At 33.6% G+C, this 72,089-nt stretch overlaps 3 protein-coding genes, 4 non-coding genes and 1 pseudogene across 7 annotated transcripts in view; 1 reads left to right on the top strand and 7 right to left on the bottom strand.

The window, feature by feature from the left end:
• Positions 1 to 4,075: 4,075 nt before the first annotated feature.
• LOC112035510 (LOB domain-containing protein 1) lies at positions 4,076 to 5,277 on the bottom strand. Its single transcript, XM_024068334.2, has 2 exons — positions 5,033 to 5,277; positions 4,076 to 4,637 (listed from the first exon to the last, which is right to left on the bottom strand). Exons 1-2 carry the CDS (start codon positions 5,210 to 5,212, stop codon positions 4,284 to 4,286), a joined length of 534 nt encoding a protein of 177 aa, XP_023924102.1. The 5' UTR covers positions 5,213 to 5,277; the 3' UTR covers positions 4,076 to 4,283.
• Positions 5,278 to 10,866: 5,589 nt separating this feature from the next.
• On the bottom strand, positions 10,867 to 11,059 carry LOC112035518 (small nucleolar RNA U3; annotated as a pseudogene).
• Positions 11,060 to 15,693: 4,634 nt separating this feature from the next.
• Positions 15,694 to 15,910, bottom strand: LOC112035517 (small nucleolar RNA U3). The gene has a single exon (XR_002885516.1). It is a non-coding gene; the product is annotated as a small nucleolar RNA U3 (small nucleolar RNA).
• Positions 15,911 to 23,230: 7,320 nt separating this feature from the next.
• LOC112035516 (small nucleolar RNA U3) lies at positions 23,231 to 23,446 on the bottom strand. The gene has a single exon (XR_002885515.1). It is a non-coding gene; the product is annotated as a small nucleolar RNA U3 (small nucleolar RNA).
• A 13,366-nt stretch (positions 23,447 to 36,812) lies between these two features.
• LOC112035514 (small nucleolar RNA U3) lies at positions 36,813 to 37,028 on the bottom strand. Its single transcript, XR_002885513.1, has one exon. It is a non-coding gene; the product is annotated as a small nucleolar RNA U3 (small nucleolar RNA).
• A 4,617-nt stretch (positions 37,029 to 41,645) lies between these two features.
• Positions 41,646 to 44,799, bottom strand: LOC112035511 (protein KINESIN LIGHT CHAIN-RELATED 1). The gene is made up of 3 exons (XM_024068336.2): positions 43,959 to 44,799; positions 42,610 to 43,518; positions 41,646 to 42,010 (listed from the first exon to the last, which is right to left on the bottom strand). The coding sequence occupies exons 1-3, from the start codon at positions 44,552 to 44,554 to the stop codon at positions 41,779 to 41,781; spliced, it is 1,737 nt and encodes a 578-aa protein (XP_023924104.1). The 5' UTR covers positions 44,555 to 44,799; the 3' UTR covers positions 41,646 to 41,778.
• A 2,672-nt stretch (positions 44,800 to 47,471) lies between these two features.
• TRNAG-CCC (transfer RNA glycine (anticodon CCC)) lies at positions 47,472 to 47,542 on the bottom strand. The gene has a single exon. It is a non-coding gene; the product is annotated as a tRNA-Gly (tRNA).
• Positions 47,543 to 69,158: 21,616 nt separating this feature from the next.
• Positions 69,159 to 72,089, top strand: part of LOC112035512 (laccase-6) — a 3,620-nt gene continuing 689 nt past the window's right edge. The window contains exons 1-5 of the mRNA XM_024068338.2: positions 69,159 to 69,363; positions 69,496 to 69,647; positions 69,737 to 69,981; positions 70,234 to 70,362; positions 71,312 to 72,089. The exon at positions 71,312 to 72,089 is cut by the window's right edge and continues 164 nt beyond it. Of these exons, the coding sequence (XP_023924106.2) occupies positions 69,238 to 69,363; positions 69,496 to 69,647; positions 69,737 to 69,981; positions 70,234 to 70,362; positions 71,312 to 72,089 (1,430 nt within the window). The 5' untranslated portion in view covers positions 69,159 to 69,237. The remainder of the gene's footprint in view (positions 69,364 to 69,495; positions 69,648 to 69,736; positions 69,982 to 70,233; positions 70,363 to 71,311) is intronic.

Genomic DNA, 72,089 nt, shown 5'->3' on the forward strand with positions numbered 1-72,089 from the left:
AAATGGGGTACCGTTTCTAGGTTATAGAACTTGAATGTGGGTGGTTTGTAGCAAATGGTGGTTTGAGGAAGGAGATCGACCTCTGTTCAAAGGAAGAAGATGGTTGTTGGTTTGTGGGTATGGTGGCTATGGGGGGTATGGTAGGTTTTGATTGAGGAATCTATAGGTATTTATGCGATGCAATGCTTTTCTGTTGGTTTGCCGTGGGTCTGATCAAGGAGGAGCTGGTAGAGGAAGGCAAGGAAGAGAAGGCAGAGCATTGGGTTTAAAAAAGTTGCATTAGGTTTAGAAAAGTTTTATTACGTGTTTTTTTTTTTTTTAATATTGTGTTGACTTGAAAATTGTGGGAGTTTCAAAAGTTTCTGTTTTATATATATATATATATATATAGACTACATAACTACTATTTAAAAATAATAAAATAAAAAAGTTGACAATGAGAGTTTTTAGCATTTTAAAGTTTAGTTTTGGTTGTGGGTTTCAGTTAGTTCAATTGGTAAAGTTTTTGATAGTTGTATAAGAAACTCTCTCTAAAAAGAAAAATTTACTTTTGGTTGTACACTAAGTGGCTACCATTAAATATAACTTCATAACTACCATTTTAAAAAAAAGTAATAGATATACCAAAAAAAAAAAAAAAAATCATCGCTTGATAATAAACTTAGAGAATAGGTGGACTTCTCAAACAGTATTCTTGGTGTTTTAAGAAATTAATACTATTTATTTATTTTTTTATTTTTTTACTTCAACTAAGCCTTAATCCTGTTTCCAGTATGAGTTCATAGATGTCCAGATTACAAAAGAAATCTATAGCTTTGTGAAAATTAAATATGAGGGTGTGAAAGACATTCAAAATTATATATTACACTCAAAACTCCCATAAAAAATATATATATATATATTTACTTAAAATCAGCTACCAATCAATTTTAATCCAACCTAACAGTTAAATAAATTGCTATACAAATTAAATCAAACAAAAAACCATATGCACAATGAAAACCACAACATTAATATTACCAAGAGCAAGGTACTACACAAATGTATTCAAAACCTACTAATCTTTACGCATTCAGGGTGTTTAAAAAAATTTAATACAATTTTGATTATTTATTTATTAGTTATTGTTGTGGATTTTTTTTTTTTTTTTTCAGTATTGTGTACATCAAATATCTATGAATTGGTTAGGTGATATTCTAAGGAGGTTTAGAAACCTTATATCCAAACATTTTAGGATATTTTCAGTATTGTGTATACCCACGTTTTGATTAGGTGATCTACAATACTAAGGAGGTTTGGATTTTTGATATCCAAACCTTCTAGGAGATTTCCAGTATTGTCTATACCAAACATCTACAATTTGGTTTGGTTATACACAATTTTTAGGAGATTTGGATACCTTATATCCATACATTCTAGGATATTTCTACTATTTTGTAGATCAAATATCCACAATTTGGTTAGGTGATACACAATCCTAATGAGTTTTGGATATCTAGTATCCAAACTTTTTAAGAGATTTCTAACAATGCATATATCAAACATCCACAATTTAGTTGGGTGATATACAATACTAAGAGCAGCTCCAATAGGCTCTTTAAAGCCAATTATGGAGAGTAAACACACAAAAAATCCCTCCAATAGCCTTTCCATCTCTAATTTTTTTTTTTAGAGTTGCTACAGTAGCTCGCTTGATGTAGATAGTACTGTAGCTTTACTGTAGCTCATTCAAATCTTTTTATCTATTAAAATAATCAGCTTGTTGGATAAAAAATAAGTTTTTCTCTTTCCTCCATTTCTCTTTCTTCTGCACTCTCTCTCTCTCCTTGTTTCTCTTTAGGAAAAACTCTCTCTCTGCTTCTCATCAGAAAACAACGGTGAAGCACAAAATCGACGAAGCTCTCAATCAAAATACAAACTCAAATCACAATTTTAAACTAATCAAATTAGAACCAAAAAAGAAAAAAAGGAAAAAAAGAGCAAAGCTGACCCATCTGAGCCTTGGTGGGGAGGAGGAAATGCGGTGGTGGGAGGAGAAAAAAGGTTGTCCTCTAGCTTTTGTCATCTGCCAACGATCTTTGTGTGTGAGAGAGAGAAAGAAAGAGAGAGAGCTTCTTGAATGCTCTGGAGTAGACGAAGTGCTAGAGAAGAAAAGAAAAAAGAAAAGAGAAGATAGAGTTCCAGACGAAGTGCTAGAGAAGAAAAGAAAAAAGAAAAGTGAAGATAGAGATAAGGGAAAGGTGTGGAGGAGAAAAAAAGAGGAAAAAAAAGAAAGAAAGAAAGAAAAGAAACGTGTGGATGAAAAAAAAGAGATAAGAGAAAAATAAAATAAAGAATAAGAAATTAAAATTGAGAAATGCTACTATAATATTTTCACAATACTTTCACAATAAATCTTAAGTAGTGGGTTATTACTAACTAATATTGATGAAAAAAAATATATTTAAGTAATGTGTTCAAATTAAAATCGTTAGTAACTTACCACATATAATTTATTGTGAAAATATTGTAGAATGTTAAGAATGTAACACTTCTTATTAAAATTAAATGAATGAAAGAAGATTGAAAAAGAAATATTAAAGAAAGAATGAAGAAATAATATTTAAATGGAATAGAGAAAATGATAGAGAATCTATTAAAAAGTGTATTTAAAAAAGTAATTACGTAAAAGGTAAAATGAACTGTTCACTCTTCAAATAATACAAAAATTTGAAAAGTCTGATATAGATACTCTAAGGAGGTTTGGATACTTGATATCGAAACCTTTAAGAAAATAGTGCCAACTCATTTAGAATTTAACTATGATAAAATTTGGCTATAATTAAATAAAACTAGAGTTATAAGTTTTAAAGTGAGTTGACACAATCTTGTCCGTAGATTTACTTAACTTCTAGAAAATAGTGTCAACTCATTTAAAATTTAACTATGATTAAATTTGGCTATAATTAAATAAAACTAGAGTTATAAGTTTTAAAATGAGTTGACACAATATTGTCCATTGACTTAAAGTTGATTAAATCAATGCTCTTAAATGGACACTCCATTTTACTTAAAATTTAGAGGATCCAAATCCATCAAAATATCCCATTCATTAAGAGTCTGAGACTAAACCCCAGTCACCATGAGCCCCCACCACCCACACCCCCACCGCCCTCCCCACCCAACCAAAAAAAAAAAAAAAAAACTCAAAAATCACTGTTCATTTCACATTTTGGAAATCATCACCCCAATACCCGAAATCTCACCCTTCAAATCATCTTCAACTCCTCACCACAACCTAAAAGATTTTCAAATAGTTAGTGTTTGATAATCGTTATTCTTTAATATAAAAAATAAATAAATAAAAGAAAGAAGAAGCATAGCATGCACTATGCACTTATGAAAACGAAATTAATTGCTCATTCGTCTGGGGATCCTCACTTGTGAAGTTTTTACTCGTAGACAGAAAAGTTGGGAAACTATTGGATTAGCTTCTTCTCAAAAAAAAAAAAAAAAAAAGCTTCTTGAGGATAGTGGCACGTCTTTGATTGGTTGTCTTCTTCTACATTTCACTTCTCTCTCGTTATTTTGAATGGAAAATTGAGAACTATGGTATAATCTAGTTCCTTCCAAATTTGACACGTGCAAACTCTCTCTCTCAAACTACATGCATGTAAAATTCCAATTTAGAAATCTGGGATAAGGCCACCAAATATAGTTAGGCATATAGGCGGCTTTCAGTCTCTTCAGCTAGTTTCTGACAAATGGGAGTTAAAAAAACTTTTGTTCTCTAGTACTTCTCTTTTTGTCTTCTGGTGCTGGTTTTCTGATAAATTACAACATCAAATACAGCGAAATATGTAAATTATTGAATCATTCGATGTATAGTTTATCGTGAGTTACATCATTTTAAAGATAAACATAAACTGTTTGAAAATGTGGTGATAATGCCGAATTTCTAATTGATACAAGGCAGAAGATTTTTTCTGTAAAAAGCAAGAGCACAAATACGCAGAAAGCATAACACTGCCAATAAAATATCACCAATAAATTAAGTAATCATTGACAAGAATTTGATCCTACCATTACATCATGATACATAAATTGACAACTTATTAGGTTATTTCCAAACTGAAAATGTGTAGTTCTTCACAAAGTTTAACTCACTTGGCCTAAAGATTATTTGTTATTACAATAAATCAATTCACCTGCTTCCTAATATATATGGTTCACCTTTTACCTAAGGATATATACTTTTGTGTTCACTAGCCTTCTATGTAAAATATTTTTTTTATGTGGGTTCTTTATTCTTCTAATAAAAACCAGTCACACTCTGCTGGAAATTTGACAGGATCGTAGGCCATTAACACAGCATCGTCTAACATAAAACTGCCTTCATCAAGCACTGGGGCATTAATGGGATGGGCAAGACGATCGAGGTGATTGACATTCCGAAGAAGTCCTAAAAGCTCGTCTCTTTGTGCTTGTGACTCCAGAACTCGAGCACTTATAGATTCCAATTGCACCTTGAGTTCCTGAACCATCTTTTGCAAATGAAAAATAGCTCCAGCACTGCCATACACAGGGTCTCTAAGCCTTGCTGTTGCTTCATAGACTATCGCTTTAACAGCATCCTCCCTGCTTGTCTCCTCCACCATCTATGACAAAAATGACAAATCCAATATCTTAGAATATGAAGTTCTTAATTGAGAAAATTTATTTTATAACAAAAGAAAATTTAAAGCTAAAACTTAAGTGGGGGGCTTTTTCCATGCCACTAGATCACACTATAATCAATGGAACAGTACATATCATGTAATTGGACCGGACCTTTTAACAGGAAGTGTTAATAGAAATTCTTTAACTTTTTTTATTCCATTTTGTATTCCATCAATTGTAGTACATCACAAATTGTGGAATCTGTATTAATGATAATCCAAAAAAGTAGGATAAAATATTTTTATTCGAACCAGTATATATATGATAATCCAAAAATTATAAACTCTAGCACTAGAAAGGATTACATGCATGTGCCAAACCATAGGTATCCCACCTGAATCATTTTGATGACATTGCTGGCACCAAATACTTTATGCACGCCAGCAAACTTCTCAGCCTCTTCAGCTGGAAAGTATGGCGCAAGCAAGCAATCACTCTCACATTTCCGGCGTAGCATCCTACAAGCAGCGCACGGTTGGTGAGCCCTGCCTTGTGCTACCACTTGGAAACCCATATTTTTCCTTTGAAATGCAAGGTTGAGGAGTGGAAACTTATAAGTATATATAACAGAAGGAGAAGAAGATACCAATAAGATGTTGATGGAGGAGAAACTAGTTTCTTTGGCGTGCTAAAATTTCAAAGTTAAGTGCAAGGAAGTTGGGGAGGCGGCCACTTAGGACACGTCTAATTTGATCACTATGTTGAAAAAAATGTAGTAATATCTCAGTGTTAGGACGATAGTGAACCTAACAAGCAGTACTGGCACAAAGCTAGGATTTTTCAAACACACTATTGGTATTGGAGACATAACTCAGTCTCTATCCAATGAAGAAATTTCCTGTTTGGTGACATCCAACTTCTGTCTTAACTGGCTGTCATACATACAGAGTTTGAAAAAAAAATTGCTCAATTTGCCAGTTTGGACTTTGGAAGAGTTGTTTTTTTGTTTTGCTTTAGAAGGTAGATAATTTTGTTTTTAGAAGGAAGAAGAATATTTTTCCCCAATGGGAATGTAATTCAGAATTCTCAATGATTCTATTGGGACACATCATTAAGCTTATCACAATCCTTGAGATGAGCTCCAATTCATGCACATTAGTCAAACTTATCTTCTGCAAGTTCTCATTTTTCTCGTATTGCACATTTTTGCTACTTATGTAGAAAATCTTTAAATTATGATTAAATTCCATGACTTTATCATTAGTTTCAATGCCCACGTGTTTTTGATCATTTCATGACCAGCCGTAGCTAGATTTTGGACCGCGACCGGAATGCAAGTCTCCACGAAAGTTCCTAAAAGATTTGAAATTGTTGGATCAGTCATAATTCATCAACAATTAAACAAGTCTTAAAGGTTTAGAAGGAGTTAGTTATCTAATTGAATTGTTTTACCTATACATCTTTGGTGACATCTGGCTGGTCCTTGACTCCTTGGTGGATTTTGGATATATATTTTATAGCATAATATTAATTGATTAATATATTTTATTTGTAACTTGATTTATTACGAAAATACAAGGAAAATATATCATATTCATCTATGTATTTAGGGTTCGAAACTGTAAAATAAAAGCAAAAGAAAGGAGGGAAAATAATATAGTTCTTTTTTTTTCTCTACAAAATAAAAGAACATTATTATTATTATTATGTTTGAAAAATGATAAAAACGAATTCTTTATGCAACAACTTGTTATTTTTCAACTTGTGTTTAAACAATTAAATTGATTTACCAATTTATATGTTTAATTATCAGTTTAGTTTAGTTTAGTTTTTTGGATTCTATATATTTATATACATTAATAATTGTTCAATTTATATATATATATATATTGAGTTGAAAAGTGTTATGTTCATAACATTTTTACAACAAATTATAAATGGTAAGTTGTTACTGATTCTAGTTTGAACCCATTATTGAATTTACTTTTTTACCCATCAATAACAGTTAATAACAATAACAATCTGTCACTTAAAATTTTTATTTATCTCGAAAAAAAAGAAAAAGAAATATATTGTGTCCAATATTGTATATTTTTAACGTATATACACACATATAATGCCGTACATATATTATTTATAAGCATCTAAAGATTGACTTATCTATCCTACTTTGAAATTTTTTTCTTCCAACAATAAGTTTGGTCTTGACAGGCGGAAAAAAAATGTGTTTGGTCATGTCGGTCTCTAAAATACTTCTAAAAAATTGTCGGTCTCTAAAAAAAAAAATTACACTTATTTTGAATTTTCTTACTCATAGATTTCAAAAAATTATATTATTAAGAAAAATTTTGCATACAATTTTTCAAACAAATCATCTTAGTCTAAAATGCTGAGGTTATACAGTGGCCTCACGATCGACCAAGGTAGATGAAAATAAATCATTCAAGGAGGATAATGATAAGAGAAGCTACCGAAATTGTTTAATTTATTAAAAAAAAAAAAACAAAAAACAAAAATTCTAACTACCTTCAGATTCCAAGCATGGAGTTCGAGTTATGAATTCGTTGTTAATAATAAGAGCAACACTAACAAATAGATTGCTGTTTGTATATCCTTATATATATAAAAAAAAAGAAAAAAAAGAATGCTATTTGTATCCAAATAGAATGATGGTGTAATGAGAGAAACCAGAACAGCCTGATAAATTGCAATCACAAAACTATATGTCTATATTCAGTAACAAATGGGCTTTTCATCTGGTAAACAAATTGAACATATTCAATAATACATAAGAAAACATTCAAGGAAATACATTCAAGAAGCAAGAAAGCTCCAGCAAGTGTAAGAAGTTGATCTTTACATGATCTTCTATGTGACAAAAACTGGAGTCAGTGAGAGTAAAATGTGAGCAAAGGTTCTCTTATTCTTAAGTTCAATTTATATATATATATATATATATATATATATATTTATATTGAGTTGAAAAGTGTTATGTTCATAACATTTTTACAACAAATTATAAATGGTAAGTTGTTACTGATTCTAATTTGAACCTATTATTGAATTTACTTTTTTACCCATCAATAACAGTTAATAACAATAACAATCTGTCACTTAAAATTTTTATTTATCTCAAAAAAAGAAAAAGAAATATATTGTGTCTAATATCGTATATTTTTAACGTATATACACACATATAATGCCGTACATATATTATTTATAAGCATCTAAAGATTGACTTATCTATCCTACTTTCAAATTTTTTTCTTCCAACAATAGGTTTGGTCTTGACAGGCGGAAAAAAAATGTGTTTGGTCATGTCGGTCTCTAAAATACTTCTAAAAAATTGTCGGTCTCTAAAAAAAAAAATTACACTTATTTTGAATTTTCTTACTCATAGATTTCAAAAAATTATATTATTAAGAAAAATTTTGCATACAATTTTTCAAACAAATCGTCTTAGTCTAAAATGCTGAGGTTATACAGTGGCCTCACGACCAAGGTAGATGAAAATAAATCATTCAAGGAGGATAATGATTAGAGAAGCTACCGAAATTGTTTAATTTATTAAAAAAAAAAAAACAAAAAACAAAAATTCTAACTACCTTCAGATTCCAAGCATGGAGTTCGAGTTGTGAATTCGTTGTTAATAATAAGAGCAACACTAACAAATAGATTGCTGTTTATATATCCTTATATATATAAAAAAAGAAAAAGAAAAAAAAGAATGCTATTTGTATCCAAATAGAATGATGGTGTAATGAGAGAAACCAGAACAGCCTGATAAATTGCAATCACAAAACTATATGTCTATATTCAGTGACAAATGGGCTTTTCATCTGGTAAACAAATTGAACATATTCAATAATACATAAGAAAACATTCAAGGAAATACATTCAAGAAGCAAGAAAGCTCCAGCAAGTGTAAGAAGTTGATCTTTACATGATCTTCTATGTGACAAAAACTGGAGTCAGTGAGAGTAAAATGTGAGCAAAGGTTCTCTTATTCTTATGTGCTCGTTTGGCTGGCACGTTTTGCGTCTGCGTTGCGTTTTGTTTTTTTTTTTTCACACGTTTCAGTCCACTTTTTTTACTGTTCATTACTGTTGTGGCTACTATTCATTGAACAGTAGCCGCAACATTGGACTTTTCCACACAAATTTTACTGTTCATGGACTCACAAATTTCACTTTTCAGTAACTTTTTCATTAAAAATAGATCCCATGGTACTATTTACACATTTAAAAATTATTTGCTATAGTATTTTTCAGTTTTTAGTTTTCAGCTGTATCCAAACGGACCCTAGTCAATTCTTGAAACCAAATCCAGACCACCTTTCAGTTCCCTCCTTTACCCTATTTGGGTTGGGATCAAGAATATTCTCAAGTGATTTTCCCTTTCTGTTCCGGGTCCTTCTGGCTTCTTTCAAAAGCTCTAGTAGACTTATTTTTCTCATCCTCGGCATCTGGATTTGTTGTTCCCAACTTTTCTTCTCCCACCTTGAGCATGTATTACAGTGAGCCTGATTGGATAGGCTGTTAACAAAGCCTTAACATGCGTTTTAGCCAAAAACGTGATTTTGTAAATTGTTTGGCTACACAAAATCAGCATGTTTGCGTTTTTTAAACCTAGATTTTTTTTTTTAAGAAAGAAATGCTTTTCTCTACTTTTTCAAAAATGCAATTTAAGTTACGACTAATTTTTTCTTTCAGAAAATCAAAATTACGCCAATGATATTCTTAATTACTGAATAAAAGCTTATCCATTTCCCCATGTATATTTCCTCTATTCTCTTAGTCATTCTGCCCTTCTCCGTGAGTTCTCTATTCCTGCTTCTGCTTTGTTTGTCGTTGCTGCTCTTGATCTCGCTTGCCAAGTAACCATTCTCTCTATTGAATTTATGTTATAGATTTGGGCTTTTTGCATGGTGGGTTATATGATTGTTTGAAATAAAAAATTTAGAACTTATTTTGACTGAGGGATTTGTTGCTGCTGCTATTTTTGTTTCTTTATGGGCTGTGGATTTATTTGGATTTTTGGCTACTTTTGAGACATGCCCATTTTGGGTTTCAGTTAGAATTATTGCTTTAAATTTGTAGACATATAGATATTGTTCAAATCAAAGCTTTGTGTTTTGTTTTGTTTTGTTTTTTGTTTTTTTTTTTTTTTGGGGGTTAATAAATGGATAAAAAGTTTCTTTTTATTCTGTTTCTCATTCAAGAATCAAGATCGTGTTTGGAATTTACACCAAAAACAATAATTTTTAAAATAGTTTATCCAAACACTTACTGTGTTTTTAAAATTAAAGAACACACCTTTCTTTTTCTTTTTTTTACCAAATGCTTATTTATGGTTTTTTAAATTATGTTTACANTGTTTTTAAAATTAAAAAACACACCTTTTTTTTTTTTTTTTTTAATTTTACATTTTACCAAATGCTTATTTGTGGTTTTTATAGTTATGTTTACAAAACACTATTTTTCAAAACACGCTTTTTAAAACAGATTATCCTTACAGATCCAGTATCTCAATAACATCAAACCCCCCATTAATAAATACCAAATTTCTGTAACATAGCAGCTCAAAAAGAGAGGGCACTAAAATCTTGAAGGGGGAAAGTAAGAACAAGGTTAAGATATTTTCTCCACACACACACACACACACATATTTTGGGGGTGGGGGGTGGAGTTGGGATTCCATAGCTTTAGAGTTTTCTTCTTAACTGACCCACAAAACCTGTATAGGACAGGGAGCTGTTCTGCAATGCTACAATAAATGCCCAAATTTAACTGCGCGCAAGCCAATCCCAACTGGTTCAGCACCATTCCAAAGAAGGCTGATTTCTTCTCTCCATTGGAATGAAGCTTAGCTATATCACTCTCAAAAGAGTTCGAGCCTTGTCATGCATCCCATGATCCCAGTCATGTAGAACATCACACCCATCTACGCATCTATACCTGCAATCATGCAATGCTGCCGGTCATATCCTCCAATAACTTCACGGCCTTCTCCAAAGAGCTTCACTGCCTCCTCAGCTAAGTACCTACCATTTCCAAAGTCAATTGGCAGGCAAAAACTTCTAGAATATGATCAGTCATCACTTAGGCATTTTTTCAAACACATTGCAACTTAAAGCCTTAGACCAAGCGATTCAATCAAAAAAAGAAAAAAAACTCACAGAGTTTAGGGATGATTGTGATTTTTGAAGAGTGCAAAAAAGATTTTGGAAGCCTGTCAGACAGCCGTGCGACCATCCCAACCAGCTGAAGCAAGTTGAGAACGATCCTCTACAGTTTGGTGCCTCGAACAGAAGCATCAAGGCCGTTAATCACGCTCAGATCGCACGGCCATGGTTCATCCACCAGGTTTGGGGTCCTGTCTCCTTTGTGAGCAAGGATACAGATCCTGTTCAAGTAAGGACGTGCCCTCTTAACTTAGTTTACTCCTAATAAACCAAAGTTCTGGTTACTATCTTGTCGATATGGGACAATGTTGTTTCGTTTGAATCAAACTACTCGTTCGTGGACAAAAATACCCCCATTTCTCCGGACCAATTAGGACAGATGTATCTGAGACCCGTGGTCTGAAGCGTCTAATCGTATTTCCTTGTTAGTTAATAAAATCTTTCCTTTCCATCCCAATAAAAATAAAAATCTTCTAATCCTATTACTGCAACAATAACAATAATAAGAAAAATTGGGATCAAATATGGGTCCTCAAGACGAGCTAGAGTTATAACTACCTCTCGCTATGGCTAAGCAACTATGACATACCATTTTTTTGATAATCTTATGACATACCATTTTGGTTGGTGCCCCTAACTTCATTTTTATTAACTTTTTTTTTCTTTTTAATATGTGAGTGTTCACAGAGCATCTAATTATTCTCCAACTATGAATAGTTTTTTGTCCTATATGCCCGGCATAAATGACTTAGACTCATGATCTTAAGAATTATTTAGGCTACGTTTGGTTGGAGTGAAAATAGGAAGAATGAAAAATAGAGAAGAGAAAATATAAGAGAGTTTGAGTAAAAAAGGTGTTTGGTTGGAGTCATTTTGGAGGAGATAAAATGGTGGGACTCAGCTGTTTTCTCTCCAAATCCCTCATTTTTTAGCCCCAAAATTGAGGAGAAAATGGGGAGGAGAAGTGGTTGGATTAAAATGACTTATCTAGCCCTTTCTTTGCTACATTAAAACTATTTTTTTTTTCCCTTTTTCATTTATTGACGGCGTTGAACCTTCTTTTTTTTCTTTTTTCTTTTCCTAGGTTCTTTGGTCTCATATTGAATTTTTTTTTAATCAGTTTTTGGATTTTTTGCTACTCACATTTAAACTCCTCTTCTTTTCAAAAAAAAAAAAAAAAAAAAAACTTATAACGGTTATGGAAATGAATGTTTTAATAGAGTTTTTTCATTGTTGAGAATTTCAACTAAAGAAAGCTGTAAATCATTGAGAGTTTAAACTTACAAAATTAGAATTTCTGAGAACTGATATTTATGTTGTTTGAATACACTTTTGGGCAAGGGACTTATTGTTCAATGGTGTTGCGCGTNAAAAATCATCAATCAACCCTAAAGGGTTCGTTTAATAGTAGTCTTGGTAAAATTGGACCCAAATCTATTAACACAACCTAATTCCAATAATTTTTTACCCGGAGTAAAAAATAGGTTGACTCGTACCAAACCTTTTTTTCCCCCTTTTAGGTTGAGTTGGCCAACCCGCCTAGCCTGCAATCCAAACTCTTTTTTACACAATTTAAGAAAAAAAATTAGACTAACAAATTTAGCAAATCAATCCAAATGCTAAACCATGTAAATGTAACATGACGTCAATCATTCCATTGGTAATGACCATGTTGAATCAAATAGTAGCCACCATAAAGTTTTATTTCTAGTTTGACCATGGGGCAACAAGATTTAGAGAAACTGAGCTTACAATATAAATTTTGAGAGCATTAAGTAGCTTAGACCGAAACAACATTTTTATGTCCTTTGATGTGATAAAAGGCTCAAAGCATTGGTTTGAACCTCAAATTTTGCAATAAAACTCATAAGATTCTTGCATTGTTAGTCTTATCTGTTGCAAGTAAGTCAACATCTTTTTCATTGTTTCTAAGTTGAACAAAGTCTATATCTTAGAGGATGAGAGTCAAAGGAATCTGTATGTAGCCGAGAAAGTTATGGACACTAATTGTTCTATTTTTAATATATAAAAAATTCGATCTTTTTTAATTTTATGGATTTATTTTTAATGTAAGAAATCTTTTAAAAACCAAAACTATGTTGCTTTTTCCTTTTTGGCACTTAACAACAAATCACCTAACTTTTATGATATAATCATTAGAGAATATTGAATTATATGTTTAAGATCTATGTATTATATAACTTTTATTTTTAACTATTTTTTTTTATTTACTTTTGACATTTAGCATTTTTCTTGTTCATTTATTATTATTGATTTTTGCACGTGAAAAAATACAAGGCAACTCATAACCAAATCAACTCAATTTGCTCGCAACTCATTTAGGATGACCCATTTTGACCTCAACTAGATTAACCCAACCCAATTGCGAGGTGTATCTAATAATTTTCAAGCATTAAGGGTTCGTTTGCTTGGGAGGACGAAAGTGAGATGATGGAAAATTGAGAGATGATGGAAAAGCGAGGGAGATAGAGAGATAAAATTTTTAATTTCACTCATTTGTGTTTAGTTGGAGGGTAAAAAAGTGGAAGATAGAAAATAGAGTTTGTATAAATTTATTCTAATACTCCTATTACATAACTTTTTATATAAAATATTTTATAAAGGTAAAATAAAAAGAAAAAATGGTTCAACTCTAAATGATTCAAAGTAAGGACCACAACTGCATACAGAGCAAAAAAAAAAAAAAAAAAAAAAGAGAGAGGGGGGGGGGGGAGGGATTGAAATCGTTTTTATTTTTGGAGCAGAAATACTGACATATTTCATTAAACCGAAATTAGTCATAATCGGCTATGAGTACATTATTGATGTGTGTTGGAACTTGTAACATCCTCCATCCACATTGAAAGAACGCTAACATGTTTAATAAGGTTGTGAGCTACAAATTGTTAAGTACTTAATGGTTGCAATGCACGAGTAGATTAAAATCATATGAGCAAGACTTAGACATAGTACTTATATGTTATTTCTTAAGTTCTCTTTTTAAAATTCTGCCGTGTAGATTTTTTCTCATAGGATGGAAGTGTATTTTTTTAGTTAAGTAACCACATAGCTGAATCTTAAGAGGAGAACTTAAGAAACAATACCTAAGATATTGTACCTAAGTTTTGTCCAAATCATATATATTTCATAATTAAAAGTTTTCATACAATTCATTTTAGTCTAAGGCTAAGTTTGGTAACTCAACTCAAAATGCATTTTTATAGATTTCTAGGTATGAAAATGAATTTTGCTATTTTTGTGCTTGTTTGGTAAAATTTTGTTGGGACACAAATTGGTAGAGAGGGCTATCAGCAATGCCGACATCAATTGCCATGCTAGATTCATAATCTCCCTTTGCCTCAAAAATGAGAGCCATAAGACGTCAATGTTCAATCAGTTGCTTCTTCAAGGGATGCTGGTGCAGTATATTCCCTATGGATTTCAAGAGTCTACTTACAGAAGCTCTCTACCTCATCAAATTGCATTGCTTGAATATGGGCCACAACTAGGTACCTGACATTTCCAGGCACAATGCAATTATGCTACTAAACAAAGGGAGGTGTGAACTCAAAACACCATTACTACACAAAGGGATATGTGAACTCAAACCCCAATGAATAACAGCCCCAAAAAGAAAACTTTTAACTCTGCTTACACGCATTCAAATGACAAGAACCCAAAAACTGAAATTTTAAAAGAAGGTGAACAACCACATCTCACCCCATTAAAAGTCACAAGACTCACAACAGAGCATGACAGTCCTTATTTCTTTTCCTCCCAGAATAACATCAAAACGCTACTTAATAATGTTATCAAACACGTTGTGTACATGCATTTTTGCATCAAATTAATAAAGCAAATACTCTGATCGAGCTTATTAATAAAGCAATGCATTTTTGCTGTTACAAACTTTTCTTCTCACACCTTGAGAATGCACTACGGTCTCATTAAAAAAAACCAAAATTCTGCAACATAGCAGCTCAAAAACTGAGGGCACTAAAATCTTAAAGGGGGAAGTAAGAACAAGGTTAAGATATTTGTTATCCACAATTCTCCAAGTATCTTTTATTTTTAGGGGGGGTGGTGCCGGGGAGAGGGGAGGGGGAATTGGGATGCCATAGCTTCGGAGTTCTCTTATTAACTAATCCACAAAACCTCTAGATGTCAGGGGGCTGTTCTGCAATGCCACAATACATGCACAAATTTAATTGCGTGCAAGCCAATCCCAACTGGTTCAACACCATTCCAAAGAAGGCTGATTTCTTCTCCCCATTGGAATGAAGATTAGCTATATCACTCTCAAAAGAGTTCGAGTCTTGCTGTGCATCCCAATCATGTAGAACATCACACCCATCTACGCTTCTATACCTTCAATCATGCAATGCTGCCAGTCATATCCTCCAATAAATTCATGGCCTACCAAGAGCTTCAGTGCCTCCTCCAGCTCATTTATGGTTTCATAGATGGCCGAGATTTCAGTCGACCCACTGGAAATATCCTCAGATAAGGCACCAAGCATGGGTTTTGCATATATCCTCAAGGAAGGAAAATATAGCCTAATCAAATTGGCAGACACACAATCGCCAATGCTGACATCAATAGCTGCAACCTCATTATCTTGCCCATTGGCAATCATTGCCGTGCTAGCAAGGACAGAGTACTTAAGTGCAGACTCATAATCTCCCTTTGCCTCACAAATGAGAGCCATAAGATATCAATCAGCAGCTTCTTCAAGGGATATGCTGGTGCATTGCTTGAACATGGGCCTCAGATAATAGACCCCAAAAACTTCTGATCAAGAACATCACTTACGCATTTTATCAAACATGTGATGCACATGCATTTTTGAAGAGAGAGCAAAAAGATTTTGAAGCCTGTCAGACAGCCGTGCGACCAACCCAACCAGTCGACGCTAGTTGAGAACGATCCTCTACAGTTTTGGTGCCTCTAACAGAGGCAATGAGCCGGTTAATCAAGCTCTGATCGCACGGCCATGGTTCATCCACCAGGTTTGGGGGCCTGTCTCCTTAGTGAGCAAGGATACAGAGGTACGATCCTATAGAACAGATCCTATTCAAGTAAGGTCGCCCTCTCAACTTTGTTTACTCCTAATAAACCAAAGTTTTGGTTACTATGGGTCTGTTTGGATAGCACCTATTGTTGCTGAAAGTTGCTAAAAACTGATTATTGCTGAAAACACTGTAGCAAAATAATTTTTAAATGTGTAAATAGTGTTGTGGGACCCACTTTTAATATTAAATATTGCGTGAACAATGCGTGAACAGTGCACGCACAGTACACGCACAGTAAATTTTGTCCCCCAAAGTCAACAAGTGCGGCCAAAAAAAAAAAAAGGAGAAAACGCACAGAGGTGAAAACGCGCCGTGACTAACCGAGCTATCCAAACCCATACTATCTTGTCGATATGGGACAATGTTGTTTGGTTTGAATCAAACAACGTTTTACATATTTAGTTATATATAAATAGAGAAGCCAATCAGATTATTAATTGAATTACAGAGATGTTCTTCGGTCTATTTAAGTGTCTCAAAGGGCTGTTCCTAAAATATTTACACTGGTCTGAGTTTTATTTGTAAAAGGCTGAGGCCTAGTTCTCTATAAAATTTCTATTTTATAGAAGCTTGGCTGTATTTTTGAACAGAAAGCTATTCAATCAAGAGTCGGGACCCCTTCCTTTCAAAAAAAAAAAAAAGAGTTGGGACCCCTTTACATTGTTTTCCCAATTTTCTACCAATACATCAACTTTATTTTTTTACTAGTGTTGAGTTTGTTGTGTTTTATGATAAAAAATTAAATCAGTGGCCTTTTGGGCTGCATCATTTCAGGTGGTAAAAAGGAAAGACATATAGATTTATTCTCTAGCAATAGATATTAATCTGTGAATAGTGCACAAAGAAGAAGAGAAAAGAAGGAAAAAAAGCCTAATCATTCATATATCGTGTTGACTTTAACTTTTTTTTTTTTTTGGAAAGGGAAATCAACTTTCATTTAACTAGCAAGAGACAATGAGTCCACAAACAAAGCTTCTAAAGCAGGCGGAGGAGAGTCCTCCAGCCAAACACTTTCCACACTAGAATGTCTAGCAAAACGAGCAAGAGAATGGGCAACCCCATTAGCAGTACGTCTAATACATTGAAATTCTACATGTCTCAACCTTCCAGCCAAGCAACGAACATCATCATAGAGGTTCCCTAGACGAGACCAATCCGACTGAGAAAAGGCTATTGACTGCATCACATTTGAATTATCACCCTCCACGATTAATTCAGAAAACCCAGCATCAATCACAAACTCCAACGCTCGCCGACAAGCCAAAACCTCGGCCTCTTCACTGTCCATGACTGCATGACCCTTTGACGACAACACAGCCATCACTGACCGTCGCCATCCGAATAATTACGGCAATCCCTGAGGCTGAAATATTAGTGAAAACAACAGCATCAAAATTCAATTTGTACATCTTCCTATAGGTGGCTACCACTGCTGTGTTTGGCCATTAGACACAGGGATTGCAAGATGAGTCCGAGCCTCCAAGAACTCCATAAGGAGACTACGAGCACGCCCAATCAATGTACCTGGCTCCAGCAGGATACCGCCATGCACAACACGGTTGCGACGATGCCAAATAAGCCAGTAAAGCACCAGAAAAGACTCAAACACATCCAACAACAACTTATGCAATCAATCTTCAATTAGTCGAATCACAGAGACTTGGACAGTCAACCCCTTCTGCAACATACGGTGTGAGAAACCAGCCCACACATCCTGAGTAGCAGTACACTCCCACAATGCCTGTAGAATTGTTTCAGGGACTCATTTGCAAATGGGACACAAGTCATCCTCTATAACCCGTCGCTGTCAAAACTTTTTAAACGTTGAAAGAATATTGTGACAAGCTCGCCACACAAATACTTTGATCTTAGTTGGGATGTGAAGCTTCCAAACTCTCGCCCAAACTTCGCTTCTAGACCCCAGATTAGACCCATCACTTTCTTGGCTTGACTCTCTCAACAGACTCCTAGTAGTTAGTGTATCTTGAGGGTTTATATTAAACAAACAGATAAATATCCAACTATGGGTGAAAAACTCTCCAGCATGTTGGTTGCCTTTTTTAATGGTAATAATTTTTTAAATGTTTAATCATTTTCTTTATTATGATTTATCTAATTTATTGCTATTATATTTTAGGTGTCATTCATATGGATTACAATGATTATATTAATAATAGTGATGATGATCATTCTTATGATGTGGAAAATGATGAACATGATGATGAAAAATTATATGATCTTGTTGTTGATGAATGTCATGTTGTAGCGACATATTATATGAAATATATTGATAAACAACCTTGTAGAGATTTTGAACAACCTTGTTTGACGGGTAATGAAACGAAATGTCATGAAATGTTTAGAATGAAGCCACCTGTTATCCTCCAGTTGTGTAATGTTTTACAACATATATATAAACTTCAGCACACAAGGCATATTAGACTTGAAGAGTCAGTAGGAATATGTTTGATGATACTTGGACAAGGAGCATGTAACATGTTGGTTCAAGAAAGATTTCAACATTCTGGTGAGACTATGCATAGACATTTTCATAGAGTTCTGAAGCAACTTAACATAATGGCAATAGATATTCTCAAGTCTTCTGACTCTACATTTAGTGTAGTTCCAAGACACATACAAAAAAATCCATTGTACATGCCACACTTTCAGGTATTCATTTCATACATTCTAATTTTCTGCTAATATTTGTTAGGATTATTTCCTAAGTAACTAAAATTTATGTTCTATTATAGGATTGTATTGGTGCTATTGATAGTACACATATCCAAGCTGTTGTTGGAGATGACAAGAAAGCTCCATATTATAATATAAAGGGTGTGCCATTTTTTAATGTGATGGCAGCATGCAGTTTTGATTTACTTTTCACATTTGTTATGGTTAGATGGGAAGGTGCAGCACATGATACACGTATTTTCCTAAATGCTATCTATTGATAATTTGTTAACTTTCCAAAACCACTACTTGGTATATATTATTTTTATATATTAAATATGTATGAAGGATATTATTTATGTACATCTTACATATATTTTTTTTCTTTTATTAGGAAAATATTATTTAGTTGATATTGGATACCCCTTAAAGAAAGGATATTTGCCACCTTATAAGGGATAGAGGTACCATCTTTCAAATTTTCGACGAGCTGGTCGAGGGAATCACATAAAACAGAGATTTAACTATGTTCACTCATCACTTAGAAGTGTGATTGAGTGAACTTTTGGAGTGTAGAAGAATAGATGAAATTTTTTGAAGCAAATGTCATCTTATGACATTAAGGACCAAAGAAACATTATAGTTGCTACTTGTGTTTTTTATAATTTTATTAGGAAACATGATAGTGAGGACGAGGGATTCAATTTGGATGAGCATGACTTGGACAAACCAAGAAGCAATAGTAATGGAGTAGGTAGTAGCAGACAGGCAAACGTTGAGAATATACAAGATGAGGAGATGAAATTTGTTCATGACAAGATAGCTCAGTCCATTTGTGGGTTGTAAACAGTATTTTCATTATTTTTATTTTGGTTTTTAATGTTTTGGATAAGAACTTTTTTATTGTTATTATAATGGATTGTCTAGTATTGATATTTGAAAGTTCAAATAGCGTTGAAAACACTATGAACGTTTAGACCCCCAAACAATAAAACACTAATTCAAGCTTTATATCAAATAATATATGTGCGGAAAATGATAATAAGTTTATATTAGAATTGATAAACAATCTAAACCAATTAAAAACACATCCACAACAGAAATTAAATGATAAAGATTAAGGAAAGAGAGATGCAAACACAAGGACAACACAACGATGTGTTATCGAAGAGGAAACTAAAGCCCTCAGCGTAAAATCTCTCCGCCACCCTCTAAGCGGTTAAAAATCCACTAGAAAATAAAGTTGGGATACATGAACAGTAATAGACCCTCCAAGCCTAATCTACCCAAGTAGCTAAGCCCTCCAAGTTTCTTGCTCCAACGAGGTTACGCCGAACCTTTGTCTTTTCTAGCTTGCCGGATTCCGCTATAAATCATAGCATCAACCAATAACCATTAGTTCTTTCCAAACTGCTTTCCTTAGCACCAAAAGGCCTTCTCACAGTCGTGGGTATGGTGAGAAAAAGATTTAGTCAAGAACCTCTCAAGGATGTATTAATAGAGAAGGTGAGAGTAGAGGAATTTGAAGAGTCTCTATGTGAAGATTGTGGAGAAATCAATCTTGTTTTTCTCTAGGGTTTCTCTCTCAAAATTCTTTCTGGAAACTCTTTACATTTCATGGGTATAAGGGGTATTTATACTAGGGTGAGATAGGAATGCAAAGAGTTAAGTTTTTCAAAACAAAGTTAGTTGGCGGCTTAGCCTCGCGACTTGGTTGAGTCGTGAGTTCAAGTCGTGAAATAACAGAATGGCCAGGCTAGACTTTTTGTCCTGTAGTGCTCCAACTGGCGCGATTGTTCATCTTCTCGTATGCTTCACTCGTGTGTTGCATTTGGCAGTTTGTTAGTCGCAAGTCACCCACGAGTCCCAGCCGCAAGCCCGACATCCTTGCATAATCTTGAGCAATTTTTCACACTCTCTTAATCACTACCCTTATATGAATCCCACCTAAATACAGAGTTTTTAAGTGCTGAAATATATGCAAATTAGCACGGAATAAAGTCAACAAGATGGTTGATTAAATTCAGTCTTACAATATTGTTGGCAATAAATATTTTAATATCTTTCTCTTGATGAGTTTAAAAAAATAATTTAATTTAATATTTTTGGCGATGAACATATCTTTCTCTTGGAGTGTTTGAGTTATATTTCTCATTTTAGGGTATTTAAATACTGAATTTAGAGAACTCCTCTTACCAGTTTTTAGTTTTTAAATAATATTGTTCAATAACACTTTTGTAAATATTTGGAAAAGTGTGAGACCCATAGTTTGACAATACCCAACGAGTTTTCTTTCTCTCTCCAGACTTTTCTTTTTTTCTTTTTCCCTCTCTTGAACACTGTTTTTGAATATTCTTTATTCTTCTTCTTTCTTTCTTTTATTCTTTTTATTTTCCTCTCTTTTGAACGCTACTACTCTATCTTCTTTTTCTCTTTTTTCTTTTTCCTGGGTTTGGATGACTTGTGATGCAATTTGGCTTCTTTCATTGTATTCTCATGCTATTTTCTCTTAGCCCCTCTTTACTAGTTTTCTCATTGTAATTTTGTCTTTTGCTTCTTTCTTGTCTGGAGAACGGGTTTGCTAGATCCTAGTTGTATAATACTTATTCTTTGGATTCATTAATAAATTTTTGTCTTAACTAAAAAAAAATAGTAATTTGGCTTTGATTCAGTTGTTTCAGTGAATTGTTCAAGCTTGGACTTGCAGAGGAGAGAGATCAGACAGAGAGGAAAGAGAGAAAATAGATAAATAATTACATTTTACTGATCATATCAGAAAAATTACACTTTTTCTTAAAAATGCCAATACATATTGTGGGGGGATGAGGATCCGAAAAAGCTGATAGGATAGGTAGGGGCATTTCTGAGGAGGTAAACTTCGTGGAATATTGGCGGTATGCACCTAGAGAGTACTCACCTATCTTGAGAAGAGGTTGAACCACTACAATTGACAAGGGCACCGAGGACTCCTACCTAACCTCGGAAAGTTAAGAGTCAGGGGTGAAGGGAGCACAGTGCAACCCAAGGGAGAAAAAGGGTGACTTGGCATTGAACAAGGAAAAGAAGAAAAAGGAAGGAAAAAGTAGACATCCCCTCTGCATTAAATGCACTGTAATCGTTTAACTGGCCACATTAATGGAGAAATGACCATAAATAGTGCTCACACAACTCACACTTTGGTGTAAAACCTTCTAGCAAGGTCTTGATGAAACAAGTATCAAGAGAGCCTAATCCTAACCCTCCAAATGTAAAGTCTAGATGCATTTTGGCTAAGTTATATAAAGCCAAGAAACATCTGGATCTATGGGAGTTCTTTTTGGGGGAGAAAGAAAGAACAGAGAGAGATTATCCAATTGTAACCTCTTCGTTGGACCAAACCCGAAGACAGACACATAGCCATTTTAGGGCTTTTTCTAGTTGAATATTTTTACTACACACCTAAGATTGGTCTGACTATCAATTTTTGTTACAAAATGGGTATTTAAAAGTTGACCTTGCACTCCACCTCTAAAAATGAATTGTGTAAGCAAATAGTAATAGAATTATAACTTGCTTATTTCCTTGTTTTTACTTTTTGCCCGCCACACATACCAAACACACAATTATGTTTTTTCACTTTAAAAAAAATATTATTAGAAATATGGTATCAAACACATTTTTTGCATTATGAGTACTTTAAATACGTGTTTTCACAATACTTTTTAAACCACAGTTTTTACATCATTTTGAACAATTCTTAAAATCTACTCCCAAACAAGCCCTTAATATGGCTTTAAAAATAGAAAACATATATATTCACATTTTTATTAGATGCTTATCTATGGTTTTTAAAATGGTGTTTTCAAAACGTATGTTTTAAAACCGCTAGTTTTTAAAACGCACATTTTGAAAGAGCTTATCCAAATAGGCCCTAAGTTTGGTAACTCAACTCAAAATGCATTTTTATAGATTTCTAGGTATGAAAATGAATTTTGCTATTTTTTTGCTTGTTTGGTAAATTTTGTTGGGACACAAAATTGTCAGAGAGGCTATGAGCAATGCCGACATCAATTGCTATGCTAGATTCATAATCTCCCTTTGCCTAAAAAATGAGATCTATAAGTCGTCAATGATCAATCAGATGCTTCTTCGAGGGATGCTGATGCAGTATGCTCCCTATGGATTTCAAGAGTCTCCTTACAGAAGCTCTCTACCTCATCAAATTGCATTTGCTTGAACATGGGCCTCAGCTAAGTACCTGCCATTTCCAGGCAATGCAGTTATGCTACTCAACAAAGGGAGGCATGAACTCAAAAGTATACAATTATCTACAACTCTGCTTACGCATATTCAAATGACAAGAACCCAAAAACTGACATTTTAAAAGAAGGCGAACAACCACATCTCACCCCATTAAAAGTCACAACAGAGCATGACAGTCGTTATTTCTCTTCCTCCTAGAATAACATCAAAACACTGCTTAGGAATTTTATCAAACACGTTGGTTACTTGTGGACATGCATTTTTGCATCAAATTAGTAGAGGAAACAATCACTACATTGCAACTTAAAGCCTTAAACCAAGCAATTCAATCCAAAAAAAAAAGGAGAAGATTTTTAAAAAAAAAAAAAAAACTCAGAGTTTAGGGATATTGTGATTTGTGAAGAGAGCAAAAAGATTTTGAAGCCTGTCAGACAACCATGCGATCATCCCAACCAGCCGAAGGCAGTTGAGAATGATCCTCTACAGTTCAATGCCTTTAACAGAGACAACGAGGCCGTTAATCACGCTCTAATCGCACGGCCATGGTTCATCCACCAGGTTTGGGGTCCTGTCTCCTTATTGAGCAAGGATACAGAAGTACGATCCTATAGAACAGATCCTGTTCAAGTAAGGTCGTGCCCTCTTAACTTATTTTACTACTAATAAACCAAAGTTCTGGTTACTATCTTGTCGATATGGGACAATGTTGTTTGGTTTGAATCAAACTACTTATCCGTGGACAAAAAAATCTTCTTCTTAGGTTCTAAATGTTTAGAACAATTGGCAAATCGTGAACACAAACTTGTCTAGATATAGATCTTAGAGTCTATAGGTTTTATTAGACAATGCTAAAGGTGATTCAAGTCAAGATTCAAGAACATACAAGCTGCAGGAAGAAGACTTCATATTCTGCCTGGTTCGATCGATCGAAGAACAGGCTCGATCAATCGAAAATCGTATCTGCAGAATTTTAAGTCGGCCCAAATAGCAGCTTAAGCCCATTAAGGATTAGGGTTTCAGATCTAATTCTCCTATTATATAAAGGAAACCCTAAGCCACGTTTTTAAGTGCTTTTAGAGAGAGAGAAGAGAGTGTCTCTTTTGTATCTAGGGTTTTGTACTCAAACCTCTCTAAGGTCTTTGTCGCTCATATTGCTGTTTATGTGAATCTCTTATGAGATCTTTGAGGAGCTTTCCTTCACATAAACTTAGGGTTATCAACATCTTGATGATCATTCAGTTGCAGATTCAAGAACTTAAAGATTATCAAGCGGGGGTGCTTGTACTTGATTGAAGAGTCCAAGAAAGAAGGAGTCCGTGGATTCGGAGCTTGCACGTGGTCGTATTAGTAAGTTCTACTGGTGGGTAGCATTAGGAAGTCAAGCGGGGAGCTTGTAGTCCTTCTATATAAACTTCGATTCTTTCATAGTGGATTCAGGTTTGCCTTGAGGATCGGTGGGTCAAATCCTCCCCAGGTTTTTACTGTGTGATTTCCTGGGTGATCATATCATTGTGTCTTTTATTATTCCGCTGCTTTATTATTTTGATATGATTATTTGATTGCTTTAACCTAGAATTGCATAATTTGACTAATTAACAACTTGGCTAATCTATCTAGGCTAACCAATCTGGTTGTTTTAAGGGGTCTAAATTTCCTACAAGTGGTATCAAAGCGAGTAACTCTTCTGTTTTAGATCTTTTGATCTAAGAGCTGATCCTTGACCCCTGTTGTTATGGATAATTTGAAGTGTCTTTCTGATCATGTTTCTGCTCATGCTTCTGCTAATTTTATTGATACCTGTGATGATTTGAATAAAAAGGACACTATTGTTTCTGTTGATTTTTTTGATGCTTTTGAAACTCTTTGTAAGGAATTATCTAAATCTTTGAAAATTGCTAAGAAATTTAAAGAAGAGTTAAAATTGGCTAATCTTGAAAAAGAGAAATTGATTGTTAGATTAGATGAGTCTAATAAAAAGAATGAATTTTTGAGATATCAAATTTCCTCTCAAGATGAGAAGATGAAAAGCTTGGAACAAGAGTTAGTTGAGTCTCAAACTAAACTTGAAAATTTGACTAGTACCAAGCCTGTTGTTGATAACAGAAGTGTTTATGTTTCTCTTAAGCCTAAAACTGAGAAAGTTTATATCCCTCCTTTTAAGAGGAATAATAAAGAAAAGACTTATTTTGCTAGATTAGACAAAACTAAAAGTTCTGATGTTAACGCTGAAGTTTCTAAACCTAAGTCTAAACCTACTGTTAGAGAGCATAATAAATCTGTTTTTGTGCCTACCTGTCACCTTTGTGGTGTTGTTGGTCATATTAGACCAAACTGTTCTTTATTGAGGCAAAAACCAAAATCTGAGACTAGATTTGCTGTTAGGAATACTGATGTTCCTAAATTTGTTCCTGTTTGCCACTTTTGTGGTATCTCTGGTCACATTCGTCCTAATTGTCATAAATTGAAATTTAAGCATTCTGTTTGTCAATCTAGGATATGTGATGATATTTCTCCTGCCATAAGTCCATATAAATTGTTTCATATTCTTTTGAAAAATTTGAGCTTGTTGGCTTGTGAAAGGAATTTGCAGGATTTCAGTCTCTCTCAGAAGTTTGGTATAATCCCTCAAATACACTCTACTTCACATGGATTTTCACCTACAAAGCTGAAGACTCGTGCTAGATGGGTGAGAAAAGATTCTCCAAGGTGAGTGTTGCTAACTTGTCCCTGATTTAATTCTTTCAATTATTTGTGGACATGTTTTGTTTTTGTTTTTGGTTGTGTTGTTTTTTAGGTTGTTTTTATTTATTTTTTTTTTTAAAAAAAATCCAAAAACATTGAAAAATTTCAAAAAGACAAAAATATTTTATTTTTGTGTCTTGTTTTATTGTTCGTGAGGATTACATGGGTTATGATATCTCTCTCTTGATTTAAATCATGCTTGACATTGTGGAGAAACTTGAATAGTTTGTGCTAAGCTATTTTTGATTTTGTGTGAGTACGTACTAGTTTGTACATGTACTCATGGGTTAATTAAGAAATTGATATTTCTTGTTTGCGTACCCTCTATAGCTTAGTTAAGCATTGTCATGCATTGCATTTGCCTTGTTCATTTAGCATAATATGTGCTTTTTGTGTTTGGTCATAAATTTTCTTTTAGAACCAAAAGGATTTTTATGTTTTGTATTTCACATCTTGGATTTATAATCAAGGATAAGCCATATTATCTTTACATAACAAGTTTATGTACCTTGTTTAGCTCGGATGAGCTTAATTATTGCACTTTACTAGTTGAAAATTTGTAGTGCATGTTGTGTGGGAAAGATGTGTACGGTTTTTAATTATTTTGTCTTGATCTTGAAGTCACATATTATTTGACTGTCGGACTTGATCCTTTTGAGAAAGGCATAAATAACCATCTCACCACTGCTCACTAGCCAATCATGAATACCTTAGTGCATATCATAAGATTCTGTACTCGAGAAAGTGTAGCACATGCACAAAAAGAACATAAGGTGTTGCCTCGGCTTAATTGCTTAATGATAAAATTGGTGTGTACTATTAGGCTTGATGCCATCTCACATAATTAAAATTGGTGTGTATTATTAGGCTTGATGCCATCTCACATAATAATGAGGCAAAAATACAAGAAACTTACATGATTGCAAGCTTTTGTTCTAGGAGATGTGGGAGTTATAGGATGTAACTCTTTAGGTGATAGTCTCTTTTAAATTCTATGTGATGAATTGTGTAGATTTTGTGATTAATTGCTATTCACATATCACCTCACATGTATCTCAAACTTTTGCTAGTTGCACACACTACACAAGTTACTCTTTGTTAAACTTGGTACATTTTATTGTTTGTGATCTTGTTATGGCCATCCAAGATTAAAAGTTCCTCGATTTTAATGCAAAATGTGTATAATGTTTGCACTTTGAGGACAAATTGATTGAAAATCTTGATTTTGGAATATCTGGGTTAAATTCAAGTGTTTTTTGAAAAACTTTTCATCTCATACTCATGCATTTTTTTTTATAAAACAATGTGCTTTGAGGAGTTTCTGCATTAAAATACTCTGTTTTTCAAAAATTTGATTTTTCCAGACTTTCGATCGATCTAACCTGTTTTTCGATCAATCGAAATTGCGATTAAAATTTTAGGTTTGAGTCTGCCTGACTCGATTGATGTTCGATCGATACTCGATTGATCGAAATTGAAATATTTTCAGTTTCTATGTTTTTGACCAAAACTTTTTCATGCATCATTTGTGTTTAGGAGTCACATGCATTTCATTGTTTTTGTATTCATCTTGCAGTTTTGCAGTCATATCTCTCATTGTTTTCACACATAATATACATACACTTTGCTAAATTGGGTACTTAACTTGATTTAAAAATTGATTAATTAATTTTTGAGTTTTGTACATTCTAGTATATGCTATTTCTTATGTGTGAACTTTAGAAAATATTTTTCTTAAGAGATATGATGGATAATCAATGTGCAAATATTTTCTCTACTCATACAACTGTTTATGGGTCACATAGTGCCATGTTTGCATTTTATTGAAAAGAGAGAATATTTTTTCTTCATGTGTATCCTCACCTTAGTTTTTAATTTTGGTTTATGTGTTTTTAACTTTGGTCCTGCTGGTGAGGATGTTCCTAATCCTGTTGGTGATGCTGTTGCTGCTGCTGTTTTTCCCCCACCTCTTTTATTTTTCCCCAAAACTGTTTTTCCCAAAACTTGTTTTGTTTTTTCTATTTTTGATAGGGGGAGAAAAGTTTTTTTAACATGTGTTGTTCATAGGGGGAGCTGTCTCTATTTTCTATAGAGTTGAATTGTTTTGTGTCTCCTTCTTTCTCTATTTTCTCTTATCCTTTGTTGCGTATGTTGACTGCTTACTCTTTGTATGAGTTGTCTTTGTCAATACGTGACAAAAAGGGGGAGAAATAGTTAATACAAGAATGTTATGTTTAGGGGGAGTTAACATTGTTTTTGATGTATCTAACTTAGGGGGAGAGTTAGTTTGCATATTTGTTGATTTACTGTTTTTCTGTCACACATGCGTTTATGCGTTTGTTGAGTGTTTCAGGAAATATACAGGTTGATTCAATTGAGCTGCTGTCTACACTTGCAACTGATGGATAGTAGTTAGGTTGAATTTGTTGTAATGAGCATTTTATTGTATTGGGTTGTTCTTGTATTTGAGCATTTTATTCTGTATGGAAGTTTTGTCACAAATTGCCAAAGGGGGAGATTGTTAGGTTCTAAATGTTTAGAACAATTGGTAAATCGTGAACACAAACTTGTCTAGATATAGATCTTAGAGTCTATAGGTTTTATTAGACAATGCTCAAGGTGATTCAAGTCAAGATTTAAGAACATACAAGCTGCAGGAAGAAGACTTCATATTCTCCTGGTTCGATCGATCGAAAAACAGGCTCGATCGATCGAAAATCGTATCTGCAGAATTTTAAGTCGGCCCAAACAGCAGCTTAAGCCCATTAAGGATTAGGGTTTCAGATCTAATTCTCCCAATATATAAAGGAAACCCTAAGCCACGTTTTTAAGTGCTTTTAGAGAGAGAGAAAAGAGTTTCTCTTTTGTATCTAGGGTTTTGTACTCAAACCTCTCTAAGGTCTTTGTTGCTCATATTGCTGTTTATGTGAATCTCTTGTGAGATCTTTGAGGAGCTTTCCTTCACATAAACTTAGGGTTATCAACATCTTGATGATCATTCAGTTGCAGATTCAAGAACTTAAAGATTATCAAGCGGGGGTGCTTGTACTTGATTGAAGAGTCCAAGAAAGAAGGAGTACGTGGATTCGGAGCTTGCACGTGGTCGTGTCAGTAAGTTCTACTGGTGGGTAGCATTAGGACGTCAAGCGGGGAGCTTGTCGTCCTTATGTATGAACTTCGATTCTTTCATAGTGGATTCAGGTTTGCCTTGAGGATCGGTGGGTCAAATCCTCCCCAAGTTTTTACCGTGTGGTTTCCTGGGTGATCATATCATTGTGTCTTTTATTATTCCGCTGCTTTATTATTTTGATATGATCATTTGATTGCTTTAACCTAGAATTGCATAATTTGACTAAGTAACAACTTGACTAATTAATCTAGGCTAACCAATCTGGTTGTTTTAAGGGGTCTAAATTTCCTACACTTCTGATCCTATTACTGCAAAACAATTAAAAAAAAAAAAAAGGAAAAGGGGGATTAAATATGGGTCTTCAAGAGACTACCGAGAGCCCGTTTCGTGTACTATTTTTAATAGAATGACTATGATTGTGTTTGGAGAAAAGTTGAAAAATGCAATTTTTTTATTATTTAATTTATTTTTGTTATTATTTATAGGTCTAATTGTACTTGTAGGGTAGCTTGGATGTACTGATTTATAGCCTTTGGCTTTTACACAGCATCCTCGGCTGTCCCACATCGAAACAAAAGAATAACTTATGGTACACTACTCCTTCGCTTCACAGCTTATAAGGCAGAAAGTAGGGGAACTATTATTGTGGGGTATCCAAGTTACCCCACAGTACTTTTTGGTACTATTTATGAGTTTCACTATATTATTTGAATTATCTTTTAACTATTTAGTAAAAAAAATTTAATTTCAGCTACATAAGCTATTCCTAAACAAACTCTAAACTATATGTTGATAATCAACCTTTGCAACATTCTTCCTCTTTATGGAATAGACAACAATTGTGAACAAAATATGTAACATAGAACACGGACATACAACCTACTGCTATGGCTGAGCGACTATGAGATATGGCATACAATTTTGGTTGGTGCCCTTAGCTTCTATTTGATTAACTTTTTATTTTTATTTTTTTTATATTTTTTATTAATATGTGGGTGTTCATAGAGCATCTAATCAAATCTAATTAAGTGTAGTTTTTTTTTTTTTGGATAAATTTCAACCTATAACATCCTCTTCCGATGATCATGCTTTTTATTGTCAAATCAAGACACCAATAATTTTTTAGTGTAAGTAGGGATTGAACTTCAGATATCTTATTCAACTATCAGAGACTTTACCGGTTGAGTTAATTTTTTGTATAGTTTGTTGTCTTATACACATTGGGTATATAATAACTTAAAGGAAAAATCACTTAAGTTGATCCCAGATTATTGCATAAAAGACTTAAATTCATGATCTTATGGGTCACTTAATGCTTGAAAATTATTAGAGAGACCTCACAATTGGGTCGGGTTAATAGAGTTTAAATCAAAATGGGTCATCCTAAAAAAGTTACAAGCAAATTGAGTTGACTGGGTTATGGGTTGACTCGTATTTTTTTCACATGCACAAATAAATAATAATAATAAATGAACAAGAAAAATGCTAAATGTCAAAAAAAAAAAAAAAGTTAAATAATACATAGATGCTTAAGCTTACACAATTCAATGTTCACTAACAATATTATCATCATAAAAGTTAGGTGATTTGTCGTTGAGTACCCAAAAAGGCAAAAACTGAATAGTTTTTATTTTTTAAATATTTCTTACATTAAAAAAACCATAAGCCCATAACTTTGGTGGCATTCTTGCGCGACATACTCATAATATATAAAATTTGTTCAAATTGGAAACAATGAAAAAGATGCTGGCTTACTTGCAACAGATGAGGCTGACAATGCAAAAATCTTATGAGTTTTATTGCAAAAATTTGAGGCTCAAACCAATGCTGAGTCTTTTATCACATCAAATGATGTAAAAATGTTGTTTTAGTCTAAGTTTACAATATTGAGTTTATATTGTAAGCTTAATTTCTCTAAATCTTGTTGACCCGTGGTCAAAGTAGAAAGAAAACTTTATGGTGGCTACTATTTGATTCAACGTAGTCATTACATATGGAATGATTGACGTCATGTTACATTTACATGGTTTAGCATTTGGAATGATTTGCTAACTTTGTTTAGTCTGATTTTTTTTTTTTTTAAATGTTTTTAAAGAAGGGTTAGGTCGCAGGTTAGACAAGTTGGCCTAAGTCGACTTGAAAAGAAAAAAAAAAAAAAAGGTTTGTTACGGGTCAACTTGCTTTTAGTTTGAGTAAAAAATTATTGGATTTGGGTCAAGCTAATAGATCTGGATCCAATTTTTTTCTCTTCTCTCCTTCCAACCAAATACCCACCAAAAAAGTTTTCATTCCTATTTTTTCTCCAAAGTTTTCTATCCACCCTATTTTACCTTCAAACAAACACACCCTTAGGGTTGATTGATGATTATATTTTCGTACCCTTCATTAAACATTGACAAATAGTATTAGATTGGGGTAAATTTAGGTTTCTTAGGTTTTGTATTATAGTTTTTTCAATTAAATTCAACTAAATTTTGTAAAGCAAATTTCACTTTCCCCTCCTTAAGTATAGGGTAGTTGTTATATCCCCCTTCAGATTAAAAAGTGAGAATATCCTCTGTAAGGTATGAATACCCCATCTGATTGTATCCTCCCGCGGTGCCTGGCGCGGTGCGGTTTTGCCCCTCGTCCCCGAGTGCAAGACCAAGCAAGGGCTAGACATTGTACTTGTAATCCCACATCGGTTAGAGAGAGCGCCCCACTACCCTTTATAACGCTTCAGGAGCTTGGGTAGTGTACCACTACTCACTTTTGTAAGGTATGAATACCCCATCTGATTGTATCCTCCCGCGGTGCCTGGCGCGGTGCGGTTTTGCCCCGTCCCCGAGTGCAAGACCAAGCAAGGGCTAGACCTTGTACTTGTAATCCCACATCGGTTAGAGAGAGCGCCCCACTACCCTTTATAACGCTTCAGGAGCTCTCTAACCGATGTGGGATTACAAGTACAAGGTCTAGCCCTTACTTGGTCTTGCACTCGGGGACGAGGGGCAAAACCGCACCGCGCCAGGCACCGCGGGAGGATACAATCAGATGGGGTATTCATACCTTACATCCTCCATTTAACTCTAACTTTCATTAATAAGAATTTTATCCACTCTGTTAGTATTTTCAATCACATTAGCGGATTTGTGTTCAAAACCCACACTAAAGTAACTTCAGTATTAAACTCAAAAAAAAAAAAAAAAAAGTAACTTCAGTACCTTCCACACGTTGTTATAGTCAGGGGGAACATTGAAATTGTTGAATACTTTAATGGTTGCAAATTATAATCCATCATATTGTTATTTTATTAAAAAAAAAATTATCAGCCCTTACGTTGCCACAATTATATTTTGGCGAATTACAATCCATCAATTTTTGTAATTGTATTATTATTTTTATGTTTAAGTACTTTATACATTTTTTTTATTAGGTTGGTGTCATATATATACATACATATATATATATATATATATATACACACGCAAAGTTCAAAGAAAGTCAAATTAGATTCTTAATTGAATTCTAAAGGCCCATTTGGTAAACAATCTTAAACACACATTTTTAGTTTTTAAACAATATTTCACACTTTTTCACACACTTTTTCACCTATATGTATTTCAAAAAACTATAAACAACATTACTCAAATTTTGTACCACGTGTTTTATTATTTTTATTTTTATGCTAAGTGAGTTATTGTATCAATTAAGTTTTCTTAATTTTGCTGCTAAACGCGAAAACCAAAGAAACTACTATAAAAACTTGGCTTGAGTACAATGCATCCGGCCATTAGGATGGCAACACATGACAATTTTTATAGGGATGAAATGCTGCTACTATTTAGTATTTTAAAAAAAAAGAAAAAAAAAAAAGAACAAGAGATAGAGGGGAGAGAAGGTCCATAAGGCAGAGAGAGAGAGAGAGAAAGAGAAATCTGAATTGCACCACCGTCAGGCTGGCCTTCTGTCAAAGCTCTGGTTAAAATGTAGAAACAATTGAAACTCTGGTGGTGAGAACTTCTCACTGAGAAGGGGTATTCTCTTAACTATAGAAACAAGTTTCACAAAAGCTATTATTGAGAGCGATTCTCTGCAGGTAGTTACAGCTCTTCAGAATCCTACAGAGAATTCATCCTTACTGGCCATGTCAATGAAGATGCTAGATTGGCTGCAATGTCAAGCATGAAGCAAACCACGCAGTACATACATTGGCGTGAAAGGCCTTAATACACGGTTCTTAAAATGTTTGGTTGGAGGCAACTCCCATATCTATTGTAGACGTTGTTCAAAAGGATTTGAAGTAATTGGTTTTCAGTCTCATTTTTCAATGAAAGAAATTTCCAGTTCTCAAAAAAAAAAAAAAAAAAAAAAAAAAAAACGAAGACAAGTCTAATGTCCCTCAAAATTTTATATTTATATTATGGGGGCAAAGTTTGGGTCCAATGTTTGGGATTCTATTTGTTGATTCTGTTTGTTTTTATGTGTTTGAAGCCAAACATGTTGCTGCAACAATGTCATTTTTGGATTCTGAATCATCCTCTCATGGTGGAACCACAAAGTACAAAGCCTTCCATTAAATTAGCCGTGATTGTCAATGCACGCAATCAACGTTTACACCTCAATTTGATGGAAAAAAAAAATCAAAATTTAAATGTAGAATCTGAGTTGGATTTTTTTTTTCTTCCATTTTCTTAGCTAAAGTACTCTATAGCAAAATTTGATTCACAAGATGTTGTGTCTCTAAATGAATCTAGAATTAGTTGCAGAATTAAGGGTGTCTGGCATTATCTACTTCACCCAAGAAGGAGATGGTATCTTGAAATTGCAGTTATTTTATTAAGGAAATGTAAATTTCTATTTTCTTATATAAAGTGATAATTTTCATTTCAAAAACTTTCAGGCCTAGCTACAGAACTGGAAATATTTATGGTCTTTATACCTGCACTTCAGGGCTTCCATGTGCATGCTCTTGGGGATACAACAAACGGTTGCATGTCCCATTGGTATATTTCAATGAACATAATGTTTGTGTCTTTCTATCTGAAGCATTTAGGGGAGAAGAGAAGTAAAGAGTCTCCACTTTGTTCCAATCAAATGCCATTTTGTCTTATTCTAACTATCTGCTTGCAGGACCATAATTCAATCCTGATGTCAAGGTTAGCACAATTCAATCCTAATATGCCCCATATCGGTTTGCTGAATTATAATTGCAGAGCCACTCCTTTTAGCTTTCGTAGGATGTTTCTGTTTATTTTGTTTAGATATTTTCAAAATCCATAGTGTGATAGATATAATTGTTTCAAACAAGGGATTTGTTTCTCTAAATTCCTTTACTTCTCTAAATGGTGCATTTTTAGTGTGTTTGAATTAGGATTTTGTTAATTTGTTGAAAGTGTGTGTGAATGTGTGTGTGTGTGTGTGTGTATATAAAGTTCAAGTACAATTTTAGAATTCAAATTGAATCAAAATTAGTTTCTAATTGTAGTATAATTTTCTACCACGTGACTAATTAAATTTTTTTTTTTTTAATTTTAGTGCCAAGTGATCCCCATTTGTAATTTTCCATTTCATGCGTAAGCACAAGTTACATGTTAGTTTTTTTTTTTTGGATACTAGGCAAAGAGATAACATCACATTACAAAATTTGGAGTCTGTCTTGCTATAATATTAGCAAGTTTCCTACTTTCAGCTAATACAAAGTCTAAAGTTCTAAAAAAACAACTAGCGTAGAGTATTGCTTAATAACATTATATATATCTTCTAATAAAGTCTCAATCCACCAAGGCCAGTGAGTCTTAGACCTCCAAAAGAGTTGGATTTCCTAACTATTAGTTAGGATCACCACTCTTTGAAGACCCAGATGAACTGTGTAGAGGAGCGCCTCACGGATCGCAGCAAACTTTGTTTTCTTATGATATTGGAATGCTGTGAGAAAGGCTTTTCTGGCGAGTTAGCTTCCTTCCTTTGATTTACCTATCAAGGAAGCACCTCTTCTTCCTCTAATGAAATTTCTGGAAATTTCAACTTGACACAACAATTGCCAATCTTCTTGGCATGGCCAGGCAGGAGTAAGATGCTGGATGTCTCCTTTTGTTGTTTGTTCTTGACTTGTAAAATTTTCAATAAAAGTAGCATTGTACTTGAGAGTTAAAGCAGTTGAGGTTAGCATAACCTCATTTATATTGGGTAATTTTCCTTCGGAGAAGATGCCATATACACCAAAGGGTGACAAATAAGGTAGGAATGCAGTTCTTGATTCGATGTTCCTTTTGGCTTCCTTGGATCCAGTTACTTATCCAATCAGTTGTGGTGTGGTAGGGAAGAGTGTCAATGCGAATGGTTACCTAACCAAATAGCTCTAGAGAATGGGCATTTAAGAAACAAGCGGTCTGAAGTTTCCCTGTCTTCTTGACATGCTAGTTAATATATGTAGAAAAGTGCTCATGCTGCCAATGGCAACTCCAAGAATTTTTTTCAGGATAGTCATTAAAAAAATTTAATAAAAATAAAATTTGAATATATTAACATCATAAAATAAAAACATATGCTAATACATAAAGTTTTAAAATTTCATTTCACAAGTTTTTATATTTTGAAATCATTGTGTGATATGATAATTTTACTATTAATGTTATCTACTACATCTTTTTCAATGTACATAACCAAGCAATTATTAAGCTACTGATCTCTCATTCAATTACTAACATATTGCCTAAATAAGTAATAATATAAATAAAATGCATTATCTTTTTGAAAAAATGTATCACATAAATCCAACGAATTCGGTTAAAGACTAAACCAAGTACTAACAGACTTGGGTTTTTAGGCTAATTAGTTTGTTTGGGCAATTTTTGAGAAGTGTTATATCTACAATATTTTTGCAACACTTTCATAACAAAGCTTAGGCAGTAAGTTTTTATTAGTTCTAATTTGAACTTACCACTGAAATTAATTTTCAGTTCAGCAGTAAAAACCTACTATTTAGGATTTGTTACGAAAATGTTGTGAACATAGCATTTCTCGCAATTTTTTAGTTTAACATTCAACGGACCAAAAGTTTGTAGAGGTTGAATCTTATTTTTAATGGACTCAATTGTTATTAAGGGTATTCAAGTTTTTTTTAGGGTGGTCAAAAGACCCATATTAATTTAAAAATCAAAAAATTTTAAGGTATATTATAAATATATATATATATATATATATATATATATATTCAGGGTGGTTATGTGACTACCCTGATTAACCCTTGGCGCCGCCCCTATGCAATGCATGAGTAAATTAAAATCATAAATATATATATCATAATTAAACTTTTTCAAACAACTCATTTTAGTCTGAGGTTAAGTTTGGTAACTCAACTCAAAATGCATTTTTATAGATTTCTAGGTATGAAAATGAATTTTGCTATTTTTGGGCTTGTTTGGTAAATTTTGTTGGGACACAAATTGGCAGAGAGGCTATCAGCAATGCCGACATCAATGGCTATGCTATATTCATAATCTCCCTTTGCCTCAAAAAAGAAAGCCATAAGAGACGTCAATGATCAATCAGTTGCTTCTTAAATGGATGCTGGTGCAGTATGCGCCCTACGGATTTCAGGAGTCTCCTTACAGAAGCTCTCTACCTCATCAAATTGCATTTGCTTGAACATGGGCCTCAGCTATGTACCTGCCATTTCCAGGCAATGCAGTTATGCTACTAAACAAAGGGAGGCGTGAACCCAAAAAGTATACAATTATCTATACACCACTACTACACGAAGGGAAGTGTGAACTCAAAACCCAATGAATCACAGACCCAAAGGAAAACTATGCTCACGCATATTCAAATGACAAGAACCCAAAAACTGACATTTTAAAAGAAGGCGAACAACCACATCTCACCCCATTAAAAGTCACAACAGAGCAGGACAGTCGTTATTTCTATTCCTCCTAGAATAACATCAAAACACTGCTTAGGAATTTTATCAAACACGTTGTGTTACTTTTGTACATGTATTTTTGCATCAAATTAGTAGAGGAAACAATCACCACATTGCAACTTAAAGCCTTAAACCAAGCAATTCAATCCAAAAAAACAGAAGATTAAAAAAAAAAAAATTCGGCGAGTTTAGGGATATTGTGATTTGTGAAGAGAGCAAAAAAGATTTTGAAGCCTGTCAGACAGCCGTGCGACCATCCCAACCAGCCCAAGCCAGTTAAGAACGATCCTCTACAGTTCGGTGACTCTAACAGAGACAACGAGGCCGTTAATCACGCTCTGATCGCACGGCCATGGTTCATCCACCAGGTTTGGGGTCCTGTCTCCTTTGTGAGCAAGGATACAGAGGTACGATCCTGTAGAACAGATCCTGTTCAAGTAAGGTCGTGTCCTCTCAAGCTGCTTCGCTCTAAATAAACTAAAGTTCTACTTACTATCTGGTCGATATGGGACAGTATTGTTTGGTTTGAATCAAACTACTTGCTCGTGGACAAAAATGCCCCTTTGAACCTTCCCACTTCAGTCCTTGCTTGGCTGCGCAAGGACAAAAATACCCCGGCTCCTCGGTCAATTACAATTAGGACAAATAGTGTCTCTGTCTCCCTGGCCCCTCGGACAAAAATGCCCCTTTAAACCTTCCTAATAAATTGGTTAGAGTTGTTCACATGTATTATTTATAAGAATAAAATATACTTGTAATACATTAACTTCTTTAATTATATTCAAGATTTTTTGGTGGATTAAATTTAATTATTCATGAAGAAGATAACATTGTGTGTTTTATTAGACTATACAAACAATGGTTTAAATTTATTGGAGAACGGAATGTACAACACCTAAGAGCATCCTCAATAAGGTTGCTAAAGTCAATTTAGCAGCCAATACTCTCAAAATGACTTGTACAACAAAGAAGCTAAACTCAAAATAATTTGAGTATCATCTACAACAAGCTATTATCTATAGATGATAGCTCACTGTAGCTTAAAACTTAAAACAAAAAAATAATTTTTTAATGTGTGGTGTTAAAAAAATAGTATTTTAATGTGTTAGTTGTGATTATTATTTATTGTATTAGATATTTTATTTTATTATATTATTTTAATGTGTTAAATGTTAAAATAAAACTTTTGATGTTGGGTGTATTATAAAGTATGGTGTTAAAATAGATAAAATAGTGTTTTAAGTTGCTAAAAGCTATATTTTTTAGCTTTCTTACTGTGATACTCTAAGATTGTGTATCTATTTTTTACCTTATTCATAACAAAGTGATTATGAGTAATTGGTTATGACATACCATTTTGGTTGGTGCCCTTAACTTATTCTTCTTTTTTAAATGCGAGTGCTCTTAGAGCATCTAATTAATCTTCGGATAAGTGTAGTTTTTTATCCCATACATATTGGGAATACAAATAAGGAGAAATCTCTATTTTTTTTAATAGCTCAGTTGGAAATCCCAATCTAATGAACCTAATATACTACCCCCACCCAGGACCACTTGAACTTGAGTCCTTAAACCCCACAAGCCTTTAAGGCTTGGGGACGTACCACTCCACCCAACGTGGGCGGTGGTAAATCTCTAAAGTTGATCCTAAGGTATTTGATGAAAGACTTAAACTCATGATCTCATGGATCATGCAACACTTTAAAATAGTTAGACAAACCCTCTAGGGTTGATTGGTGATCGTTAATTGATCCACAATGGATTCATACCCTTCATTAGTCATTGACAAATGGCATTAAAAAGGAGGTAAAATTTAAGTATAGTTTCTTAAGTGTTGTGTTTTATGTTTTTCAATTAATTCAATTATGTGGTTGTAGTTAAGAAAGATAACATTGTTTGAACTACATTAATCAATACAACCACATGGTTGAATTTAATTGAGGAACTTAAGGTATAACATGTAAAGAACTATACATAATTTTTTTTTCTAGAAAAATTGTACTTTTCCTTTCTAAATATATGACAACTACAATGCCCCCATTTTGGTTTAAACATAGTAGTATCCCCACTAACTCTTGGTAATAAGTATTTTTCCCCCTCCAATAGTATTTTTAGAAACATACATTGATTTGTATTCAAACCCACACTAAATTAACTTTAGTATTCTTCCCATTTTGTTATAGTTAGTGTGGGGGTGGGGGGAAGAGGAAAATTGCAATTGTTGAGTACTTAATGGTTGCAGATTACAATATTTAACAAAGATAATGCATTTTTTTCATCTGTGCTTGTTTGGTAAATTTTGTTGAGACAAAGAATTCATTTTTCTTAGAATGTACTTTTCTCTTCTTATTTACTAAAAAAATTCAAGGATCCATTTCTCATTCTCATTAAGTGAGTTGGGTGTTGTGACCTCACCTACAAATCCATCTTTTTTTCTCAGCAAAAAAAGTTATCCCCATTATAAGCTATAACTGTACTCCTTTTGTCATTATCCTCCTCATTTTTACTAAAATCGAGGATTCTCATTTTAACCTCTCATTCTCGTTTTAACCTCTCATTCTCGTTTTTACGAAAAGGTAAGGACCCATTTAAGCACAATTCACAAGCTCAAATGATCTTTCTCCTTTTTGTTTTCTCTTCTCTCTTTTCTTTCTCAAGTCCTCTCCGTCAAAACTAAACTCCTCATCCTCCCATTCTTCTTCGTCCACCTCGACCTTGAAAGGTGTCTCAGGTCTAGTTGAGGTGACAACACAAAAAGAAGCTAGTCAAGCTATAAAGGAAAGTTAAGGAGGTGTTGAAGTACCATGATCGTGCAAAGAGGAGGATGAGTACAAGAGAATATGATGCTCATGATGATTACAAATCACGATGATTCGATCATTGTGAAAATGAAGGAAGAGGAAGAATTTGCTTAGATGATCATTGTGGATAACTTGTCAATCAATCGTCTCCCAAAAAGGTGGCTCAAAATCTCTTTTTAGAAATGCCTAGCTTTTATATTAGAAATCGTCTCCCAAAAAGGTGGCTCAAAATCTCTTTGTTTGCGGCACCGATACAAATTTACGATGAGGCAAATTTTTTTGTGGTGTTTGGAGGTGGGTACGAAATTTCTTAATTTTTTTTTTTTAAAATTGTAAAATAATTGGTTGACATTAAAATAAATAAATAAATTGGGGATCATGTAACTGGTATATATTATTTTATTTGAAAAATTATTATGTGAAAAATTATCTTTTTAAAAATGATAAATTATAACTTATCCATTTATGGTTTAACTCAAATTTAAGTTCTCTACTTGTAATTTGAAATTTGATGTTTTACTTACCTAAACTCTATTCGGTTAAGCTTTCATTATCAACCTCTTTATTTTTTGTTATAAAACACATTTTAATACAAAAACATGACACAAAACATTTCAAAAGGTTAGGGTATGACGAAATCTTTTCACACTATATCAAGTTGCCCATAAATTATATGCAAATTTGCAACAGAAAATGTTATAAAAAAGAAAAAGAAAAAAAAAATTGAGGATTTTTAATTTTACTTTTTTTTTTTTTTATAAAAAGGACCATACTTGGCAATATCTTCAGCGCAACGTTAGTAGACATTGTATTCTGCACTGTCATTTTGACAGTAATAAGAAACGAATTAAAATCACAAACCCAATACACAAAATGTAACACTGTCATTTTCGAAATTTCAGACAGAACAATAAGAAAAAAATTTGAAAAAAAAGAAAAAGAAAAAGACCCACTTGATCTGTTCATTAATTTCAGCCTCATGTTCATTAATCTCGGCCTCACATTCATAGAATATTTCGGGCGAGCAAAAGAGAGTTGTGGGACAGGGAACAAGATCAAGCTCTTTCTTAACCTCTTCAAAGAGTTGTGGGACAGTGGTCTCCCATTTTTTCAGTAATTGTACATTTTTGAAAAAAGCAAAATACATTGTATGATCTTTTGTGTTTTGTGTTATGTCTTCAGTGGAGTTTAAGTTCTCTCTCTCAAACCCAACCAATATTCATGCTCTATTTTCTTTTTTCTTTTTCTTTTTTTGTCTTTTAGTCTAATACTGGATGTTTGCTTCATTTTGATGGGTTTGTCACAAAAAGCTTTCACACTTAGAACTTTGTTTGAGAGAAGTTTTGATATTAATTTGTATTTGTTTAAATTTTTTTATGTAATGTTCATTAATCTTTTCCAAAATTTTAAACCCTAGCTTTTTGATATATTTTATGTTATATTTTCGAATTAAAATTTGTTTTTTTAATGGCAAATGCAAAGATGGGTAACAAAAGTTTAATAGAATAGAGTTCAGGTACGTAAAGTGTTAAATTTCAAATCACAAATAAATAACTTAAATTTAGGCCAAATAACAGGAGAGTAAGTTGTAATTTGCCCTATTAAAAATAATGTAATTTTCTTGTTACTTTGAAAATCGTAGAAATTGTTTAATTATAACTTTGTGAAAGAACATTGCTTTTTTATACATGACTTATTATATGTATTTGGAATCGGGTTATATGCATGTAAAATTAAATATTTATTTTTAAAAAAGTGATATTTGGGAACCATCACCTTGTTATGAAAAAAAAACTACAATCCGCTAGAATGTATTCCAACTACATTCCACTAGAATACATTACGTGAGAAGAGTTACTAAACAGTAAAACCTACTTTTAAAGGCTAAAACGCTTAGGCCGTAATGGATGAAAACAATTCATTCAAGGAGGGTTATGATAAGAGAAGTCACTGAAATTGTTTAATTTAAAATATAAAATTAAATAAATAAATAAACAAAAGACCAACCACCTTAAGATTACATGCATGGAGTTGGACGGTTGGAGTAGTGAATTCTTGTTTAATAATAAAAGCAACACTAACAATTTAATGAATAGAATGTTTGACTGTGTCAAACATTGACACCCCTAAATGATAGTAATCAGAGAAACAAAAACAGCCAGACAAATTGCAATTACAAAACTATATTCACTAGCATATGAGCATTTCATCCTGTAAACAAATTCAATATTTTATAAGAAAACATTCAAGGAAATATAATAAATTAAAATTAAAAAGTGGAAATTAATTATTAAGGAGCAAGAAAGCTCCAGCAATTGTAAGAACTTGATCTTCAACATGAAAAAAAACTGAAGTCAGTGAGAGGAAAAGGTCAGAAGAGGTTATCTTATTCTTAGTTAATTCTTGAAACCAAATCCAGACCACTTTTTAGTTCCCTCTTTCTTCCTATTTGAGTTGGAATCAAGAAGATTTTCAAGTGATTTTCCCTTTCTGTTCCGAGTCCTTTTGGTGTCTTTCAAAAGCTCTACTAGCCTCATTTTCTCATCTTCAGCATCTGGATTTGCTGTTCCAAGCTTTTGTTCTCTCACCTTGAGGATGTATTCCAGTATCTCAATAGCATCTTCCACCCTGTAATAAATACCAAAACTCTGTAACATAGGGCACTAAAATTATAAAGCGACAAGTAAGAACAAGGTTCAGATATTATGTATCCACAATTCTATGAGTATCTTCTTTGAGCTGTATAGGTCAGTGGCAGTGGGCTGTTCTGCAATGTCACAATGCATGCACTAGTCTTCAATGGTTAACATTCATACAAGATGAGATAGGCTACCAAAAGAAGGGGGAAAATATAAGTATATCAGTATGTCTCAAATGGTTAAATGATAATAATCCTGGAAAACATGACAGATTGCGGTTAGAGCTTAGAGTACAAGACAACAGAAGGCTCACTTAAAGGTTATGAAGACTTGATGTGGTGTGATCAGGTGAGTACCACCCCGTAGGGGTTTGAAGATTGTAAATGCCTTCAGAAATAATCAGGGTGTGCAAGATACTTATATATGCATATGCATGATGAAGACAATCACGGACCTGTCTAAAATAACAATATTACAAGAGAGGAACGGGACAAAAAGGTGATTCAGCAGAAAAACTTAAGATATAGCAATCAAAAGGCTAAGAAAGAACTAAAGACAAGCTTGAAATGATCATGAAAGAAAGCTCACCTTCCCATGGCATCATAAGCTGCTGCAAGATTGCTATAAACTCCAATTGTGTTCAAGTGAAATGAGCCGCACTCCTGCTCTAGTATCTCCCTCGCTTCTTCAAACAACCTGGCAGCCTCATCTATCTTGTACAACTGCACGCAAGCCAATCCCATCTGATTCAACACTATTCCAAAGAAGGCTGACTTCTTCTCCCCATTGGAATGAAGCTTAGCTATAGCACTCCCAAAAGAGTTCCGAGCCTTGCCATACATTCCAATCATGTAGAACAGCACACCCATCTGTGCTTCTAGCCCTGCAATTGTGCTCTGCTGCCCAGGGGTATCCTCCAATAACTTCACTGCCTTTTCCAAGAGCTTCAGTGCCTCCTCCGGCTCATTTATGGCTTCATAGATGGCTGAGATTTCAGTCAACCCACTGGCAATTTCCTCAGATGTGGAACCAGGAACAGGTTTTGCATATATCCTCATGGCATTCTCACAGTATGATTTGGACTCTCTTAACTTGCCCGTCTTGTAGTAGAGGTCAGCAAGGTGAATAAAGACTGATGCTACAGAAGGGTGATTGTCACCCCTTGTGGATTTGAAGACTGTAAGTGCCTTCTGGTAGGAAAAAACAGCCTCATCAAATCGGCAGAGAGATGAGTAAACATCACCAATGCTAACATCAATAGCTGCAACCTCATTATCTTGACCATTGGAAATCATTGACATGCTAGCAAGGACAAGGTGCTCAAGTGCAGATTCATAATCTCCCTTTGCCTCACAAATGAGAGCCAGGAGACGTCGATCAGCTGCTTCTTCAAGGGATGCTGGTGCTGTATGCTCCCTATGAATTTGAAGAGTTTTCTTACAGAAGCTCTCTGCCTCATCAAATTGCATTGCTTGAACATGGGCCTCAGCTAAGCATCTGCCATTTCCGAAGTCAAATTTTTTATCATAGCTATGCATAACATAATATTAATTAATATATTATTATATTCTACCTATTTCGACCACCACATAAAAAAAAATACAAATAATATTACTAGAACAATGTTACGCAAGTGTAGTTATGAATTATGATAAAACTCTGCGGTGATGCATGGGTTGTGACTTGTGTGTGAAGAATGAGAGCTCAATAAATAAGTTCTACCAGGGTCCAGGGTAGTAGATAAAAAATAAAAATAAAAAAACTACGAATAATTTATAAATTAATTTGGTTAGGAGGTGAAAGATATGTTGGGCCCAATTGCCCAAAGCTCAATGCAACGGCCAAGCGCACGTTAGCATCCCATAAAATCACAAGCTAGAGTGAGCCGTTAGCTACTAGTTACAAAATAAAAGGTACGGACTGTTTGCGGAGCTTACCTGCAAGTCTCTGCAACTGTCGGATCCGATTCACCCAGAGTCTCAATCTGGATCTGCAAACCCGACCTGTAACACGAAATGGACTTGTCCACCCGCCCCAGCATCGAATACGTGTCCCCAAGCTGCATATACCCGGAGAACCTAGCAAGCGCAAGATCCGACCCGTTTTCATGATCCGTAACCTCAACGGACCGCTCCAGAACCGGAACCGCCTCCTCAAACCGACCCAAACTACAGTAAATCGAGGCCACAATATGCAGACTCATCACCAGCTCAACCCCATGACCCGAACCCGAACAATTCTCGAACGAAATGGAGGCCCGGAGAGCATAGTCCAACGCCTTATGCGGGTTCTCACCCGAAGCCATAGCGTCACGGGCGAGCTTCAACAGAAACGGACCCAAATCCGGTTTCTCGAGCGAGGAATCCGTAGTGGGTACCTTTTCCGGAGTCTTCTTTCCGGGCCGGGCTCTTGAATTGGAGGGAGACGGGCTTTTGTTGGAACATCCATTAATCCGGGTCGGGTCTCCGGGTATGAAAATGGGTACGGCCGGTGTCTGAGGTGGTGTTTGCTGCACTGAGACTAAACCCGGCATCGTTTCAAACTCAATGAACCCACAAGCCACAAGCCACAATTCCAATTCCTGAAGTTTTTAAAGTTACAAACTTGAAAAACTAAGAAATGGGTATGGATAAATGTGGTTTGAGAAATGAGAATTGAGATGTTAGAATTGAAAAAAGAGGTGACTTTACTTGTGACTTGCGAAAGTGAAGAAAAGAATTTTGCCTTCGTGGGTGAGTGAATGAGTGAGTGGGTGGGTGGGTGGGTGGGTATATTTTTATATTATAGTACAGCCTATAGGGAATTGATTAGTGGGGACGGAGTGAGTGAATGAGTGAGTGGGTGGGTGGGTGGGTGGGTATATTTTTATATTATAGTACAGCCTATAGGGAATTGATTAGTGGGGACGGTGGTGGTGGTGGTGGTGGTGATGGTGGTGGAGAAGTGTTGCTTGGAAGAGACTCCTAATGATGAAGGAGTTTGGGTACTTTAATTTGATAACAAGCTTTAGAATGAAAAAGGGAAGGAAAAGAGAAACAAAATCCATGTCTATTCACATGAAGGGGCTTTCATGAGACGGTCTGTGTCTGTGTCTGTGAGTGTGTGCGTCGTACTTTTAGCCAGGAAGGAGCCTCCTCTCATTCTCCTGCTCTTTTTCTTTGCGGGTAATTTACATTATTCTCCTGTACTGTGTGCTTGTTTAGCTTCAAATTTACACTACAGGATGGTTTTGAAGACTTTACGTTTGAAAAGTTCGAATTAAAATTTTTAATTACTTTTCAAGCATCTTGTCTTTCATTTATTATTAAGAAAAAAAAATTAAGAGACACCTTTGGTCTGAGAAATATTCTTTTAAAAATTTTATAAGAAAAGAAACCATAACTAATTTTTTTAACAGTTTTTATATTTCTCGTTGTCTCAAAATTTTCTTATTAATAATTGATTTAAGAGCACCTGTTAAAATTACTCTATTATTAATTGAAAAGTAAGGTTTATGTTGTAATCATGCTTACGCATAGAAACATTCAACAGCAATAATAATGAGGTGATCTTGACTAGGTAAGTGAGGTAGTCATTTCAATTTTTGCATTGAGTATTGTTAATAAATTACTTGACACCAAAGTTAAAGAAATTAAAATAGAAATTTGGCACAAAATTATACTACAATTACAAGTTACTTTTGATTTTCATTGGATTTCAAGATAATATATATGATATCAAAGCTCAAGTAAATTAACACTTAATATATTCCAATACTAAATTATACTTACTATTTTTATTTTTGTGTTAAAAAGAAAACCAATACAAAAAAATATTGTCTTTGTTAAATTTTAACTACACCCATGAAAATTTCAAATTATTTAATTTATTTCAATTAACTCTCTGAATGAGTTTCTATTATAACTAAAAGTAAGATTTACATGCCTAGGCTCCGCTTGGGAGAATGGAATGGAAAGGAATAAAAAAAAAAAATTTTAGAATATTTTTCCCTTCTCTTGTTTGGGAGTTTTAATGGAGGGAATGGAAAGTCTATTCCCTTATTTAAGAGTTTAAGTAGGAGGGAACGAAATGGATAGGAGGGAACACCCATTCCTTTCTATTCCCTTAAAACCTCAAATTTTCATTCCCCCCGAAATTGGGAGGAATGAGAGAGAATGAAATTAGATTTAATGATTTTTTACTAAAACTCCTAAAATACCCTTATATATTCAACCCTTTATTTTAAAACAGGGATTTAATAGTAATATTGTCATAAAATGATTCCATTCCATTCCCTCCATGTTGCTCCCAAATAGGATTACTTACATTCCATTCATTTTCATTCCTTTCCATTCCTTTATTTTAAAACATCCAAACAAGGTTACTTAATTCCATTCCATTCTATTCTTTTCCATTCATTTCCCTTACTTAAATACATTCCATTCCTTTCTATTCCCTTATGATTATCTCATTCCATTCCATTCCATTCCCTTATGAACTCCCAAGAGAAGCCTTAGCACAACTTTTGTTGCAAAATTTAGAGAAGGGAAGCGATTATTTGCTAGGTGTTTTAGTTCCATTTATGCCAATGGGAGATTGGCTCAACTTTATGCTAGGCTGGCAGCTCGACAAGAGTATCTTGTCTAATAAAGAAATAGCTCGAGCTAGATCAGTCTAACATGGTTGGAAAACAATGAAATTCCACAAATTCCTCGGATAGAAAGTCATTTAAATCCCAATCAATCATTGGGATTCATGGGATGGATCGTTACTGCTATGAGACATTTCCATAAGAGTGAAAAACATGCCATGTTTCAAATTTGAAAGTCCAAGCTTGGATAACAAAGTGAATTTCACCCACAACAAGCACAAAAAATGGACAATTAATTGAAAAACATATAAACAATCTTTATCCTTAATCATATCCACTTTGTAGATTCTAGGAAAATACTTAAGCATCAAAGAGTTACTTGTCGATTCAATTCTTGTGACTCTTTACGCGTTCTCTTTTCTCGTTGACTAGTGTTTATGGATGGATTGGGTCATTCTAATAATCAATTGTATAATCAATTAGTTTCTAAATTTGCTTATTGACAGCACCGTAAAAATATAAATTATCTTAGCAAAATTCAACCTCTAGTTAATTTTTCCTCTAAATGCTTTATAAGTAGTATTTTTGAACATTTATAAACAATGTAAAATTGCAAAGTGTATGAACTATGACAAGTGGGATGGCATGTACATGAACTAATCTTTCTTCTTGTTAAAAAAAGGGGACAAAAAATCGAAACATCGAAACAAAGTACTTTAATTGATTACTTGGTTGTTCACAAACCTGTCTGCTGCCTTACATTCTAAGTTATTGGGCCTATTGGTGGATTTCCCTTCTAGTTCAGATAGTTGTTTGCACTTCCTTGGGCCAGATATGATGTCTCAAAATAAGTAAAAAATAGCAAAATCAGAGAAGCAAATGCGCATCCAGGGAATCGAACCCTGGTCAGTACCGTGGGAGGGTACTATGATACCACTACACCAGATGCGCTTGATGTTGTCAGTCATCGTGCTTATTTATAAATAACGGCAATTTATTTCCAACCGGTTCTATTTTTGTCCATATTGTGGTTGCACTCTAGCGAGTTGGATATTGTTAACTAAGATAGTCAAGCAAGCTAATGCGCGTGCATGAACAATCAATATTTGAAATTTGAGCAATTCTTTATCAAAGTTCAACCAAAACTTTGAAATTCAATAGATAATCTTTAAAAAAATCCATTTTCTTGGAGTTTAATGATAGACTGCTTTTTAAGATGTTTCATGCTATTGCTTGCTATGGGGGCTTGAGGACCAAGAAAAGGATTGCTAAGTTGTTAGTCTTGTTATTGAGGCATCACGTGCCCGAAAAGGGAATTCACCCAAGGAGAGGAGGAGAAGTGACAAAAGCCTCTTGGGAGCTCCAGGTGGGAAGGATAGGCTGAAGAGAAAGAATCATGGAGAGTAGGGGAAGTTTTTAGCGAGAAGTAGCCTATTGCCTCCACATTAAATGGTGGGCAACAATTTTATTAGCTACATTAATAAGGAAGTGATTGCTGAGTTGTTAGTGTTGTTATTGAGGCATCACGTGCTCAAAGAGGGAATTCACCCGAAGAGAGGAGGAGAAGAGACAAAAGTCTCTTGGGAGCTCCAAGTGGGAAGGATAGGCTGAAAAGAGAGAATCATGAAGAGTAGGGGAAGTTTCTAGCGAAAAGTAGCCTATTGCCTCCACATTAAATGGTGGGCAACAATTTTATTAGCTGCATTGAGGAAGTGACCTGAACAGTGTAATTCACAGCTAAGCAGCTCATTCTATCTCCTTCAGCAAATGTTTAAGGGGACAGGTGTCATGATGAGAATTTGGTTAGGTAAAGATCGAGGGTCAAGATGTGAAGAAAAATGGAGTATATAAGGGAAAGGAAATGGCTAGAAAATGGGATCCAAGCACAATTCTCAGAAAGACAAGAGTTAGAATAAGAACATTGAGAGAAAAGTATAAACAGTGTTTCATTTTGAGTATTATTTGCCTCATCGGGAAAGCTTGTAAGAAACCTATTACATATATTAATCCATGATCTTTAGTTTTTATTCCCTATTTTTGTCCTTGGGCTAAGCCCTCCCTTTTTGTTTGATCTACTTTCTTACAAATATATTGATTTGGGCCTAGTTGAACTATGCAAACCTCACTGTTCGGAGTGGGTTTAAGCTGTTTGAAATTTAAATCCTTACACTTGCCATTAACTTGTGGCTGTGGTGAGTGAGCATCACTATGTATTTTAGTTTTAACCTGTTTGCTATTAAAAAAAAAGTTTGCTAGAGTGTCAAATACTAATATTTGTTTGGTTGAGTGTTGAGGTGTCGTTAAAAAATCCAAGGGGAAAAAAATAGTAACAATAGAAACAATGGGTGAAGTTTAGTTGGTAGTTGGCATTGGCATCAACCTCTCTCTCTCTCTCTCTCTCTCTCTCTCTCTCTCTCTCTCATAGTAGTACTTCAAAAGAGTCTAGAAGTATTCTTGAATAAAATACAATTTAATCCCTCAATTATTAATTGTGTGAGATTAGGTTCTCAAATTTTAAAATCAAGTTAATTTCATCTTAAAAGCTCATCTTCATTTAGATTTTAACCAAGAGAAATGTTCTGTTTACAACACTTTCACAACAAATTTTAAGTGGTAAGTTGTTATTGGTAGTTATGAGTGGACAAAAAGGTAAATTTAGTTGTGGATTTAAATTAGAACTGTAAGGACGCAATTTGAGTCCTTAGCCCAAATGATAAATGAACTTAGGCCCAAAAAGCCTAATACAATGACTTTGTAGAGAGAGTGGATTAGAAAACTAAGTTTTAATGAATCAGTCAACAAATAAAATGGATCCAAATGATAAGAAAATGTAGATAGACTAGTTTAATCTAAAGAAAATTTTGCTTGGCACAGTCCTAGGAGATCAGTCCTTATATATTGATTCTCAAGTTTGATTACAAGTTCAGTTCTTGATTGCTACAGTGTTTCTCTCTCTATATTTTTCAATCCCCCTTTCTCATTGTCTTTTTCCTTTTTTATACTATCCTTTTGCCTTCATCTTTGCCCTCCACGTGTAGGTTAGATTGTTGGTGTTGATCCCTGTCACACCAACACCTTCCTGAAGTCTCTGGAGAGTAGCTATAAGGTTGAAAGTTACTGTTCAGGTATTACTTCCTCATTAATGCAGCAAGAGAGTTAGCTACAAAACATTTAATGCGGTGGCAGAGCTTTCCTTTAGATATTTCCTAACTCCCATCCCTCTTATACATTCATAGTACATGTCCTTATCAATAGAACCTCCTGGAACGTCACCCTGGATGATAGGACACACATTTTGATCTTCATTGCGTTTAGCCGAGGGGATATCCCTCCTCGGCCCACCTCTCCTAGCCTTTTCAATCATAGCTTGCTTGTGAAGTTCAAAGTATGATGTCTTTCTTACTATTGATCTGTTCTCGGACCACTGAACCTCCTTGGATAAGGCCCAAGACCTAATATATATTTGGGCTTACATCCCCACAAGAACTAATAAGTTAGAATTTATGATTTATTATGAAAATATTATAGATGTATTGAAAACTAATGTATGTGACAAATTGAGCATACATTACAAGATTATTGTAAAAAGTGTAAAATGTTAAAAATCAATCAAGTCAAATTTCAACTAATAATTTTGTTAAAATATGAGTTGTGAGGAAACCAAAAATGACATTGACTTTTTTTTTAAATATATAAAATATTCGATAATATAATTATAAAGAGACAATTAGAACAATAATTCTCCTGTTAAAGGAGAGTCAGCTATGTTATTGAATTACAAATCTTTTGACAAAACGATATCTATTTGATTTTAAAAATTAAGTGATTAAATTCACAAAATTAACAATTGCAATCAAAATTCGAATAATTATAGAGAGAAAATTTGAACAATAATTTTGCTATTAAAGGAGAGCCGACTACGTTATTGAAATATCTGCTTTTTATCTTAAAAAAACATCTACTTGTTTTTGCTACACTATTGAAATATCTATTTCTTTTTTTTGCTGAGTAATTGCGATGGATAGAACCCTCATGCTAAAAGTTTACATAGAAACCAGGTGCCACTAGTATTGAAATATCTACTTTTTTTTTTATTTTTTTATTTTTTTTGGAGAATGTATTGAAATATCTACTTGATTTCAAAGATTGAGTGACTATTAAATTCACAAAAGTAATTGTTGCGATCGATCTTTGTCCAATAATTGACGGCCAAATTAGTAATTTGACCAATTCAAAAAAAAAAAGAAAAAAAAGAAAAAAAAACTATATATATTTGCAGCTTCCGGTCACTGATAAAACAAAACAAAAAAAAAAAGCATTGGTCGGTTACATTTTGCAAAAACACCACATCAATTCTCACAAAGATTCTACTCTCTCTCTCTCTCTCTCTCTCTCTCTCTCGTCTCAGCCTCTGACAAATTCGCAAGAGAGAAAAGAAAAAGCAAAAGGCAAAAAGCAAAAGCAAAAGCAAAAGCAAAAGAGTAATGGAGAAAGAGAACAACAACGAAAACAATGGCAATAGCAGCAGCAGCAGCAGCAGCAACAACAACAACAACAACTGGAGCATGATATCGTGCGAGAAGCTGGACAGGGTGGCGAACTGGGTGGGGTCCAACGTGGCCTCCGCCTTCTTCGCCTCCTTGGAACGCTGTTCCTGCATCAACCTCAGCACCACCGACCTCGACGACTGCGACCCCGCCGACGAGTCCCACGATCTCCCTCTCATCTTCTCCAACGACAGCCACAGCCACAACCCCAATCCTAAACCCAACCCCATCGTCGCCGCCGTTTCCAATTAGCTCCCACGCACACGACTCTCTCTCTCTCTCTCTCTCTCTCTCTATATATATATATATAGGGGTTTGTTCATTGTTTCTTTCTACTGGGTTTCATTTCTTAACTTTCAATATGGATTGTACTTATACGTACGCACGCTTCTGTTATAGAAAGATAAACAAAAATATATATAATATGGGGTTTCGATTTGGTGCGATCTGTGTGATGATTGATTGATAATTTCTGACTCTCGGCTTTGCTGATATGTGATGTTGTTTGTGTTTGGCTCTGTCGAATTGGATTGGGAATTTTGAGATCTTACGAATTGTGGGTTGACTCAATCTGTGTGAGTTGGATTATGACTTGAATTCCTTTGTTTGATTGTGGATTTTATTTTTCTCCATTGGGGTTTGTGGATTTTGTAATGTTGAGCTGCATAATTTTTAGTTTAGTTCTGTATTTCTTGTAAGCTAATTTTATGTGAATGTTTTGTTCTTTTTTTCTGCGTGTTTTCTTACTCAGAGGAATTAAAATATGTCTGTTACTAATGAAATGCAATTTGCTTCTGATGCTGGGTTTAGAATCTACCGGTGTTCTCCTTTCTGTTGCTTCTTTTTGGGGGAAATTTGCAATTCTGTGACATTTGCGTTGGCACCTATGTTTTGGGTCCTAGTTATTCTTCAGAGGTTGAGTGTCTTGCATTAGATATTTGGTTATTTATGGGGAATGCATGACTGAATAATACCTTTGAACATTTGATTATGTGTTGTAATTGGCTTTCCCTTCTCCTCTTGGTTACCATAGTGAGTGAATTTCTCCAATTGCATTTGTTCGCTGTCATTATAACCCCAAGGGGTAGCACAATCAACCTTGGATCACGTCTTATGAAGTGTAGGTCCTTAGGGCCAAAACTTGTATTCAAAAAAAGAATCCATCATTTTATACGTCCCATATTTAGCTTTGTTTTCAATGGTATATATCTTGAACATGCTCTGTTCGGCTGCAATCAGAATGGTGTTTAACAACATATTTTTCAATAACCACTAAGATAGCTTCATTCATAGCTTTGTTTTCCATGGTATATATCTTGAACATGCTCTGTCCGGCTGCAATCAGAATGGTGTTCCACGACATATTTTCCAATAATTCCATGAATCCATAACGATAATGTAAATGAACTTATGAATATATGCATACATCTGCCATTTTAATGTTGATATATGGATCCATGAAATTATTGAAAGTCAATGATGACTTGCCAATTGAGCTAGGCACTTCCTTCCCTTATAAGTAATTGAGTTTTGTGTATTGTACTGCTTTTAACCCGGCCCATGGAAGTCAATGATGACTTGCCAATTGAGCTAGGCACCTCCTCCCCTTATAAGTAATTGAGTTTTGTGTATTGTACTGCTTTTAACCTGGTCCATGGAAGTCAATGATGACTTGCCAATTGAGCTAGGCACCTCCTCCCCTTATAAGTAATTGAGTTCCAATGATGACTTGCCAATTGAGCTAGGCACCTCCTCCCCTTATAAGTAATTGAGTTCTGTGTATCGTACTACTTTTAACCTGGTCCATGGAAGTCAATGATGACTTGCCAATTGAGCTAGGCACATCCTCCCCTTATAAGTAATTGAGTTCTGTGTATTGTACTGCTTTTAACCTGGTCCATGGAAGTCAATGATGACTTGCCAATTGAGCTAGGCACCTCCTCCCCTTATAAGTAATTGATTTTTGTGTATTGTACTGTTTTTTAACCTGGTCAAAACCTGAATCCATAACCGTAATGTAAATGAACTTAAGAATATAGGCATACATCTGCCATTTTAATGTTGATATATGGATCCATGGAATTATTGGAAGCCAATGATTACTTGCCAATTGAGCTAGTCACCTCCTTCCCTTATAATTGCTAAGTGGAGGGTGAGGTTGTGGGTTTAAGGTTCATTGGGTGCATGTGTGTTTTTACCAATAAAAAAAGATGGAAGTAGATGATGATTTACTTCTACTTATGCAATATGGCTGGGCTAGAAAGCTTTTGACCTTGTTATCCTCTTCAAATGGGAAAACAGAGAAAGAAAGTTAAGAAACTAACAGATCATGTACTCTTGTAGTTAGGTTGGTTTTGATTTTACCTCTTTTCTCTTATCTGGTCCCTAAAGCAATGAGACTTCTGGTATTGTTGCTCTTCCTGGCCATTACAAAACTTAAGTACATTTCCTTAGGTGTTGTACGTTAGGTTCCCCAATTAAATTCAAACACATAGCTCTATTGAATTTAATTTTCCTTGAGAAAGATAACAATGTTTATATTGTATCAATCAATGGCCATGTGTTTGAATTTAATTGGGGAACCTAATGCATAACACCTAAGGAAATGAACCTAAGTTTTACCCTTTTTCTTTATGTATTGAGCTAAAGTGTTGAATCTTAAGTGTCACAAGACTCATTACAAGTAGAAATTTATATGTAATGTGGACATTTTGCTCATGTGGCATTGAGCTCAAACATTGACATTTTTCATGGATGGAGCATCCAATGCATGTTACTCTGTAGACTTGAAATGATTATTACTGTCTTGATCAGTTTATGTGCAGTGTAACGTAGCCAGAATCTGTAGTGGCATCAAGAGGAAGAAAAGGTTCTCTGGAAGGGAGCTTTTCTCCCCAGTCCTGAGAGGAATTTTTTTCATTAACATATTATATGGATATTTACATAGGGTTCTGCAGTATGATGGATTCTAGGTATACACAGGAATATGGAACCTACTTTCCATCTGTATTGGGGATGAAGAATATATGCTTTCTTTCGAGAATTGACAAAGAATATATCAGAATTGAAGCTTTTTTCTAGTATGATGTGGCTTGAGTTTCATGTGATATTTAGTCAATTTCTGAGGCCCTTATCTGTTAACAGTCACACATGGGGGATTTATTTGCCCTCTAAAACTCCGCCATAGCACAACACACACAGAAAAATGGTTTTCTATGCATGAGCACAACTTGCTTAACCCGTTGAACATGAATGCCCCTAAATTACTTGACAATTAGTTTTGGCGAGTGGCGTCAATTGTCCATAGATTTTACTGGCTAGAGGTGAGTCTAAAGGGTTCTTCTTTAGAAATGTTCCATACATTGTTTTAAAAAAATGTCAAGAGTTGGTGGGCAAAAAGTGGTTAAAAAAAATGTCAAGAGTTGGTTGGCAAAAAGTGGTGGATACAAACGTGGATTGAAATCTTGACATTAAAATGGTAATTTGTTAGGCTTAGTGGCTTGTCATGGTGATCTCGAGTTATTCAAATTTAAACCAACGGTCTTAGCTGCAAGTGCAACATCTGACAAAATTAATAAAATGTTTTCATATTCTGTCAATGTTTCTTGTAAAAGCTATTGCTCCATCCTACTCGTTACCTAGAGCCCTAACTTTGTAACGTCTGAAGAACTGAAGACAATCTGATAAAAAAGCATTGCATATGCCAATAAAAATGTTTTCCATACCAGTAGAAAACAATGGGCTGTGGAAGATTTTACCACTGTTTTTAAACTGAAGCAAATGTATGTACGGGCTTTTGTTATACAACAGTCAACAGATGATTGCTTTAATAGTGTAACTACAAAAAAAGTGTCATCTACGACTGAAAAGTGAAAACAAGTGGAAAAAGGAAAATGAAAGCCCACACGCATTTAGTGTCACAAGTAAACTCACTTTGCAGATAAAAATAAACCTGCAAAGTCTGAACGTCGCAGCAGCAGCTGTATACTGAGGCTTGCGACACATTTTTTTTTTCCCGTTTACAACTAAATATGATTGCGAAAGCAGAAACATCAACATCAACATCAACATCAACATCAATCTAGCTACGCAAAAATCACTTATCTTTATGGTCTCTCCAGCAAATGAGCATCAAGATGCAGCGGCGGATGATGTACAGCCTTGCTCGCTTCTCTTTCAAAACCCCACTTGAACTTTGAACTTTGCATCGTCTCCTCAGCCGAAAAGCCTGCCATCCCATGCTCCTTAATAATAAATCTCCCTCCAGCTCCCTCACTCTCTCTCTGTCTCTCTCTCTCTCTCACAGTTGCTTTTTTACAAAAGAACTTATTATTATTATTATTAGTATAACATCAAGAAGAAAAGCAAGCCTTAATAATCACTTGTGGGTCCCGCTTTCATTGACTGGTCCTCGCTTCCTTTTTTTTCTTAATACTATTTACAGAGAGAAATTTGTGGGAGGAGGTTACAGTAGTTAGTTACATTGTTTTGTCTTTGCATGAGTGCCTTTAGGTTTATACATTACTGCCTTAATTTGATTGAGGTTGGCGTTAGGAATGTTGTGGCATCCTTAGAAGATCTGCTGAGGACTTTAGAGCCAGGTTTCAGCTTTCATATCATATGCTGCCTTTTGGCTACACTGTCTCAGCATTTGGGGAGGAGTCTATGGTCTATACTTAATTATTACTTGGCTACCTCTTTGTTATTATTATAGTAAGCTGATGAGGTCATTAATCAGTGAAGAAGTCTTTTGGTGTCAATCTTCACCATCATCTACTTTGGCAGTACATCAAGATGGTGACTGGTGAGGGCTGCCCTGCCTTGTTGTGTAATCAGGATCTAATAAAAGGGTTGTCATTTCTTTAGCCTAGTCATTATCCATCCAATGCGAGTATTTATTCGTTCTCTGTTTCAGCCGATGCAGAAAAAATTATTTTATGAGACCGTCTTATACGGCCACTTTTACATTCACAACTTACGAGTTTCACGAGTGATGAGTGTAATGTGATGAAGATACACTTTATTGATTCAATAAATTATTTTTAATTCATTTTCTTCTTTTGCACTGAGTAGAAAAAATTATTTTATGAGACCGTATTATAGAATGCTTTTCACATGATATGTAAGTCCCACAAATGGTGTGGGACTCATCAAATGTGAGAAGAACCTTTCCATGAGATAGTCTCATGAAATACAACTTTTCTAAAGCTTTGAAAATCCCATAAAAGGAGAATTTGAATTTCCTTTCAAGTTGTTCTTATTGGATCCAAAGGAAAATGAAAATGTGGCAACTAGTAGGCTCATGGATTACTATTAGGTCTATTAGTGTTAGCTAATTTCATGTCAAATATTTTCTTAGTCATTTACAAAATTTTCAAAATTTTCTTAGGCAATACATATTGTTGGTATTGCAACAATATGTATCTTGCTCAAACAAAATCTAATTGTCAGGCAAATTTTGAGCGAATTTAATAGATTTCAAAAATTAGTTAGGTAGAATGTTTCGCTTGAAATTCGATCGAGTGAGGTGGCACTTGAGAAAAACTTGTTAGCCTTTTTCTTCGTTGTTCTCAAATCCAATTGCACCTCTTTATTGTCTCATAAAGCCATGAAATCTCACCCTAATTCAAAGTAGAGAGGAGAGATTACCCATTCCATTGTAGAGAAACTCAGAGTAGCTTTCATACCTTCACCCTCTCCAAATCCAACACTCCCATTTACCCTTGTGAGCCATGGATTGAGTGATTGGTGCTAGAAATCACAAAGATTATCTCTTAACTTTACAAACTGATACACCATAAATCCAAAAACCTGGTGAATGTGTGCGCTTGTAAAGTGTGATTAATGCAATGTCACACCATGAATGAAAACAAAATCACATGTATTAATTCCAATTCAAATACATCCAATATTAGTGGTCAATTATACTATAATGGTCTACATAATCCCAAACTCTTAACATGAGACACCTAAGTATCTTGAAATTTAGGCTTTGTCAGAGAATCTACCAGACAAACCATATAGCTCGTAGAGATATATAGGTCTACTTCTTAGCGACCATATCTTGTATGTAGTAATAATATGATATCTATGTATTTGGTAATTCAATGATGGGATCCTTAGTATAGACAATAGCTGTCATACTGTATGGTCACAAGATTATCAGCATATGTGACCATATGTAATTGCTAAAAGAATTTCCTCAACCAAGTTGCCTCCTACATTACTATTGAGCATGTTATATTTTTTGCATCCATAGTAGATAGATCAATCCATGTTTGCTCTGTACTAATCTAACAAATTGCTCCTTTACAGAGCAAAAATGCTTATCTCAATATTGTGGATTTATGCTTAGCTAGATCACTACTCGAATATCACTATAACCAAATAAGCACAAATCTCCATTTGATAACCAAGTGTGTCAACTACTATTCCTTTGAGGTATCAGTGTATACTGTTTGATCAATTTCCAATAAGCAAGTTTGGGATTTGATAGAAAACTATTGGCAAATCCAAAGATATAATATACATCGAGATCGAGTTTAGTACACATCATAGAGCATATTAGACTACCCACGACACTAGAATATTTAACACCCATCACTTACCTTTTTTTTTCTTTAGTTTTGGGACACATTTCTAGGTTTAAGGTTTTGCCTTTATAAACATGAGTGTTAATGGGTTTGCAGTTATGCATTTTTGAGACGTTTTAAAGTCTTCTTAATGTAAGTCTGTTGAGACAAACTAAGAATTTTCTTTGAAAGACCTCTCAAATGACAAATCTCCAAGAATATAATTTGCTTCACCTATATCCCTTTCTCAAAAGGAGAGGACACTTACCATTTAGTGCTGACAATAATGTCGATGTCATTTTACTGTCAATGTTCTTCTTTGATCATTGTAAACCTATTAGAAATAATACCTCAATGGAACCCTAGATTCCATTGCTCAAATGAGTGTTTAAATAACCTATTAGAAATCATAGCTCAATGTAATCCTAGATACCATTGCTCAAATAATTGTTTAAATAGATCGTTTAAACTTTAAACATCTAACTTTATGCTCCTGTCCTTTGGCCATGAAGACAATTTTGACATCCAATTGGATAATTCTAAAATCCAAATACACAGCAATGACAACAGTTAGGCGAATCAAGGAAAATCTCATTATTGGAGAGAGAGTTTCATTGTAGTCAATACCTTTTGTCATAAGGTGTGCCTTATATCTCTCAATTGAACCCTCCACCTCAGTCTTACCTTTAAAACCATTTGTTTGCAATGGTTTTGTGTCCTTCGGAAGATCAACGAAATTCTAGACTGGATTAGTCTTCATATACCCTATCTCTTCTTTCATGACTTTTATTCGCTCATTATTGAGAGGGGATGTGATTAGGGGTGTTCACAAAATTGCTTGAACTGCACCAAACTGACCAAAATCACCCGTAAAATGAAGTAACTGTATTACACAATAAGTGGAGGTGAAAAATGTGTGGTGCAGTGTAGTGCAATTTCCGGTTCAAAGTTAAGAGCACCACACTGCACCCATATGTGTGTCTCTGTTATTTTATATTAAATATATAGTATATAGTTGTAATATATATGAAAACTGACCAAACCGCACTGCCCTGCACTGTGACCGATCTAGTAAAGTGCAATGCGGTACTAAATATGGCCCAAAACCATTATCATGTGTAACCTTGTTATTAATAGAGGAACCAAATCCACATTAAAAAAAAAAGTATAGATGCTGTGGAATTTTCCTTTAGTGATACCACTACGATGTTTAATTTCCTTTAAGTTTTTGTTAAATTAAGAATGCCTTAAGGACACATGTTACGCAACATTCATGAAAATACACTATATATATAGGGACAAAATAAGTTAAATATAGTATAGCTCTTCTGCAGTAAGCTTTGCTGCACTTGTTCTATTCTTAAATTAAACTCAAAACCCCACCAAATTGCTCTGGCAAAAGGGCATAGCCATAAGAAATGTTGAAATGAATCTTTTTGCTTTTAGTTATCTTCTGCATTTGTAATTATAGCTTTGGCTTCGTCTCTCATACCTTTTCTTCATCTGGTTATACCATATTCTTACCATGTATGACATTTTTCACCTACTCTTTAAATTTTCATTAAGCTGATAATTTTAACCATTCTACTATAAGACAATCAAATGCTATTGCCTGTAAAGCTTTGGGAAATTGCAAGGACACATCCTGCAATTCAATCCACAAGTTCATGTATTGCTTGGCAGCCTTTTGCTCACGTTGAACATTAGTAATTATTTTAGTATTTGCTGATGTTTTTGTCTTAGCCCTGTGAATTCTTTATTTCACCTTGATTTTGAATAATTGCTTGATCATGACTATTTTGTCTTTTTGTTCCCTCTGACAATGTTTGTTATATTTATCATATCCTGTTTGAGATTTCCTTTCTTTACCTGTATATGTATGTATATATGGATGTACAGGGGAGGGAAGAATTAATCACGTTACTCCCCAACCAATGGTTTGAAGCATTAGATCTTTACCCCTTCAGCGGCGGTTGGAAACTATCATAATAGCTCAACCTTTTGTGGCAATTTCTTAAAGTGCCGTAGTAGGGTATTTATAGTGGCAGTTTAAAATGCGCTGGCTTTAAACTGCCATAGCTGTAATAGGTCAACTTATTGTGGCAGTTTCTAAAAGCATTGTATTAGGTATCCTATAGTGGTAGTTTTCAAAACCAGTGGAAAAAAACGTAGCTATAGAACCAGTTTTTTTCTAGTGAGTATATATCTTTCTTTTTTGAAGTTATTTTTTATCAGTCCCCTAAATTTGGTTGTGCTTCTTTTGTTTGAAATTTCAGCCCTTGCCATTCTTTGTAGTTATACATCTTACTTGAAAGACCAAGAGAAAATTTTGCTCCTATTGATGTATTTACTTAATTTAGGAAATAAGAACTTATTATATTAAAAATTCTTCATTATTCTCTGCAGCTTTGTAATATTACATAATTCTGTCATATATCTTTGTTTTTTTGGAAAAATTATTCTTATCATTTACTTTTTCTTAATTCCTGTTTTCCTTTATGGTCTATCTCTTTTGTAAAAAGGAATATTTATTCATATATTGCAATAGGAATTATATATATATATATATATATAAGATATAACATCTATCATATTGTCTTATATAATATCTCAAACTCTAATGTTGAAATATTTTTTTATGCAGACTTTTCCGTTGGTTTTAGTACTCTTTTCCAGTTGAGTACAGCTTAAGGTGTGTCCCTCATTGAAGATTTTTTTAATTTTTAATTCAAATTTAGATGGCACAGAATTGGATAAAGCATAGGAATAGAGCCCTTACTGAATATAGACAAGGAATTAAAAACTTACTTGATTTTGCATTTGAGCATACAACAATGGGGGATACAATTTTTTGTCCATGTAAGAAATGCAATGACTACTTTGCAAAGACTAGAGATGATGTTGAGGCTACTACCTTAGACAATGGAAATATGTTTTCAGAATATTCTTTTGTGATCTATGTTTATGTTCTAGTGTATTTTTCTTCATCTTTTTTCTATTTTATCTTTTGTTCTCTGATTGCTACTTTCCCTTTACTTTTGGTTGTGTTTACTTCCTATATGATGAGAATCTGCCAAACTTAGTACAGTTTGTGTTTTCATTTTCTTTTTTGGATAAGTTCAGCTTGTGTTTTCATTATCTTTTTTAGATCTGTACTCATCAATCTTGTTTGGCTTACATATACAATGTTGACTAACATATGACAATAGCTTAAGAATCCTATCTATGTTCTCAATTCATTCAAAAATTGATAATTTTATTTAATTCTTTATCATATTATGTTGTTAAACTTAAGAATATAGAATTGGATTTGTGCAAAATTGCTTGGTTTTTAGGTGTTTCCCTTTTTAATGGCAGGTATTACCTTGAGACCTTGAGGCATGCAAGAATGTGGACTTTTGATGTATTTGGTTGTAGTATATTGGACTTTTGATGTATGTACGTGGTACCCGTTTACATAATTTTTTTGTTTTGGTATAAATATTTTGTAATATATGGTTCTTGTGCATGATTGTGGTTTTTTTTTTTTTTTTTTTTTTTTTTTTAAATAAAAATAAAAATCTTATTTTGGGCCAGGAGACCCTTAAATAACCTTATTTATCAATGGTTGTACTTTTAAATCTTTTAAGCCTTGTTTATTTATAATTTTTTCAAGAGTCGGCAATCCTCAATAAAAGATAGAACACTTGTTTTGAGGGCCACAAAGGTTGTCGAAATTTCATTTTTGATGGTATAAGTTTCAAAGGTTATCAAGAGTCAGTTAGATTCTCAAAATAATTTTTCTCAAGGTTTTTTTTTTATACATTTTTCAAGGATTTTGCTTCGATAGGCCCATGCTATATCGATAACCATTTGTACTGCATCTTCCTCTTTTATGTTCTATTTTGCTTTAGTTGCTAAATTCCTCCATCGGTCAACAATGCATGACCCTTGAAAAAAGCCAACTTTGTTGTAGTAAGAATGCCTTAAGGACACATATTAAAGTTATTTAATATTTTTATATATTTTTCAAAAGATAAAGTTAAAATTTGCACAATCATTCTTCTCTTTTCTTTTTTAATCCAAAATCATTCAAAAATGCACACACGACAACAATAAATTTGGGTATGTATGTTAATGAATTATTGATAAGTGTATTTTGTTTTTCAAAAAATTGTGCATTACAACTGATAATTGAGTATTTATTATCCATTAAAATTCCCTAAGGACATGTGTTAAAGTATATTTAATGTTATATTAATTAAATAATATTTTTATACTTTTTTTAAAAATATAAAGTTAAACTTGACACAAACATTCAAAAAAGCTCACACAATCACAAGACAAGAAATTTGGGCGTGTATGTCAATGAAGTATTGATAGTGTATGTTTTTAAAAGAAATGCTAACGGATGCTCTTATGGGCAATGGTTAACAATCCATTTAAAAAAACTTTTTATGGGAAAAGAAAAAAAAAACAATTAATATTTTGATAGCTTTTTCAATTTTCCATAAAAGTGGTGTTAAAACTTTTTTTAAAATGAATTGTTAACCATTGCCCTAAGGGCACCCATTAGCATGATCCATTTTTTTAAGAATCAGGCTTAAATCCAGTGTTCAATAATACTGGACTCGTTGAGATGATAACATATATCCACTTTTGGACACGTGTCACCATCTGATCGGTAGTGCACGAGACCTAAACCAAGTCTTTTTTTTAATAAAAAAATGTGTCTTACATTTCATAATTAAGCATTTACTATTTCTTAACATGTGTCCTTAGGACACTCATACAGTTCTATTTGGCTCAAAGCTTTTAGCATTTTGTTTGACATCTTCCCAAGAAACTAACAAAACTAACTTTTTAAAAATTAAATAACCTAAATCTAATCTTTTTATTTAAGTGATTATAGAAGATTGATGACAAAACCACTAGTGTGTTTTTTTACCATTAGAATATAATAGAAATCAATGGTCTAAAACCATTGAATTTGATAATGCCCAAGATCATTAGTTAGTTTAAAAAAATATTAATCAAATTTTAGTAGGATTATTTATTTCATTTCGTTACTATACCACAGATCGTCATCTTTAGTCTTTAGAGTTAACCGACATTAGTTGGCATGGATTACATTATTAATTACTAGATTAGTCCCACAAAATAAATCAACAATATCAATATATATATATATATATATAAGCAGAGACCTAATGTGAGAATGCATGAGATCCTGCCACGTGACACTCTAATATTGCATTTAGCTTTTTTTTACCTTTCTTGATTAAGTTTTTTTACTGTTACCCAATAAATCATAGTAACTTATTTTTACTATTATATAAATTTAGCATTTTTGACATCTTTTTATTAAGTTTTTTTTTTTTTTACTGTTACTCAATAGATCATAGTAACTTCTTTTTACTATTATATAAAATATGGGTTGTTCTTGACAATTAGGTCAAATAGACCAAAAGTTATTCACTATAAATTAAAAGTAGACCAAACCTTATGAAAAACTTAAGTCCAGTTCTTACCTTATATATTATGACCCAAGTTTGACCCTTCCCATGTGTAAATCAAAGCAAAAACTCTTACCCTCTTACAAACTCTCTTTTTCCTCCCCCACGTATAGATAATACTTCTACAAAATCTCATTCTCATGAAATCATGTCTTCATTTTCCCTCAATTTCAATTCAATATGCTTTTGTCTACTAATAATGTTCTATGCAATTTATGTGGGCAAATTTTCTGTCATTGACCAGTGCAACAAAAATATATAAAAATTTTGAGATCCCTGAGGTTGTTGAAATAATTGACAAGTACATATTTCTAAAATTTATAATAACAAAAATGTCTACTAAATAGCATATGCTATCTCACAAAATGCCATTAACTTAATATTTAAAAAAAAAAAAAATCAATGATAGGAATGGTAAAAAACATGATCCTATACAAGAAATACCAAAAATACATGCAAAACAATTTTCATATGAGGATTTATCTTTAAATAATACGAAGACAATAGTAAAGATAAAATGTATTGAATGAGATCCTACGTAACAGGTTTGTTAATCATTTCAAATTATACTCATCATTTACATAAAAATAATAATAATAATACATCATATTATTTACATTAAAAAAATAATAAATATTAATTTCAAAGTTCATTGCAAGATATGAACTATTAGGGTATTGCAATATAAGTAACATTGATACAACAATGGGTTGGTGTTATATTTTGTGCGTACTTTGTGAAAGGAATGTCAAACCACAAGCATGATCATTTTGGTGTGCAAAATGTGAAACAAAAATAAATCTTTCTATCCCAAAGTTAGAGGCATTCACATTAACTACATACTCTCCAAATATTTATAATATATTTATCTCACTATAACTACTGTATATATACAATTGCAAACTACTTCAGATACGATTTTCAAATTGAAGTTTTTGATGCAACTAGCAAAACAAATTTTGTGATATTTGATCGAGATGCTGAGAAAATCCTAAATAAATCTACAAGAGATCTTGCTAAAAAATAAACTGAGGTACAACTTATTTAAATTATTATAAAAATATTGATATTGGAGAAGGAATCCCAAGTGATTTGAAAAGAAAATTAGGAAAAAAATGGATTCTCTACTTCATTTGAATGAATTCATTCTAAAGGATTGTTTTGAAAATTACATAGTTGCTAAGATTTTTTATGCACCTTCAAATGATAAAAAAGTATGGAAGAAAAAAAAAATACACAATTCAATATGCTATATTAATTCTTTTAGCTATACTATTCCAAAGTTAACAAAAATAAAAAATAAAAAAAATTTACAAAAAACTGTCACGTTATTGAAATTTAATATAAATGCAAATACCTATGAAAAATCTTAGCGACAAAGTCCAAATTTTGTAAGATCCAATCAAGAATCTCTCGGTGCCAATTCATTAGTGATTAACACAAATGATGCAACAAAATGAAAAAATGATAAAAGCTCAAAAATTGAACAAATATGGATGGACTAAACTTCAAACATTGAAGATGGAGAAACTGATGATAATGACAAGCATCACCATACCGCAATAACAAAGCATTAAAGAAATAATAAATAAATAAATAAAGATTTCGTAATGAAGTTTTTTATTACATCACAAAATAATAATCAATATATAGAATGAATTAATATGCTTTTATCAACTTTTATTATACAATATTACTCCAAGTTGTTTTAATTATTGCTCATTACTTGAACAAAATAATTATAATAGACTAGTCTCATCACATGCACTTTGCGCGTGCAATGAGGTTTTTTTTTTTAGCCAAAAAAAAAAAAAAATAAATATGCTATAATATATATATATATATATATATATAATATTTTCCAAAAACAAATTTACATAAAACATTATAACATTATTCGTGCATCGCACAGAAAATTTACTAATTATAGTGAACAGAACCGCTAAAGCCTAGCTAAAACGATCCCACTGGTTTTTTTCCAAGATTTCGCTAAAACATTCTATTTGTTCCAAACTAAGAAATGTCTTTTTCTTTTAAAGAGCATACTATTGGTGAAGAATGAGGTTCTTTTTTCTCTACCCTTATGCATAAATTTCCTCATTATTATACTATGCATAATTCGCACCTACATTACTGTATTCAATCCTAATAAAATCTCAAAGAATTAATGTTCATTTGAAAAGTTCGAAGCACGTACACCAAAAGACAACTAGGAAAGCTAATATAATAAGAACTTTTTTTTTGGTTGTTGAGAAGAATATAATAAGAATCATTCAATCAATTACTTTACTCTCATGCTAGGTGAAGTTAATAAACTTGCCCATTGTTTAGCTATGCATTCTTTTAAGGGAAATTATTGAGTACTTCAAGAGTATCATAAATGCTTACTCCTTTTTCTCATATAATTGTGGGTTCCACTAATTAAATTCATGGTAAGATCCACAATTCATGTAAAAGGGAGGAGTACGCATTTATGATACTTCCGGAATATTCAATAATTTTCCTTCTTTTAATATCTTAGATTGTGCTGTTTAGATAAAAAAAAAAATGTTCCATTCATTTTTTATTTTGTACTTTAGGTTGATATATAACCGTTTCTTTTTAGAGAAATGATATGTCCACAATAATTTTACAACAAATCTTAAATGGTAAGTTGTTATTGTTAGATTAAAAGAGTAATCTAAGTGCTAAATTCAAATTTGAACCAATAACAACTAACCACTTATGATTTGTTATGAAAATGTTGTGAACATAACACTTCTCTTCTTCTTAATAAAGTCTTCAAGTTTTTTTCTTAAAAAAAAAAAGGAAAGTTAGTGAGACAAAATTCATGTTCATATAATTTCTTGAACTTCTTAAATAAACTTTCATATTGGGTACATGTAGATTTATTAAACAGTAATTTTTTATTTGAATCGATAACAACAAAATACAACTATATAGGCAATCAAGTTGGACAAAATGCCAGTTTTTATTGAGTCCAAATCTTCTGTCCCACTTTTCCTGCTCCACTCTATACTCCACCAATAAATACTTACCACGTGTTCACCTAATTAATTAAATATTATCATTATTGACTTATTAATCTTACAGTTATTAATTAATAGTATCATGTGGCAAGTATTTATTGGTGGAGTATAGAGTGGAGCAGAAAAAGTGGGACAGAAGATTTGGACTCGTTTTTATTGAGTCCAAATCCTCTGTCTCATCAATTGTGCTCCACTTCATGCTCCATCAATAAAATTTGGACAACTAACTTTTTTCATTAAATGAGATATCTCATTAAATGAGACAATTAGTCTATCTTATTAAAGTCAGAGTTATCTTATTTAATGAGACATGCTAGTTGTCCAAATTTTATTGGTGGAATATAAAGTGAAGCACAATTGATGAGACAGAAGATTTGGACTCATTTTTATTGGGCTTCCAAGTGTTCAAGGTCAACGTTTCTTATATATGGTAGTTATGCTGTAGTATTCCAACTTGTCGGTTTTTTGGAGTCAAAGTCAATGGATCTTCAATAATTTACTTATTTAATTGTACAAATAGGTGAGCATCTTCAATGCAAAGCATCCATGCATTATTAACGTATTGAAAAAGAAAATTACATGCATGCCATACGATGTGAGATTCGGACGATGTTGTTAGATAAACTTAAGCAATTTAAAAGTGAAAAAGAACAGATAGAGAAAGAAAGGTCTAAGCTATGGTTGGAATCTTATATTATTTAACTGAATAGTAGGTGGCTTTGGAAAATAAAATAAATGCTAGTATTAGTTTAAAGGGGACTTATAAGTCCTTGACATGGACTTCGGAGGTTAAGTTCTGACGTGAACTTCTTAATATTATTATAATTTTTTTTTTCTGTTTTAGGTATGTCTACTGAGATTTAAGTAATTCTTAATTCGTAATTTTTATAACCCTAGAAGAGGAGAAGGGAGAGAGATACAAAATTACAAACATCTTGAAATTTGTGATGAAAGAGTGATAATTGGTGATGGGAAGCCATGCATGCTCATGTTTTAATAGGTCCAGAGTTCTGACACCACCACACGCTGGGCTGCAAGCGTAATTTTGAAGTTACAACACATCGTGGCCTGCATTGGAAACAATCATCTGGTTGCTCAAATTTGGTCCAGCATATATATATATATATATTGGCTTTCCTAGTGAACATTTAGCTCAAAATGGCAATTTTATATGGCTTCTAGACAGCCCTTTTCAATCATTGTCTTATTGGGCTAATAATAATCTGATTTGGTGAGATTCTTTTGTGGGTGATTAGAGACTAACATAGCAATTCAATTCAGCCACGAGTTGAGAGAAGAGAAAACAGATCAGTTTCCACCCATGGTTCAAAAAACAATTGCTCATGATTGGAAGCAGTGTTTCTATGAAGTTAGAAAAGGTCATATAAGGGTGGAAATATTTATGTTGCTAATGTTGGTTGGTGAGCAAGAATTAATTGAAAGATATTACCCTATGGATTGAAGCCTTTTAGGATCAAGTAGTTGGAGCATATATTCATAATAACTTCATTAAGTCAATCATTCAACTTATGTTCAATTACTTTGACATTATTTTGCAGCATTGCTGAACATCACATGCTAAATCACCTCATGATATTGTAATTAATATGTTGGACATAAGCCACCTTCCTATCCCCACTATTTACTAACTACATTAAAAAAAATGTTGGACACAAGTATTTGTCGTAAGTGACAGTGATAACTTTTTAGTAAATATTGGGTTTTAGTGCGTTGGCAATATCGACCATGAAGAACGTTTATTGAATCGTTTGAATGCTACACTTCCAATCCACATTGCAGTTTCCAATCTAAGCCACAAGCAGCAAAAAATACTAATAATAAAGGAAAAAAAAAGTGAGTAAAGCAAATCAATAAAAGAAACGAATGTAGAAGAATATAATTGGGTAAACTCGTATGGCAAGCATAATGACCAAACAAAAAGTTACAAAATGGTCAGCTGCTCAATCTAAAGGGGAATAGCTTTTAACGAAGAGAGTACTGAATTAAAAAAAAAAAAAAAAAAAATTAAGACAGCTTTGGGAAATCTTGATGTATAGGTGGGGTTGAAATGTGAAGGCGTGCACCAACCTTGCTGATGATTGAGTAGAAGAGCATGTCTAATAAAAGCACAACAAACAAACCCATCCTTTATTCACCTTTTGCCTATATGAGTGCCATGCATGTAAAGTAAAAAAATTAAGTTTTGAGTTGTCTTAATCTTTGTCTTTTCAATGCTTTATGTAACCCTTCGTCTCTTCCTTTCATACACATACACAAATGGAAACACAAACTGAAGTGGGCAACTCATGCAAAGTAGAAATGTTAGGGAAAACAGAAACATAATTGTAAGTTTGTAACTGGAAACATTGTCATCCTAATACGTCTCATTATCATTCAAGTGATCAGGGTTGGCAGTATAGCCAAATACTGAAAAAAAAAAAGTAGGAGCTCCCTTTAGTTTGAAAGTCTTCTCAAGCAAATAGTTTCCATGTAAAAAAGACACAATATAATTAATGTCATTCAAATAATAAAGGCAAAAATAAAAGATTTTATGTGGTACATAATGATTAACAATATAAAGAAAATATAGAGAAGTAGCTGTCCTGTCATGGTGGGGTTTTGACATAGTGTTAAGAGGCAGGTGTGCTTATATTCTCAGTCAAATGACATGATCATTTCTCAAGGAAAATGTGACAGAAAGGAAAAAGAAAATACTATGTGTATGAGAGAAAGAGAGGAGAGAGAGAGAGGGATAAACCCTTCCCCACATTGGGGCCACATTGGATAATCACGCTCCAACACCTTATTATCACCAATCCATGTTAGAGGAATCATGAAAGCTGACAAACACGATACACCTACACAAACCCCTTTCTTCTTCTACTCTGAATAAATAAAACAAAGACATTAATTAAGACTTTCCATCTATTATAAAGCCCCCCCTTCACCCCCATCTTGCTCTTCAATTAATCCAACTCTCTCTCTCTCTCTCTCACAGAGAAGATGGCCAACTTAGCCACCTCACTTCTTGTGCTATGGTTAAGCTTAATATCTTATGCTTACAATGTGCATGCTACGCGCATGGCACACTGGCCTAGAGGAAGCTCAACCAGGTTCTATGATTTCAAGGTTACTTACTAATCCCTATATAAGCATTGGAATGTCATATTTTTAACCTCTATTTTTCATTCTTTTTTTTCCTCTATATATTCGAGCATGCATGCATGTCTATTAATGAAGTTTTTATTTAATGGCATATAGATACAAACTACAAAAATTACAAAACTGTGCAACACCAAGGAACTAGTCACAGTCAACGGAATATTTCCAGGCCCTGTAATTTATGCCCAAGAAGATGACAGAATAATTGTCAAAATTACCAATGAGACACCATACAACACCACAATCCACTGGTACGTTAACCCTATTAATGTACTTATTTCTTTGATCGGTCATAAGATTTCTCGTATTAAATATATATTAACTTCATTATTCAATTAAGGCATGGAGTCAGGCAGAGACTATCATGCTGGTTCGATGGGCCTTCGTACATCACACAGTGTCCAATTCAGTCTGGCCAAACTTTTACGTACGAGTTCACATTGGTGAATCAAAAGGGCACCTTTTTCTGGCATGCTCATGTTTCTTGGCTCCGGGCCACACTTTATGGAGCCTTCGTGGTATATCCAAAGCCCGGGGTCCCTTACCCATTTAAGTACCCATATCAAGAGCATATTCTACTCCTAGGTACGTATATTAGTATATACATTAATGATTATCATTTATATTTTGATGCATACTCATTGTACACACACTGCTACATGAATTAAAATAGTGTTTTCAAAACACAATTTTATAAAAAGTATATGCGAAGTGTGCAATAACGAGTGTATGACAAGATTTTTCCTTATAAATCATGTTTCTTAGACTTTTATCATTTAAAATGAAAATTGCTTCTACTTATTATGTTGCATGTTGGATGAATTGGGAATATGGCAGGGGAGTACTATAATAAAGATGTGGTACAACTTGAACGCGCCACTGTAGCAAGCGGTGGAAATCCTCCAATAACAGATGCTTATACAATTAATGGTCACCCAGGCCCCAACTACAATTGCTCCAACAACGGTAATAAAAAGTTATTGGAGTAATTTATATTGGTTAATTATGACTAACTTGTGAAAACCCACTTCATCTAATCATTTTCTTTTGAAAACTGCTAGTAAAAATAATTAAATTGGTTATATTAGTCAAACAAGATGTTCCAATTAATCAGATGCTTGAGATTTTCCTGATTCACATATCACAAACAATTAAGCAATTTCACTGATTAATTAGTATTCGATTTCTTCCATGTATAGAGATTCTGTATTATCTTATAAAGCAACCACTAACTAATCATAATGACTTTTTTTCTTTGGGGACAAACATAATGGTGTCAAACTGTCAATCTATTACATTATCTAACACAATAATCAATCAATCTATTAATTTGGATTTTAGCCAATGAGTCTAACGTTTGAAAATTTTCACAATTTTTTTCATATAATGATTAGATTACATATAGTGATAGAAAGATACTACAACCACAATATTTTTATAACATTTTCACAACAAATTTAAGGTGCTAGTTGTTATTAGTTCAAATTTGAACCTAACACTAAGATTACTCTTTTGCCCCCCAACAATAACAACCAATAACAACCTAACACTTAAGATTTGTTGTAAAAATATTGTGAACATATCATTTCTTATTGTGATATATATAACAATGATTTCAATAGTGTAATTATATAAAAGTAATATTATTTTAATCAAAATTTATCATGTTAGTCATTATTAAAGAGTAATTATATAAAAGTAATATTATTCTAATCAAAATTTATCATGTTAGTCATTATTAAAGTGTAATTATATAAAAGTAATATAATTCTAATCACAATTTATCATGTCAAAAATTATTAAAAAAGGTTGTGAAAATTTTGTGTTTATAACATTATTTTCGTGCTGGCTAATTATCTACTAATCCTATAATCATAATTTTTTTTTTCCTTATGTAATATGCTGATTATTTCAGATGTGTACAAGATCGATGTCGTTCCTGGGAAGACATATTTGTTAAGGCTGATTAACGCAGGCTTAAACTCTGAGAACTTTTTTGCCATTGCTAATCACAAATTAACCATCGTGGAAGCCGATGCTGAGTACACAAAGCCATTCACCACAGAACGTGTGATGCTTGGACCAGGCCAGACCATTAATGTCCTTGTCACCGCTAATCAGCCCATAGGAAAATACTCCATGGCCATGGGACCCTACAGTTCTGCCAAGGGTGCTGCTTTCCAAAATATATCAGCCATTGCCCACTTCCAATACATAGGTGCTGTAACTAATAGCGTATCATTACCTGCTCAATTACCAAGTTTTAGTGACAATCTTGCTGTTAAGACAGTCATGGATGGACTAAAAAGCCTAAACACTGTTAATGTTCCGAAAGAGATTGATGCAAACCTTTTCATCACCATCGGATTGAATGTCCAAAAATGTCAGTCTAAGACACCCAATCAAAATTGCCAAGGCCTTAATAATGGGGTTATGGCGGCATCTATGAACAACATTAGTTTTATAAAACCACAAATTTCGCTTTTGGAAGCTTACTACAAAAAGATTAATGGTTCTTTCACTGAGGATTTTCCTGGGGTACCCCTTAAGTTCTATGACTTTGTCAATGGTGCACCTAATAATATTCCTAATGACACACAGGCTTTGAATGGGACTAGGGTCAAGGTCCTTGAATATGGCACTAGGGTGCAACTCATCTTGCAGGACACTGGGACAGTCACCACTGAGAATCA

The sequence above is a fragment of the Quercus suber genome, unplaced genomic scaffold (genome assembly GCF_002906115.3).
Source record: "Quercus suber isolate HL8 unplaced genomic scaffold, Cork oak 2.0 scaffold_391, whole genome shotgun sequence".
Lineage (NCBI taxonomy): Eukaryota > Viridiplantae > Streptophyta > Magnoliopsida > Fagales > Fagaceae > Quercus > Quercus suber.

Coding starts and splice junctions, on each gene's coding strand:
- LOC112035510 (XM_024068334.2), bottom strand. CDS start 5,212: ATGGGTTTCCAAGTGGTAGCACAAGGCAGGGCTCACCAACCGTGCGCT. Junction 4,638..5,032: donor ATGTCATCAAAATGATTCAG/GTGGGATACCTA, acceptor TTTTTGTCATAG/ATGGTGGAGGAGACAAGCAG.
- LOC112035511 (XM_024068336.2), bottom strand. CDS start 44,554: ATGCCGGGTTTAGTCTCAGTGCAGCAAACACCACCTCAGACACCGGCC. Junction 43,519..43,958: donor ACAGTTGCAGAGACTTGCAG/GTAAGCTCCGCA, acceptor CGGAAATGGCAG/ATGCTTAGCTGAGGCCCATG. Junction 42,011..42,609: donor GCTTATGATGCCATGGGAAG/GTGAGCTTTCTT, acceptor TATTTATTACAG/GGTGGAAGATGCTATTGAGA.